Here is a 69,759-nt window from a genome sequence, read left to right as displayed (position 1 = left end):
ATATCATGCTGGATCCAGCAACCTGAGAAAGAAACTTGTGTTGCAAAACATACCGTGGGTTTGGCTTGCATAAAAGGGAGAGTATTTTATTGGCTAGTCCAGCTTTGTACATGTTCCCAAAGCTTCTGCATTTGACTGCTGTCAGATGGGATGAAGTGCTAAGTGGACCTTTAGTCTGACCTAATACAGCTGCTGCTATGCTTGCAATTCCTCTGATTATACCTTTCCAAAATTATGTCATAGGCTTTGCCTTATTCTTACGGTGCTCTGGAGACAGTATATTTCTGGAAGTTAATGAGTGCCTGGGAGTAAAATTGCCAGTTTTGATGTGAGTGGGGGAACATTTTATTGCACTCCAGCAGCTGCAAGGTATATGATGACAGGGTTTGTAAAGGCTGGTGGTGTTGGTCACAAAGCATTTTTCTTTCTGGAGTTTGATTGTGCAACCAACACTTCTTTATCTGGCTCGTAGTGTTACTTGTGTCTGAACACGGGGCACTTGGGGACTGAATGCCATCAGGGAGGGTTAGGAGAGTGCACTTTGAGGGGAGGAGGGAAGTACTCATGGCCCCATGATGGCTGGTGAGGAGATCTCCATGGGAATGTAAACCACTGACTTGGAGCTGTGGACTGTCAAAGCCTATTTATGAAGTAAACACCTGTCCTATGTCAAGCTAAAACTGAAAAATAAAATGTCTACTAACAGGCAACTCAGTAACTCTTCAACATACAGCAGAGACACTGGGAAGTCCCAGCAGCAGAGCAGCACAGCAGAGCTGCAGAAGCCACTTGCTGAAAAGAATTCCTGGAAACTGATGGAGGCCGACACAGCGAAGACCGGGAGGGTAAGGTCTCCAGTCCCCACTTCCTGGGCCCTCTTTCAGTTTTGGAAAAATCCCTTTTAGAAGAAAATAGCTTCTGAAGGCCACGTAACTGGCGTGAGAAAGGGCTGAGGGAATTCTTGAACTTGCTGCTTGTTGTGTAATACTTCATGGAAGTGTTGCTGTGCCCTCTGCTCCCAAACCTGAGCCCCGTGCTTGCCTGCAGAAAGAATGTCGACACCAAACCTTTTGTGTAAGATGATGGGCCTGACCACATCAAAGTTTAAAAGAAGAAACGAAAACCTTGCAACTGTTTCTTGGAGAGAGGTTGTGACAAATTAGGTGACCTAATGAAATCTACCCTTCAGTTTAGGGAGCTGGAATCGACTCAGATGAATTTAAGCCAAGTTTCCACTGTAGACACAAGTATCTAATCCCAGGATACCCAGGGCTTTTTAAGAAACCTGAGACTGAGCTTCCTGGGAAAATGGCAGTTACCCCTCCTAGCAATGTTACTTGAGTGCAAGCTGGTATTGCTTGTTGTTGGTTAAACATAGATCATAGAATACAAGCCGTGTGGAGCAAGGGTTGGTTTAAAGGCTTTATAATCTTGTGGTACAGAGAGCCAAAAACTGGAACTCCTCAGTAGAGTTTTTGGCTGTACTACTGATGCTCTGTGTTACTTCAGGCAGCTCTCTCCCTACTCCTCCCTTCCCTTGGATGACAATGAAAGATGATGTGTGCCTGCCCTGAGGGGATGTTGGATTTGGCTTGTCTCCATCGAGTGCTTTGCAGCATGTGTTCCCAAGCAGTGGCTCTCCAGAGTGCAGCTCTGTGTTTTCATGGCCTGATGCAGGGATACTGACTTTAAATAGGCATTAGAGAAGGGGAAGTTGCTGCATTTGAAACTTAATCTGCAAAATGAGTATTTCTTTTTTTCCCTTCTGTCTTCAGGTAAAGGCATCGGTGTACTGGGACTACATGAAAGCAATTGGACTCTTTATGTCTTTCTTGAGCATTTTCCTCTTCCTGTGTAATCATATAGCCTCCTTGGCTTCCAACTACTGGCTAAGTTTATGGACAGATGATCCTGTTATCAATGGGACACAGCAGTACACAGATGTCAGACTGGGAGTATATGGAGCACTGGGAATTTCTCAAGGTTTGTTTGGTCTTACCTACTTTAACATTTGCTGATTCAGAGCAAAGCGTTCAAATATGACACAGATTTTTGTAATGGAGAAGCAACTTCTTCTAGGACAGGAATGTGATGTTTTCACTGATTTTTTTTTATTTTATTTTTTTTTATTTATTTTTAAACTGCTTGACGTATTTGCTAGGTCTTCCTGTAGTGAACCCTAGTTCCCTGGCTGAGTAGTTGTACTAGAGACATGCTAATGGTAAATGATGACAAAATTAGGAAATGTTTTGCGTGAGAGGTGGCAGCAGTTAAAAGTAAGTCTTCTTTTCTAGGTATTGCTGTGTTTGGCTACTCAATGGTCGTGTCAATAGGGGGAATATTTGCATCACGACACCTACACCATAACCTGCTGCACAATGTCCTCAGGTCTCCAATGAGTTTCTTTGAACGTACACCAAGTGGAAATCTAGTGAACCGTTTTTCTAAGGAGATAGATACCATTGACTCCACCATTCCACCAATCATCAAAATGTTCATGGGCTCAATGTTTAATGTGATTGGGGCTTGTATCGTCATTCTGCTGGCCACACCTATAGCTGCTGTCATTATTCCACCTCTGGGACTTGCCTACTTGTTTGTGCAGGTAAGTGGTGTTACTTGGGGGAACTAAGACCAGCAGTCACTCGTCTTGTTATTTAAGAGAGTTCTTACTCTGCTCTAGGATGGATTGTAATATGCTGGGTTTGAGTCACTGTGGTGATGTGTGTGTTTTATACTGTTGAACTAAACTTGCTGAGAAGAGAAAGAGCAGAAAATGGCTATTGCATGAGGTGGTTTGACTGGCAGTTGTTTAAAGACAGCCCTGTGTATGTAATGGTGTTTTTGGGCCTAAAAGTGTTAGAGAAGGTGTGTATTTCCACATGTAAGTTGAATCTCTGTTAGTAACAGCCCAGATGACAGGGAACTGTCTTATGATTCCTCTTGTCTTTTCAGACGCAGTCTGATGTAACCATAATTCTCATACTCTGAATTGCAGAGATTTTATGTGGCCACGTCTCGGCAGCTCAAACGCCTCGAGTCTGTCAGTCGTTCTCCTGTGTATTCTCACTTCAATGAGACCCTGCTGGGAGTCAGTATCATTCGAGCCTTTGAGGAGCAGAAACGTTTCATAAAGCAGAATGACATGAAAGTGGATGAAAATCAGAAAGCTTACTATCCAAGCATTGTTGCAAACAGGTAACAGTGGGGCTGAAATATTGAAGGGTGGTTATCTGGGAAGGACATGGTTCTGCTGGCTGTGCTCCTGAGCAATCACAGCTCTTGGCATACTTGTCCAGGGTAGGGAAGCCTGTGGGGGTATATTGGTTTCGCAGGTGTTTTACTTAAACTTCTGTGATAAAGTGGAGATTACTAATTCTGAATCTCTCTTCTTTCTGAGAGTTTCTGCCTTACTTCTGGCTTATATTCTTTTAAAAGTTTTGATTAATTGATCCCAGTGTTAGTTTGGAAATCAGTTGTGGTTGAGACTGGAATTCATGCACCTGAAAGATTTATTAATTTTGGATGCAGCTAGGTTCAGATGCTGCTGAAGCAGAACCTCAGATATCTGGCAGTTCCTGTGTCACTAGCAGGACACACATGCCATGTTAATGGTCTTCTAAAAAACATGTGTGACAGAACATGAGTTGCACATCCTTAATTTTCTGTGGGTGAACTCCTGGAAAGATGCATTGTGTTTTTCTGCCTGGCAGGTGGCTGGCTGTCCGTCTGGAGTACGTGGGGAACTTTATTGTCCTCTTTGCAGCATTGTTTGCAGTGATTGCACGCAACAAACTCAGCGCGGGACTGGTTGGCCTCTCGGTATCCTACTCACTGCAGGTAGTTTTACCTTTCTTGGAAAAAAAACCCCACCTCTGATTTGTAAGACTGCATCAGAAAGCCAGAACCATCTCTTTGGATGGAAAATTAATATAAGGAACATAGAAAGAGAATAATAACTACAAATAGTATCTGAGAAGGTGCTGGAAAGTTCCTTCTGTGCCTTCTCTGTGTGAGGGGATGTGGCATCTTGACTCTTCTCCTTTCCAGCAGTGATTAACCAAGATCTTGTCTGTGTTTATGATTCCATGAACTTGCAGTGCTTTGGTTGTTCCATGTCTTTTATTTATTGCAGGTAACATATTTAGTGTAAACTGCCTCTAGACTTCTTTCCTTCTTGCAGATTACAGCGTATTTGAACTGGCTGGTTCGCATGTCATCTGAGGTGGAAACCAACATTGTTGCTGTTGAAAGAGTCAAAGAATATACTGAAATGGAGAAGGAGGTACAATGAGTTGTCTGCCACACCTGTAGAAGTCAATGCCCTGTTCTGAGGTCTCACCTGCTGTCTGGCTGAATGGGTTGGAGGTTGGGCCTGTGCTCTGAGCTGAGGGGGGACACAGAGCTCAGTGCTGTCAGTGCTGTCCCCTGCTTGGGACAGGCTGGGTCTCAGCAGGCAGTTCCTGTGGATGCTTCTGATGTGTATCCACTGATATTTACACAATGCTATTTAGGAAATGTGCTGTTCTGCCCTAGGAGTAAACAGTGGGGCTGAACAAACATTTTGGTTTCCTAAGTCTCTAACTATTATTTTTTTCATTTGTGTTTCTCTTTTTGCTCTCAGTATGGGGAGTAAAGAGGTTTTAATTTTTTTGTTTTGATTTGGATAACAGAACTACTCATTTAATCTGCAGTTGTTCCCCTTACAGTGCAGAGTTCCCTGGGGGCCTCTCTTTGCCATGCCTGTCACTTGAACCTGACTTGAGGCACTATTTTTGCAGCCAGATAATATGAGGGCCCTTCCTAGAATTTTTTCTTAGGTTCTGGTAGCAGACCAGTGTTTATACATTTAAAAGCCTTTTTATTTGGCACTGGCAGTGAATGCAGTGGGGTATGTTCTCTCCTTTCCCACCCATGTTGGAGGCTGAGGCAGCAGCTGTTTACCTGCTTACTAATCATTTAGTACTTATGTCTCAGTTAAACTGCTTCTAGCTGCACGTGTGGCTTCCCCAGTGGTTTCCTTGCCATGGTGGGGATGTACAGGCAGGCTGTGTCAATGCCTACTGCCTGCATGATTCTGCCATTTGTAGCAGGAAAGTTTATCCAGCAACTGGGACTTTTGCAGTAGCCAAGCCCTTGCCTACACAGACCATTTAATCTGTCTTGAGGCAACTCTTTCCCTGTCTTCTCATCGCCATCACAGTTCCTTTTGCAAATTACGCACTGAGGATTTTTCTTCACTGCATTCTTTGAGTCCTCAGCCCATTTGGTTGAAGCAGGAACTGATCAGGTGTTCCTGTGGTTCTTTCAGGCTGAGTGGAGTATCGAACAAACCGCCCCAGCGAGTACCTGGCCCGAGGAAGGAAAGATTGAGTTTCGAGGTTATGGTTTACGTTACCGCGAAGACTTGGATTTGGTTCTGAAAAACATAAATGTTACCATAAATGGGGGTGAAAAGGTAATGACTGAGTGTTACAGCTTATAAATCTGCATGCATGAGCCAAAGAAAGGGCTAAACCAATTCTGTAACATGTCTGGGGTCCTTAAGAACTAGAAAAGCTGCTGTAGAATCAGCCTTGCTGTAACTTCAGCTGTCATGGGCTCTCAGCCTTTGCAAGGTGTATCCGGTATCATGGATAAAGATACACTTATGTGGGGCTGCCAAGTATCATTTGGCCTGGTTTCACTGGGAGGTGAGGTTTATGCTGTGATCTGTGTGTTTCTCCTACTGGTTCCTCACTTGTTTGCTCACAAATTTCCCACCCCAGTCCCGTGTGGATTCCTGTGATGTCTGATAATAGTGTGATGTTGCCCAGCAGCAGAAAAGCTAGCTGCAAGGCAGATCTACTATCTAGCTTCCTTATTTGTGACAGCCAGCTAGGCATTTGTTTTCTCCTCAGTGCACACTTTCTACCTAGAAATATGGGCAGAATAGTACCTCAAGAGTAGTTAGAATGGGCAGATGGTGAGAGGTAGCAACCAAAGTAGCAATCTTTTATATTTTTAAAAAAGAAAAGAATTGCTCAAGACTTCAATCTGGCCGGGAAGAAAAACATACAGTGTGAAACTGAGTGCTTTTGGTATGATTTTGCTATAAATTCCAACAAGATAAATGTCAAGTCCACAGTTATAACTATGAAGCATGAACCAAACGAAGGATTATGGAAACCTTGACTTGCTTTACAGTTCTAGAAAAACTCAGCTTCTGTGATTGGATTGCAAACCTTGAGACATCTTTTTGTTGTTGTTTTTTTTCACATCCAGTGATTTTTCTTCCCCTTTGATCATTCTCTGTTATGCTGTTTTGGTGTGTGGATAGCCCAGCAAATATGACAACCTTCTGCAAATGGGTCAGTTTTGGGTAGAAAGGCTTGGAAAGGCTGTAACACTTTCCCAGAATAAGTTGTTCCTGTATTTCTTCCCAACAGATTGGAATAGTTGGAAGAACGGGAGCTGGAAAATCCTCACTCACTTTAGGTTTGTTTCGGATTAATGAAGCAGCTGAAGGAGAAATTATTATTGATGGAATTAATATTGCAAAGATAGGGCTCCATGACCTGCGGTTCAAGATCACCATCATCCCTCAGGTAGGTGCAAAATCCTGCCACTACCAGAACTCCTTGTGTGACAGGTCTGTTTGTGATGTACTGGGGAGAAAACAGTTATTCCTCCTCTGTTCTCTGCTATGAAATGGAGTCCTATGAAATGGAAACCAAGCTTTTTTCCTAGACTGATTTCAGTGTGCCTGTGCTGGGTAACAAGTAGGAACTTGGTTGTGGCTGATCTCTGGTGTGGAAGCAAAACCTTGGGCTTTGGACTCAGGGGCTTTGTCAGCACCCCACACAGATCACTGAAATGACAGCTCAGCATGAGTGGGGAGGATGGTCCCAGCTGAACAGCTGACCAGGGTCCCTCAGGGAAATGGGACCAGTGTATGGTGTGCAGTACCCAGAGAAACCTGCACATAACCATCCCAGTCTAGCCCAGCAACTGTGGGTTTGACAGTCCAAAACATTTGGAAATACGGCTTTATATACTGTACTTAGTCTCAAGTCTTTTTGTTCTTACTGTGTAGCTTTTATTGCCTGTCTGATTCAAAGACTATATAATGTGATAAGTTACCATTGCAGCATGCTGGCAAAAACAAGAGAGCTCACTGTAAAAGGTTTTCTACACCACTTCTTTTGGAAATCAAGGGGGACTTTGCTTTCTCCTTTTGATCACTCTGCATCAGTCTGACACTACTGGGTCAAAAGTATTTAAGTATTTCCAAAGTAGTATTTCTTCCTATCCAAGAAAAAAACCTCTCATTCATTTCATTGATACTGCAACTCAGGAATTTAGAAATATTTCCAGATGGTGTAATTCCCTAAGAAGTGGAAAGCTGACCTAGTAGTCCCTGCTGACAGAAGATTGAGTGGGAATGACCTCTTCTTTAACTTAGTAGTCCAGTAAAAAGAAAGTTGGCTGGGGTTTGTTTGGTGTTTGGTTGGGTTTTTTGGTTTTGTTTTGTTTGTTTGTTTGTGTTTTTTTCTGAATTCATGAGTTACTGACTAATGGAAAAGTCTAGACTGCCAGAATCTGTCTGCAGAGGGCAGAGATCAGGCCCCAAAGAGGTATAAGGAATAAGAGTGAGGGAGAATAACTTGTTCTTATTGGGAAAGAATGAGGCCCCACTCCTAAATGCAGTATAAGCTTACTTGCAGCTGCATCTGTACATGTTGTTTTCCTTTCATTATCTAAGAAATATTTTTGGAGCACTTGCCATGTTCTGTGTACACTGTCAATTGTCTCTGTCTGTGACCAGGATCCAATATTGTTCTCTGGCTCTCTGCGTATGAATCTTGATCCTTTTGACCAACACTCTGATGAAGACATTTGGAGGTCTTTGGAATTGGCTCACCTGAAAAATTTTGTGTCATCCCTTCCTGATAAACTGAATCATGAGTGTGCTGAGGGTGGTGAGAACCTCAGGTATGTCAAAGAACTGTGACTGTGAAAATTGCCCGAAGACCCAATGAGAACTGAGAGGGGGGTGTGTGTGCTCTCCCATCTGCAACTAGACTTTCCATTTCCAAAAACCTTTCAGCTCACCTGGTACAGGATTTAGTCAGACCCAGCAAGAGCTGTGCAGTGTGGGGCTCCCTCCAGTCCCGCAGGAGAATTTGAGGAGGGAGTTGGAGAATTCTTAGTGCATGACCAGGCATTTTAGTAGCAGCAGTTTTTCTAAGAAAGTTGTTTGCTTGCTTTTTGCACCCTAAGAGGGATATATGTGTTCAGTCTGTAGAAACCATTTAAAGTCCAGTCCCCAACAGTGCACTGATTTGCTGAATCAGCCTGGTGCAGTTATGGTGAAACCACTTGTAATGCATTCTCTTACTACGTTGCCAGGACTTGATTTGAGGGGTGTTGCAGTTTCAGATGCTGCTAGATATTCTGCAGGGAAGTAGTAAGACTGACCTTACCTTTAGAACAAGGAATTGCTGGGTTTCAAAATGAACACTGCCAGCTTGTTCTGACTTTTTTCCCCACCCTCCCATCCCATCTGTGTAGTGTGGGACAGCGCCAACTGGTGTGCCTGGCACGAGCTCTGCTCAGGAAGTCCAAAATCCTGGTTCTGGATGAAGCCACAGCTGCTGTTGATCTTGAAACAGATAAGCTTATACAGTCGACGATAAAGTCTCAATTTGAAGAATGTACTGTTTTAACTATAGCACATCGTCTGAACACGATCATGGACTACACGAGGTAAAGTTACACCGGTTTTATCTTGACGAAGGGGTGACCTGCATTGTGCTCTATTTAAATGGGAATCCTTGTGTTCATTTTCAGCCACCTCTCCACGAGGATGCTTCAATCCCTGTTTTGATGGGTGGGGTGTGTGTGTTTTGGCTCACGGTGCCTGTGCTTGGCCTGTGGGACTCTTCTCATCCCTCTGTGGCATTGCTGTTGTGCTGTTCCTGCCTAGAAAACCTGGGAAGGGGAGGGAGGCAAGGGCAGGAGTCTGTTCCTGGGTCTTGTCCTAATTTAGGCACAGACGGCATAAGGAGTCAAAGGGGCAGATCTTACCCTCTGAAGTTTATTTGACATTTCACTATCCATCACTTTTGGTTATAGTTCAAACAGCCTCCCTCATGGTCAGCTGCCTTGCTAAGGTGTGGCTGAAGGCTGAGCAGACAGAGGTCAGGAAGGACAGTGAGAACCTCAGTCTGTTCACACAGTCAGGACTGTCTTCCCTTGCACAGAATGGATACCAACAGTCAGTTTCTGTCTCTCTGTAGGATACCCTACACAATTTCTGTGTCTGTGTTCACTGGCTTTGTGGATGTTCTTCTGACCATTTTTTCTTCTTTCCCCCCCTGCCCTTGTTTGTTTTACAGAGTTTTAGTCCTGGAGAGAGGAGAAGTGGTGGAGTGTGGAAGCCCAGAGCAGCTCCTTCGGGAAAGAGGCATTTTCTACAGCATGGCCAAAGATTCAGGCTTGGTGTAGCACTTGAACTTGTTTAGTTCCTGTGGGGAAGAGGGAGGTGATACATTTGGCGAACTGTAACTTCCCCTGAGCTGGAGTGAACCATACAGCTCAGCTTGAGACATAGTGAAGTTGGCCAGAGCATGGCAATGGAAGTAACATAAAAATGCAATTTTTTTCTTTTTTTATTTCTCCTTAGTATTGATTTTAGCCAACTTTAGGAGAAGCACATCCACTGTGCAAAACACTGAAGAGACTTCTAATTTTTGCCTGAAACCTGTCATTATATGCTAAAATATAAGGTGGAGTGATTCATCAGAGAAGTTCAGAAAAGCTTTTACTTCTCATCTGCTCTTATGTTCTGAAGTTCCCTCCCTCTTTTTTTTTTTTGTTTAAAACATTTTTGCAAATGCTAATTATTTGCTTGTTTGCGGATTCCTCATTTGATGAGCCATCTATTGTGGGATGCACCTGGAACATTTTGTGGCATATAGTACTATAGTCCAAAGATTTTTTTTTTTCTTGTGAAATAATGTGTGCCAGACGTTCTCATTATGGCATTTACTGTACATGGTTAATGCTTTATGCATTGTCCTAAAGGTTTCATGTGTTTACAGCATATAGCAGCAAGTTCTCTATAATGTCGGTAGTGCTGAAGTCAAAAAGCACAGTCAACTTCATAGCAGTATTTAAGCATGTCTGGAATGACAATCACTCCAAAACCAAATTGGTGCAGCAGCTGGTGCGTTGCAGTGTGCAGTATCTTACACCCAGTTCACTCAGGAATTCTGACTTGGGTGCCCAATGCTGGTGACACCTGTGGGGACGAGGCTGAGAAGTGAGGATTTGTCTGGGCAGGGGTTGCAGGCTCGGTGTGACATTGATTGTAAAACCCTTGGCTTTGGCAGTTCTGTGCTTTAATTCTGCCACATCAAGGACCATTAGCCTTATATCAAAGAAACATGCCCTTCATGCTGCTGCTGTTGACTCTTAAATTTTGTGGGAAAATGTTCTGTTACAGTTGTTTAAAAAAATTACTGTTTTTAAAGTTGTGTGTCAGAGGGGTCTAACAATTCAATTAGCAATGGAGTCTGGTTTTCAAGATCCAGGTTGTATTTTCATTTTTCTGTGGTAAGAGAAAAGTTACTTTTCTAATGTTCTGATTAGTCTTATTTTAAAGGAAAATGCTGGAAGAAGGCAAACTAAGTCAGATGGACACAAATACTCAGCACTGAGAATGTGGACTTCTGTGATTGATATTGCTGACCTTAATACTAGACAATTGTTGTCCTTAGAGTAAAGCTATTTATTTTTTTGTAAATTATGACTCTCTGAAATTGAATAGACTGAAATTTTCTTTGGTATTTTTTTGTAATGACTATACAAATATTTGCAAAGAACTTGCAGTAAAAACATTGTTTGAAAGAAAACATGATTTGTCATTTCTTGGTTTGTATTTGACAAAGGGTTAGCTTTGTCAGTTCAGGTTTTTGCCTTGAAAATAGAAATTATTGGTCCTGCTTAGACTAATCAGACTGCTTGACCTGATGTCTGGGTGTTGTTAGGATGGTGGGTATTGAAAATAGAAATTATTGGTCCTGCTTAGACTAATCAGACTGCTTGACCTGATGTCTGGGTGTTGTTAGGATGGTGGGTAAGAAGCCACGAGCACAGATACCTGTGTGCTGTGGCAGACTGGATCATTTTATGGTTTGCTGAGCAGACCAGGTAATAGTGATGGATCAGCAGAGCAGGAGTCAGTGGTGCTTTGGACCTTTGTCACACCCTTGGTGTCCATGGCCTGTGAATGCCACATGTCCTTGGTGTTAATTTGCTGTGTGGAAATGGAATAAGCAGGGGTTGATTTGGGAGTTTGGGGAGGAGCAGTGGGTTTTAGTTTTCAAGTCACTAATCTCTTCTGCAGGGCTGTGATGGACAGAAGGGTGGAATGATTGGAGCAAGTGTCTTGTAAGGAACAGAGTTCAGAGAGATGGGTCTGTAGGGTGAGGTCTGTAGCTGGTGGTGTTGTACTCTCCTTGCAGAGGAGACCCAGAGGAGGAACCATGAATGCCACTGAGACACCTTTCCTGCTTGGGGACAGTCATCCAGGAACACTTTGTGGTCCTCCCCTTCCACCCCATCCTAGGAGAGCCCTGTGAAGGAAATGGTGGAGGACCACTGGCATTGGATGACCAGACAGCAGAGCTCCCTGTGCTCTCTCCTTGCCTGTGCAAACCAGTTATCACCAACTCCTTCCTCATGGCAGAGCTGCAGAGAATGTCCAGTGAGGAAATTCAGACAGGATTTCAAATGCCTTTGAACAGCCACATGGGATTAGTGTACCTTGTTCCTGAGAGCTCTGCTGGTTTGGGATGGAGTTCAAAGGAAGTAGTGTTGTTAGAGTTTACTTTGGTGGAAACTGATTTCGGATTGGAGGAAATAATGCTTTTTGTTGCACACTGATGAGAAGCCTTAACATATTCATGTGACTCCTTTAAAAACCATGGAACTGCACTGAGGGTCATGGTTGTTTGAAATACAGAGCTTGCAGAATTGTGTAACATGTTTGCAGTGGAGTTGTCTGTGTAGAAATGACTTTAACTGCATTTTTGATCTTAAACTGGGTACTCTGAGAAGTGTCACTGAATGTTCTCTGTCCTATTCATGGGTTGTTTGTGATCATTTGGGGAACTGTATGTCTAAAATACTGTATTTTGGAGTATAGCCTTCTAAACAGTGCAACAAGGGGTCAGCAGACTGCTACTCATGTGTGCTTCAGTTTTGTTCTTTTTCAGTGCTATGGTGGTTAATACGCATCACTATTCTTCCAGTTTTATATATTTATACACTTGCTGGCACAAACTGTTCTGCCCTAGCTCTCAAGCAGAGACTCTTTTCTACGTACCCTAAATACCTGTCAGTGCTTTGTGCTGTTGCTGCATTGATTCATGATCCTGATTCCAAATGTCTGTTCTCATAAAATGATGAGTATCTTATCTGGATGTAACTTGAACAAAAGTGTAATATGCATGATGAGGATCAGTCTGAACTAACCTTCACTGCACACAGGCAGCTGAACAAATGCAGCTTCTTCCCACAGAACCTGTGTAAGAGCAGCATCATAAACGTACTTGGGGTACCTTGAGGTAGGAGCAGTGTAACTGTGAGATCCTATTGCAGCTGGGACAGCACTCAGTGCTACTGGGGTCAGCTGCAGAAAATGGTACAACTCCCTGCAAGGTAAGGTGTCAGAATCTGGCATTAAAACCGCTAGATTTTCCTCATTTAATCTGTTTCCATTTTTGTACGTGTTGTGTGGACCAAATGTTCATTTAGTCCTTGGGACACTTGCACCACAGTGTAGCCTGATGGCTGATGACCTCCAGTGCAAGGAATCTGGGGCCATCCAACCTGGAATGGTGGTAGTGCAGCCCAGGGTGCTGAGTGTCCTTCCAGCTGCTGGAATAAATTCAGGGATGTGGCACTGAATTTTAGCATCTGAGCTTGGAGTCATGTAGCAGACACTTATGTTCCTTAAATGCCTTGATGTCACATATTTTCCTTCATGCAGCAAAGCTAATGCCAGCTCTGAAAGATCTGGGACACAGGGAGTGGGCACTGCAGTGGGAGCATGTACTTTAGCTTACTGAAGAGATCCATTTCCACACTTGATTATATTTTTATTTCAGCTCTCTAGAAAATGAAGTGCTGTAACAAAAGTCACAGTAAACAGCAGTATCTCACAGTGTATATTTGTCTGTCACATTATTGTGATGTGATTCCTGAGGAGAGACTTGGGGACAGCTCTGACTGCAGCCCCTCGACACTGTGGGAAGCCCAGGAAGGTTTTCCTGTCAGCTGCCATTTGGTTTGTTGAAGTAGCACCTGAAAGATGACCGTGCCAGAGGCTCTGCAGCACCAGGGCAGCACATGTAGGAGGTAAACCTGCACTCCAGAAGAAAACCAGGAATGAACCATCAGGTCAACAGGTGAATCGTTGCTACTTTTCTCTTGTAAATTCCTCGTGGCCAAATTCAATTTGGAAATGTTGGTGTCAACACTTGGTCATGCTCTGCTGTGACCTCCAGCATTTGGCAGGGCTGCTCCAAGCCTTCAACAGAAGGAGCAATGCTCTCTTCCCCACTCCCAGCCAAGTTCCTGTCCTGCATCCTTGAACCTGTGTGGAAACTGGCTCCGTTCCTGCAGGCAGTGTCACCCTCTGCACAGCATGATGGCTCAGGACGCCTCCACAGCTGACAGGGAGATGGAATGGATCTGATCCCCTGCTGCCACAACAGGCATCCCACTTCCTCTCCTCCCTCCCACCTCCCCCAGTGTTTGTGCACTTTGGATGACAAGCTCCAGCTGCTGCCTTGGAGCCCACATCTGTGTAAAAACAGCACCCAGGTAACCAGTCCTAAAGACATTGACAAAATGCCACATTTGTTCTGCCTCGAGCCTTGGATAAACTGCAAACAGTTAAGTTTGGTTGCTACCAGTTAAATTCTTCCTCGCTGTCCATAAAATCTTGTTGGCTTTTAAAAGTAATCTGTATAATCTTTAAGTATGGCAGATATTTGGGCTCCATTTATAGAATAAACTGGAAATGCTGTGGCCTTTTTTCTTTTGGCTTGTTTGCTTTTATACCAGAAAAACATTTAAGTCCTGACTGGCTCATTTTCAACAGTTAAGTGAGGTTTTGGTATGTGGAAACAATTAAAATGGAATTTCTAAGTTTCTTATGGAAATAACGTGTATCTCAATTCATCCCTTTTCATCTACTCACTGTGGTTATGGCTTAAACGAGCTTTGGATGAGTGTCAGGCATTTTAGACAGAAACCAAGATAACAACTCAATTATGAGATGAATTATTCCTGATATTGATGGCGTTGTGGGATACTCCATAAGTGAGTCATGCAAGGCCTGATTCTTCCATCAGTCTGTAGAATAGTCCCTTCTGAGCTATTAAGTGTTCTGGAGTATCAAATTCAGCTATCTGACCATTTTCCAAGACTAAAATCCTGTGAACATTAGAAGAGAAGTGTAAGTTTGGGGATACACCAGCAGCTGTGATAAACTTAGTTGTTTCTACTTAGTTTTAAAATAAATATCAGTACTTGCTGTTTATTCAACCAAGCTTTCCGACAGCTTTTCAGCTGGAAAACAGTGGTGGGATAGAAAGAGATTTCTGATGAGTGACTATACAAGTACTGAGTTTGGGAGGAGGGTTTTTTGGCAACTGAGACTGGAATAAGATCTGTGAATGGATATTTTAGTTTCACAACTTCTGGATGATGCAAAGAGCTGCAGTCATGGTTTCACTGTCAATGGGGGAAAAGGGCTATGACACAGCATGAAGTGTATCATGTGGCAGTCAGTAATCTCTGGTTAACTTATTGGTGCTTAGCTGGTTCAAGAGAGATCCTACAATCTCTAAAGCAAAGGTTGGAGAGGTAAGCAAGAAAGGGACAGAAATGAAATTGCTGTTCACTAACACTGTGTGGTGTGTTTAGTTACACAGGCTGCCTGTGTCTTCCCTCCTCCCCAGGAATGTGGCTGAAGATCTTACCTGTCACAGTCCAGGACGGTGTTTATCCGGTGAGCTATTGTTAACACTGTGCTGTCTTTGAACTGAGTCCTCAGGGTGGACTGAATCTGAAGATCAGTTTCTAAATCTACTGCTGCTGTGGCCTCATCTAGAATGAGGATTTTGGTTTTCCGCAGGAGAGCTCTGGCCAGACAAACCAGCTGTTTCTGACCAGTGCTGCAAGTAAGAAGAGGGGTGGTAAACTGAGAGCTGTAGTCATTTTTCCCTGGGGTCAGAATACATAATTAATTTGAAATTAGTAATGAAAAGGTGATTGTTCCCTTTCTCTGGAAGGGTGATTGAGGCTGATGGCACTGCAGGCAGGTAACAGCATGAAACAGCCTAAAGAAACAAAGGGAGGATATTACTGTGGCACCCAGGAGATGTGCACTTGGAACAGGATTCCAGGGTTTTAAGTACTGCACAAATGCAAACCACCACAGTGACCAAGTCTCAAAGATCTTCCACTTGGTGTCTTATGATTTGATTTCATGCTGCTAAACAGGACAATAATGCAAATTGCCTGAACACCATTAAAAAAAAATCAAAAAAGAAATTAGCCTCCTTATCCAGCTAGCTGTTCTCCTAGCCCAGGGCTAGCACTGCTCTGCCAGTGTCTTTCTGCAGATAAGGTACCTTAGGTTTTCCCCTTGGTCAGTGCATTTATATTCCAACTGCTCTGGCAAATCTGCAACAAAGTTCTTGAGCTGAGTCAGTTCCAAAGCTGTCCAGATGTCTGCATCAGTGTATTGGTTTAGTGGGTCGAGATTCATTCTTAGAGAGCCAGAAAACAAAACTGGATCCTGAGCACAGAGACAGTACAAACAACTCCTCAAATGAATGATAAAAACAAGCTCTCTGGTCTTCCCTGCTGGGGAATCTGTGACTAATATTATATTGAATGGGAAACAAGCATGGCACAGGTTATTTTCAACTCTGAAATTTCAGAATGCCCCTCCTCTCACAGAACCTTTGTAAACCCTTCCTAAATGTTCAAGACTTACTGCTCAAGGATTTCGGAAACAAATTTCATACCTGGGGAATGACAGTTATCTTGGTTCTTAGGTCATGGAGACCTAGTTGAGCAATATCCTGTCCATCAATTAGAATCACTCCTTCTGCAGCCTCCACCAGTCGCAGCAATCCCACAGCAAGAGTAGATTTCCCAGCTCCTGTTCTTCCAGTTATGCCAATCTGTAAAGTGCAGTGGAAAGCCTTTGGTTTTGATGTTGATTGTTTTCCCACAGTTGGACAAACCTGTCATGTAGTTTCTCTTGGCCTTTTGAAGAGAGACAGCTTTGCATGTATCAGATTTTTAGGGCTGTTCAAGGTTCACATAGTCCAGTAATACATTCTTAGAGGGAATAATGTATAATTTGTAATTGTTTTGTATGAAAAGGAATCATGAAAGCCTCTGATGGGAACCATAATTACAAGGCAGCAGTTAGAACAGGGCCTTCATGTGGCACTAGAATTAAAAGTGAAATTGCTTTGCTGTAACTCTGCTAACCTGGTATGAAATTAAATTTTACTCAGAAGAATGACTGGTGTATGCAGCAAGCCTGGAAACACTCCTTAGTGTAGTGTGCAGTGTGAAAGATGGGCTCAGGCTTACCTGCAGCTTTCAGCTTCCAAGTTCCTGTAGCTTGTTGTGGGGCAGGAGCAGTACCCACCCAGCTCTGATCACTGCCCAGCTCTGCTCACACTTGTTTACAAGTGGTTTTTCTTACCTTCTCTTGCCCATGGATGGTTAGACTGACATGTTTGAGTGCTAACTCCAGATCTGGCCTGTATCGCAAACTATAGTTTCTAAATTCAATCCTCCCTTCAGTGAGCCAAACTTGACCTTCAGGTTTGCCATTCAGAGTCCAGGGTGCCTAAACAGATGAAAACAAACAGCAACATATAAAGCTGATTTAAATTACCAATCAAGTGGCCATAATGGAATGGGAGGTTTATGAAGACCTCTGTGCCAAGTCCCCCCAGTCTGTTTACTGCTTCCAAAAGGCAAAAAGGCTTCTAACTTTCATACTGCAGATGTTGACTTTTTACTTTATGCAAAGATGCTGAGGCTCAACTGAAAATGGGGATGAACATTTATTTGCACTGTCAGAGTTCTGACTTTATGAGTGGTTCAATAAAAAAAGATTTATATGCCTCTGTAAACAGGACTGTGAAAGTGCCTCTCAGGGCAGCATATGGAGATGGAATTTTAATGATTACAGAACAAAAAATCATTGCACTGGAGACTTTGAGTGGCTAAAAGGCTATCTAGCAGCCATCAGTTATCAGAGATTGCATCTGAAGTCGCACAATAAATACTCCAAATATGGGCAGAAAATATGTCTCATTCCATGAGTGTTACCAAGTGAAGCTATTTTAATGGCAATCCAGTGCTTAACTGTCTTAAGGAAATAATGATGATCAGAGGTTATAAAACAACTCTAGTCAGTTGGATAAAACCCAAATGCTGCAGTTCTTTAAAGGAAAAATGACTGGCTTTCAGAAGAGGAAAACTAGAGTTTTCTTCATGTGGAACAGAAAAGTTACTCGTTTAGTTTGCAGAGATGTTCTACCCCTGCTAGTAAGGGCAGTAGTGGACCAGGTACCTCCTTGGGAGTGCCCAGGTATTCTCTGACTCTCTCCACAGAAACAATGTTGTTCTCTATGTCTGTCCAGGAGCGCACCATCCAGTTCAGAACACCAGTTATCTACCAAAACGAGAAAGAAGCATTAGGGCAGGTAAAATAAGTCTTGACCCGTGCTTGTGAGTTACCCAGTTTATTTATAAAGACCTACTCATCATCTAATTACATCAGAAATTAAATTACATCAGAAAACCTTAAAATGCTTAAAAAATAACCATGGGTCCTTGTAAAGCTGTGTTAAAGAGCGTAGCCAGCTCCTCTCATAGCCCCTTCAGCAAGTTTATAGAGAATGAAATGCTGCTGACTTGGATGCTAAAAGACAGTGTAGCTGTTTCTTAGGCTATTGTGTAACTACTCTACAAGGAGGTAAGACAAATGCTGAAGACCTTGCTTCAGCTGCTCAGGGCTTGCTGTGACTTAAATGAGATCAGGTGCAGGAGGAAGAAGATGCCTTGTGCATGTGTTTATGAGGTTTGTTCCCTAAGGGGTCATATGCTCCAGATAATGTGGGTTTCAACAATGACAGCAGGATTTGGTAGGAAAGGGCATTTAGAAAGGCACAGAAATAGTTCACAATTTCTTAGAAATCAAAATGCATTTACTTCTGATAAAAGGCAGGCATTTCAGCACTGGCTTACCTGAAGAGCATATGAAATGGAGAAGCCAGCAGTTCCTGGACTAAGATGTTTTCTGCCCATTGCTGCAAACAGTGCTGCAAACAACACGATGCCATTGCCTAGAAACTCCAGGTTTGTAGCAAGCCACCTACAAGAGGAGGAGAGTACAGGGCTGTTGCTGGTCCTTTTCCTTTCTCCCAGTGCGATGTGTGATTGCTTTATAGAACACTTGTGGAGCTGCTGGGAGTACAGGATACTCAACAAAGCTCTTGTCACACCCTGGTTCTCTTATCCAGCTACCTTGTAACTCCTTAAAGGCTACAGTCTGTCTGAACTGCTTGGCTTATGGTCTCTCCTAGGATGTTCCCCAAGGCCTGTTGGAAAGAGCAGCCAGTATATGGTTTCTTGGATGAGTTGGTCTAACATATCTCATTCTTTCTGGTACTCCTCATTCATGTCATGACTGGTGGCTCATAGCTCTGTGGTCTGATGGGTTTTGCCTGTACCATAGGCCTCGTGCACGCTGTAATGGGGTGATGGGCCTCACCAGGCACATGCTACAGCTTCCTGCAGTTTGGGCACCAGGTGGTACCTTTGGCAGCATTGGCACATGTGTGTCTGTGCCTGGCCACACAACAGAGCTGGGAGCATGTTGGTTGTGTGAGGGTGCAGTGCAGGAGATGACAGAGGCCACTCTACCCCTAAAACACTGCACCACTGCCTCATCTGTGAACCTCCACCCGAGCCCCAAGAGCACTGTCTCCACTCTGCTTTCCATGCAAGGAAACACTGCAGATTTGTTACCTGTCAGCAACAGCTCCAGGGAAGCATATTCGCTGATTCTCATCCACTAGAAAGTTGCTCTTCAAAATAAACCTCTCCTGGTCCTTGTAAGCACGGATCACACTGCTCCCTTGGAAAGTTTCTGAAATGTGGGAGTAGATGGGTGACCTGCTGGCAGCCTCCATACGCCTCAGCTGGCAGGAGGTGATGACGTAGAAGTGCTGGCACAAGGGAAAATGGAAAGGGAAGTCATTAGAGGGTTTATGTCTCCACGGAGGTACTCCACAGAAAATTTGGGAAGGCCTCAGCAAGTGCAATAGTACTTTCTATCCTAGTGTTATAAAACCTAATGTGCAGGTAGGAGATGCCCTTAAAAGGTGAGGTAGCATTTCTACCTGTGTTATGTCCTGTCTTCATTAAGAATAACCTCATGGGTGGGGGAAAGGAGCCAGGGTGCTCTGAACTCAAAATAACCTCTAAACTCATACTCAGTTTCTCCTGTAGATGAGCCCTTTGCTTGATGGAGAACAGAGGAGTTGCACCCTTACTTGCCCTTCCCTCATGTTCAGTCTTAGCTGGCAAAGCATTTGGGGTTTCAGAGCCCAATGGGAGAGCTGCATGGCATACATGGATATATTAAAAAGCACTGTAGCAATTCTGGAGGAAAGGAAAAATGTTTTCTGGTCTTGATATGATTGAATTTATACTAATGGAGACAAGGAATGTAGCTCTAAGTAGGATTTGACATCAGAAAAGCACAAGCCTCTTTGTGAGGGCTCTGGAAAGCTTTGAAAGGTGGAGGTGATGTGGGAAGAGCCACTGACATTACTCTTGTTCGGATGCAATTTAAAATGATGAAACTAGTTTCTGCATGTCTCTGCTCCTAAGAAATGGAGGGAGGATTTCTGCAGGGACATGGCCATACTGCTCCAGCCTCTCCTGTCTGCACCTCTGTGAGCTCCTACCTGGAATGCAGCATAAAGAACAGTCAAGGGCACTATGGCCATCGCTGCCCATGGTGTAGCCACTATAATCACAAGGTAGATCTCCAGTAAGTTGAACAAGAATCCCAGGAAGGACTTCAGCTTGTCAGGGATGACAGAATCAATAGCATCCATTTCTCTGGAGAAGCGGTTCAGCAGGTTTCCAATGGGTGTTTGCTCAAAGAAGACCATTGGGGATCTAGTGACATTGCTCAGCAGCTGCAGAAAAAGCTGGTGGGAGGCTAACACGCCACCCAGCAGGACTGCTGCTGTGGAGGTAAACCTGCTGAGGGCTGTAAGAGAAAAGAAATTATTGTTACAAGGTCTGAACAATCCACCTTAGAGTTCTCCTTTGTGAGATCATGATCTCCACTTAGTACTGTGAACATTGCACCAGTGAAAGGAGCTGATTTTCTCTTTAGTAGGAATTACCTGCAGCTCTGAGGCTTGGCTTAAGCTGCCCTTTCTGTAGGGTAGTTGCAGGGCAGCCAAAGACCTTCTAAGCAAGCTTGATGGATTCAGCAACTTAAGCATGCAACACAAATTATTTATTCCTCACAAAGTGAGCTTGACTGGAATTACTTTAAATTTCTCAGTGATATTTTTTCTTTTTATTTTTAAAGAGAATGACCAAAGGAATTGTGGCCATTTTTAAGGAGAAAGATACAAAGAAATGTAGAACTCCAGAAGTTCCTCTTTTTCTCTCTCTTTACATGCAAAAGACCTAAGCCAAGATTTAGTTCAGCATGGAGAAGAGCAACTAGTTGCACTTTGATATGATTAATTTATGTTGCAGGAATGAGAAGAGATAAGAGGAAGAAAGATATGCAGATGATGTTGGATACAAGGGGGCAGGATAGAAAAATGAGGATGTTGTAGTTACTTCATTGCTGCATGTTTTTTAGGGGCTCAGGTCATTTAGTTCTAGCAGGAAATACAGAGGAAGACACTATTCTTCATGGTCTGCTGAAAGGCACAGAACACCTCTAGCATACCATGAAGTAGAATTTCAGGCAGTAACACTGAAAATATTGTTCAGATCCCTTAGAAATCCTCTCTGTGCGTCAGAACCTGTAGTTTTAGGTCCCGTGCCAAACCTTTAGGGTTGGTGCCAAAAGCCCAGAAGGCTGAAAACCCGTGGGTATGCACTTGTTTATATTCTGAGAAAACATCCTGGATATGGGGAAGGGAGATGGGAATACAGAGAAGAATTAGGTGAGCAACTTAAACAGACCTTGAACTACTCCTAATGCACCAAAGACTCCAACTCTCAGCTCCGTGTGCTGTTGTGTCCCGTTGTGAACAGGGTCATCTGCCCACATGCTGAGCCAGTAACCCCGAGAGAACGACACAGCTTGCTGGCAGGTGAAGGACAGGAGGATGAACACACACAGGGCTGAGCCTGTCGCCTTCAGGTAGGCTGCATAAACCCCAGCATTGACCTAGAGTGAGGTACAATTGGGGAAAGACAGGAGGAGAGGTTGGGAGGATCAAGCTTGTTAGCAAGAAAAAGCAGCTCTGAAATAAGGAATGATTTATTATGGCATATCTACTCGGTTATATGTCACAGCCATAGCAACCATGTTAATCCTTTTTTTGTTTTCCTCATAGATGAATAGTGAAGCCATACTTAAATAAATCCATGGTGTTAATGATTATTTTCAAGTGATGGATGTTATTGCAATAGGCTTGTGCTACTTCTGGAATGCAGAGAGTGGGCTTTCCTTATGTTGGGCAGTGTGTTCTGTGAGTGAGGGAGAACTGTCATGTATCACACTGACTGCTTGTACGAGTAACTGCTGATCAGGAGAGGTGAGGACATCCCAGTCTGGCTAATGCTGTGCTTCCCTAGAGGAAAAGCTGCCTCTTTTGGAGTGTCTGTCTTCTTAGTCTCATCTGCTCTCAGTACCACTAGCCTCAGCTATTTTTTTCCTCTCCACATTTTACTACTGCCACAATGTGCCCTGAACACACCCCTCATCCATGTCTGATTCTTCCTAACTGGAATACCATGTCTGCTTCTTTCCTTTCACAGTACCCTCCTTGCCTCAGCCTTTGAGGTGTTTGTTAGCTTAGGCAGGGAGCTGACCAGCCTGCCATGAGTGTGATAACCCCAGGGGATGTGTCCTTGCCATTACAGGAAGGTGCTGTGCTTACCCTGCCATGCTGAGTTTTCTCTCCCTTAGTTAATCTTCCTTTGGTGGCTGCAGCACTGGTACAGTCTTGACTTACAGGAATGGTCTCCCTTCTCACAGCAGATGATTTGACTGAATTGCCACTTCATTAAGAAAACAAAATTCCTTTCAATTTTTAGCCAAGCTGGATCTCTTTACCCACCCCTATATTCATGCCTGTTTTGAGGGCTGCAGTTTTTGGAGTCCTCCAGAGTGACCCCAATCATTGTCCATGTTTGTCACAGGGCCTGGGCTCTGTCAAGCCATTAACAAGCAAAGGCTTAAAGCATTCACTTGCTGTGGCTGGGTTGGAGTGAGCCTGACCTTACAGACCCACTGGGAACTGAACAGCAAACAACTGTATCAACGTGCCTTGTATGTGAGCTCTGTTCTGGTCCTTGTGAAATATGGAGAAAGTGTTAGTTGACCTCCACACTGAAGACCAGGTTCTTACCAGTTCTTGAGTTTTGCTTGTGTGCTCTTGTTATTAATTTACAGATCAACTCCAAACCTTTATTATACTCAGTAAGAGCCTCCAAGTACGCTTGTATGGACTTTTGGAATAAGTTCTTCAGTATCTGAGACTGCTTTAAGCTTACCTAGAGAGTTTCTCCTGAGATGGACCATTTCTAGATGTGATGGTGCCTTTGGTGTCTCCTATAGCTGTGAAAGAAATACATTTTTTTCTAAATGGTTTAGAATCCCATTTTGTCCTGCATAGTCCTTGAAAGCTTGGTAATATGGAGGAAAGATTTTGAAGGGTAGAAATATCAAGGTTAGACTTGAAAAATAGCACATATAGTGGGTAATTCTGTTTACTGCATGAGTGTTGTCTACTCAGATGGATTCAAGGACCAGTTCTGAGGTGATGAATCAGCTAATTTGACAGGCATATTTCCGTAATAAAACAAATGTGATATTAAGGAAACAATTGACTGATAGACCTAGGAAGAATGATTCCAACTCATTTGGGTTACCTGGAAAACCAGCACATGCCTTCTCTTCTGCAGTAACATGTGAATGAAGAAATTCTGCAAAGGCCCCATTTCTCTGTAGAAGTTCTTGGTAGGAACCAGTTTCTGAGATCATTCCATCCACCAGAAAAACAATGTTGTCCACTTGAGGCAAAATGTTGATTGTGTGAGTCACCAGCACACGAGTCTGCTTGAATCAAGAGGGAACAGTTACATATTTTCTGCTGTTTCCCTGCTAACTTGAGCTGTTGCACTCAGCTGGCTTCTGAAGACACACACGTACTCAGTGCAAGCTATGATTTTTACTAACTTGGAGATATTTTTGTTATTTATTCCTATCACTTCTGTCTCTCTGAGGAAGTCTATCTTGCAGGACTTGGGAGTGGAGGGGTGAATCAACTCGCTTTGTGTCGTGCACAGCGTTAAGAGTGAGGATGGGAACTGAAGCCTGAAGTCCCAGGCTGGCACCCTGTGTGCTGGAGGACCTTTTACTTGACTCACTGACCAATTCCATGTTATTGATTCCCCTCTGGTTGAAGGTCTTAAGTAGGAAGATGTTAATTGCAGAGTATGCCACATTTATTGCCACTGATATCAGTATTTCAGAATCAAATTCATGGCTGAAAAATTGATCAGCCCGAAGGGAATGAAAGTGCAGCTCCTTTCCATTTACATTTCTGAGTGTATTTGCTGTAGGAGAGGACATAAGAAAAGTAATTTCCCCTTACATAAGTTGGCATGTTCTGTATTTCTAATATAAAATCAAGCCCCTTGAGTACTCCTTAAGTTTGATACATTCTTCTTAGCCAGTCATTCTGTTTCAATCCAATAATTGTATTCTGATACTTGCAACCAATCCTCGTGGAGGCAAAGGTATTTATAGTCAGGCATGTCTGTTATAACTGGACTTTCTAATGCAAGAGATTACCTGTGTTCCCTCTATAATGTGAAACTGAATCAAGTATTTCTAGGCAATTTATACCATGAATTAAGTAGAGCTGCTCTAGCATCCCTTCTCATGTATCTGCATCTATTATCCAGATTAATCGACAGCAGAGAAATACCAAGGAAGAACAAAACACCACCACTGCAAAAGGAATGGAAGAGAAGTGTTTAAGGTGGATTTTAAGACTGAAGTTTAAGTGATAAGAACTGTAAAGGTGCCACTGAACTATTCAAAAGTGATGGGATTAGATGTTATGATGATACAATTTGCTAGAAGAGATCAGACAGCTCTTCCTAACTATGCTAGAAGCAGTTCTCGAAAAGAGAGAAGGATAATGTTGACAGAAGACCAAAGAACAGTAAAGTTGCTGTAGAAGTAAGGCTGGAACTAGGCATGTGGTTTGCATGAGGATAAAGACAGTCTTACTCTTCCTCGGTGAGGTTCCCTGCAGGACTTGCAGGTGCTGTGTGGCCTGCAGAGGTTACCCATTCCACTGCTGCCACTACCAAAAAAGAGTCTGGGAGCCTTTGATAAAGTGAGTAACCCACCTTACTGGAAACATTTCAGGGGCTCTGCTAATGAGATTCATTGTGCAATTGTTTAGAGTTCAGGATTTATAACACACCTTGTCCTTCAGTAAACCATTGGGTCCAAGAACGTGTTCAAAAATGTGCTGTCTGACGTGGGCATCAACAGCTGAGAGGGGGTCATCGAGCAGGTAAATTGAAGCCTTCTGGTACACGGCACGAGCAAGGTTCACTCTTTGCTTCTGCCCTCCAGACAGATTTATTCCCTGTAAAAATGTATTGACTCTGTTTATTCCACAGCTACAGCATATTTGTCAGCTGTTGACTCCATTTTGCGCTGAGGTTTTATGACTCCCTTATTTTTAAACCAGTGCATCTCCCTCCCTCCAAATAGGGCTCTTGCAGAGGCAGAGTCTCCTGAGCAACTCCTCTCTCCTGTAAAAGAGCACCTCAGAATGGCCTGGATTTGTTGAGTTTTGTCTTTAACAACTCTCATATCTCTGGTGAGGTTAACTGTCAGGAGGTGGGCTTAAATTAAATTAGGTCATGGCCCAACTTTCCAGAAATCACTGAGCACCTGCCCTTCTGCAAGTTTAATTTCTTTGTAGGTGTTTTAAGCAGGACACCTGAAGTTGTAGCTACTCAAAGAAAAGTTGACCAAAATATAAACCTAAGTATAAGTACCTTTTCTCCTATTTCACTCTTCTGCCCTGCAGGGAAGCTCTCCAAATCAGGGTGCAGTGCACAGGCATCTATCACTCTATTGAACCATGGTTCATCCATGTCTTTCCCGAAAAGAATATTATCTTCCACTGTAGCATTTAGTACCCAAGCTTGCTGGGGGACATAAGCTGCAGTGTCCTATAGAAGTGGAACAATGTTAGTAATCTTTTCCATAAGCTCAACTTGACACTATGGGAACTCATCTTTGCAGAAAAGCTCTCTGAGTTATAGAAGTCTGGAATGATCATCACCATTGATAGGTCTCAGAGGGCTTTGCAAAATATGAGTCTGCACTGTTGTTATCTGACAGAGGAGGACACAGAGGTGCAAGTACATGATGAGATTTACCAGGATGACATTTCAGCTCACTGTCAGAGTGGGAAATAGAACTGGATCTTTGAAGCAGTGTTTCAGCTCCTATTTCCAAAGTCTTCAGCACCTTCAGATAATTAAATGTGGACTGATACATACAGCCTTTGTTAAAATTCAGCAGTAAATACATTGTTATCAAGTACCTGATGCCTTGGTTAATACCTTACAGTTCCTGAAAACAGCCTAATTAGAAGCAAATGCTCAGGGGAAAATTTACCTTCATGGTCACGGAGCCGTCCAGTTTCTCCAGCTCACCGAGCAATGCTGACAGCAAGGAGGACTTCCCAGCACCCACCTGGCCAACTACAGCAAGCAAAGAGCCTTGGGGCACGGTAAGATCTATCCTATGGAGAAAAGATTAGTTTCTTATCATGTTTTAGGTACACTTTCTGAAGATGAAATTATCAAAATTCTTTTTATTGTCTTGTAGCAATAAAAATGTACCCAAGTAAACCACCCTAATTTCATCCCTTCAAAGACACCTCCAACCAGAAAGTCTGATCCACATCCCCCTCTGAGTTTCAAACCCAGATCCAAGACCCAGCTCCCCACTCTGGAGATAAGCTAGCCCAAAGCATTGGATATAAAAAATTCCTGAACATCAGTGCTGTTCAACATAGTTTCTTCTCAAAAATGTCAATGCCTGTTGAAATAAGCATCTAGTGATGCCATATATAATACCTGCATACCATCTGTTCTACTTTTTTGATTTAAATTACTGTAATTTCGTATTTGAACAAGAAAATTGTGTAAAGAAAACAGCCTCCATAGATTAAGGCAACATCCAGATACAGGCACCTTCCCATTTATCTGCTCCCAAACAGAAGACCAAGATTATGTTTTGTCTGACTTTGTAATTTTCAGAATTCAACATTAAATATGAAGTGAACTCAGAAGCCTCTGGACATTCCACACTGGCCCTACAGAGCTGAGAGATGACTAAGAGTAAGTCTGTACCTTCTAAGACAAGGAGAAATTTCTTTGCTCCAGCAAAAAGTCCCATTTCTTATGGTGATACTTGCCTGTGCTAAAATATGAAGAGAAATACAATACCTGTAAATGCAAAAGGTGCTACAGAAACATCCCTATTTATATGATTTTATGTTTCAGTGTGTATATTACATAAAATGAACCATAAGTATGAAAAAAGACATACATTACCAGATTAGTTTTTATTGGTAGAAATAAATAGGCCTGAGAGATACAGTGACAGTAAGGGGCAAATATTTTTCTGTTGACTATGGTAAGCACCCTGAGTAGAAGCTGAACAATAGAAGTTACTCCTCTTTTAAGGTAACAGTGCTAACATAAAAGCTCACCACAGCCTGAAGTGCTTCTGCATGAGCTCTCAGGATTCAGTTGTCCCAGATTCAGAAAAGCTGCCAAGCGGTTTAAAGAAACTTTGGCCTGAAATGAAGCAGCACACAAAAGAAAATAGGATTTAGAGAAGAAAGGGAACAAAAACCCAAAGACTCAACGTGAAGAACACTTAGATCATCTGCTATGTTGCAGGTGCTGTAGACTTAGCTGGCCAAATGCAGCTCTTCCTTATGTTAACTGCTTTTATTTCCACTTAGTTTAGCAAAAAACCCCATATCCTTCATGGTGCTTTTGGTTCAGTGGAATGGGTGCTTTTTTCTCCACTTCATCCTGCAATTTCCCAGTGATTGCTTTCTGTACATGAAAAGCTGTGACAGCCTTAAAATGTAAGAGGGAAATGAATTTCCTTATATCTTACTGGGCAATGATTTGCTTTTCTCTCTGGCCTGGACTAGCAGGGTTTCCACTGATCCCCTATGGAGATTTTGCTCCATCTGTTCTGATTTGTGCAATTAAAAACAGGACTGGAAGCACCTCTGGGGTCTATTGGTGCTTGTGATGAGCTCCAAAAGACTTATGAATAATTCTTTTTGACTGTTTTGTCAGTGAAAGGAGTCTTTCTGAAAAACAATACGACAAAGTTTACTTGCAAGTGCTTGCATTTCACTGTTTCAGAATAGCAATTAAATGGCTGATGTGCAAAGCCCTAAGGAATCTCTCTGTTTACTGTTAATGGTGATATGTAAAAAACCCCTTATAGCCAAAGGAAAAGGAACACAGTCTGCAATTAACCTGGACAGCAGCGTTGATGGAGAAGGGCAGGAAGGAGTGTGCAGTGTTGAGGATGTTGATCAGTGTTAAAGACACAAAGGCCTTCTGAGCATCCAGGATGTGTGTGTTATCCACCAGGGTGTAGACAGCAAACATGACAAATGCAATCTGAAAGGGAGCAAAGGGAAAGCAAACCATTTGCTTCAGACAGGAAAGAGAACGGTTCAGGGGTGACAGGCCCCTTCCTAAAGACTCTGGAACCCGTTTAGTTAAATCCAGGCTACCACCTCTGTGCACAGTACCCATTCTGCAGGGATCATGGCCAAAGGTCTTGCATATTGGTGACAGTATCAAGTTGATCATTTGACATTTGTTTTACATTAAGGAAGTTTTCATGCTGCAGCCTCAGCAAGGTGAAAGCAGAGCAGGTTCCCACTGAAAACACACATAGCTGAGCTGCAACAGCAAGTGCAAATGTGGCTTGTGCCATGAACTCTGTCTGGCTTGGAGGTCTCCCAGTGGATCCTGCAAAGCAGGCTCGGGCTGCCTGGAGCACAGTGCCAGACCAGATCACCTGTCCATGGAACTGTTAGGACAGTGTAAATGTCTGCATGGCTCATTCCACTGGGGCTGAGCAACTCCTGTGAGACTGCCAACTCCTCCAGGCAGAAATAATCTTTAGTTTATCCCACAGGAGAAGCTTTTCCCAAAGGAAAATCTGTCCAGGGAGGACCTGTACAAAGAGAAATGGAAGTAAGAGCACATGGTTTATGCAGGAAGGTGATCCACTCACCAGGAAAGTTGATGAATGGAAAGAAACTAGGGATGCTGAGAAGAGAATCTGAGATCTTTTTAGGGCCTGAAGTTCTTGCTTCCGGATCCCAAGCACTTTCTCCATGAAGGTGTTCTCCCAGCCATACAGTTTGATTACTTTAATGTCACTGAGAATGGCATTGGTGAGTTTGGCCCGCTCATCTTTATGTTTCATCTGGGTCTCCTGTAATAAATGTTCGTGTTATATCGTTTAATAGGTTGATAGTTTAATGGTGCAATTATTCTGAAAATATACCTTATTCCTGCATCTAAGTCCTGAATAAATTTCCCTGTAGTTGAGCTGTGTGTACTATTTTGCTTAGGAATCTTCCAGGCTGGGAAATATTCTGCTTTTTATCTTCAGAGCTTTATTTTTACTGGCAGTACATAAAAAACACAGAAAAGGTGGGCAAACATGGTAAAAGATTGAACATGCAAGAGCTTAGTCTAAATTCTAAGAAGCTTTGCAGGCTTCAAATCCTCCTATGTTCCTTCAGACAATCATGGTAAGCATGACTAATAAATATTAAGCCATCACATATGTCAGTAAACAATTTCTCTCTTTATGAAGCAAAATGTACCTGAAACTGACTCCTCTTCTTGGTGATCACGAAATTCAGAGGCAGAAGAAAAAGGAATACAGCAATTGCAGTCAAGGCAGATGGCCCTAGAAGCTGCCAGGTGAGAAAATGAAAGAGAAAGAATTTCTGGTGATGACTAGAAATTACTGTTTTCTGTTCCCTTGCTTACCTTCCCTCTTACTTGAACTTATGCATAACATCCCTCATGGTCAAGGCTTTGCTCTAATCTTGCCTTTGCCTTTCCTGGGAATTGTGCTTCCCTAAGCGCTGTGGATTGTTAACCATCCAGGCAGGGGAACTCCTGTCATCAGGCTCCGCTGAATTTATTTGCTTCCTTGTTAGGAACTAGATTAGTGCTGAAAGTGATCCAGCAGCACGCTGGCAATTCCAGCCATTCCTGTTTCCTCCCGTGTCCTTGGATGCGTTAACGAGGACATCTTGTGGCTGGCTTAAGTAAGTGATCCGAAACAATACCAAGTTTTGGTTAAAAAAACACCTTCCAGAAAGAAAAGTGAATGCACCATGCTACAGAGCAATATGGCAACTTCAGGTTATTGCAACCAGGAAAGCTCTGAGTAGAATTTTGAAACCCCCTTTTTTCTTGGATATGTAGAATAGAAAGGGATTGATAAATACTGTCATATTTTACCTGCCACAAGAAGACAAAGCAGATGATAATCCTAATAGGAGCAAGCCAGGTCCCATTAAAATAGATAATCAGATCCATTAGCTTTTGGACATCAACAGATACCAGATTAACAATTTCACCTATGGTTGCTGCTTTCCTTGAGGCATTTGACATAAGTAGGATCTAGATAGGGTAGAGAGGAAAGAAACATCATCAAACAACAGCTTTGGTCAAGAAGTCAAACAACTTTCTTGTCCTCATAAAGAAAGAAAACAAATAAAGGGAGGAAGATGTCAAATCCTAGGTGTTGAAACCATGCTGCTGCATGTGACATCACTTTAGGATGAAGCATTTACTGTTTTCCCTAACCATCATCTACAGCATAAGAAACTTTATGTTGAATTTTGCTCTTTCCTTTTCTTGGCTTTTTCTTCAGAGGTAAGATCTGAAAAGTAAATTATAAAGTACCTCCCATATACTGTTCAGAGATGAATAGCACAGAGTGACATCCTGATATTGCTAGAAACATTGTACCAACAATGGTGTAACTACTAATGTAGGGCTAGGAAAAAAAAAAAGGAAACTAAAAAGGAAGCTACAGACTCACCTTCCTGTACACAAGCCCTGTTACTGCAGTTTTCAGTCTCAGCCCCAGAACAAGACACATGTACATGTAGCATTGCTCAAACAGAGTCTGGAGACAAGCCAAAAGGAACATAGTGAAGGCATAGAAATAGCCAAGCCAGCTGGGGGCTTCTGGATCTTCAATGAACTTCAGGAAAAGGCTGCAAGACAGGGGCAAAATGTTGCTGAATCCACGAAGGACTGATGAAATATCAGACACATAAAAACAAACTGGCAGAAATAGCAGTGATTTTTCTGTATTCTGTCTGAGAGGTTTATCAGTAAAATAGCAGAAGAACTGGAAAAAAACCTGCTGAGTAACCTAGATCATATAATATCCTGATTTTTGACATGTAGCCACTCTTGGTTTTGTAACAACCTCTGATCTCAGCATCTTCTCAGGGGAGAGCTCACTTTCAGTCTTATGGATGGCTCCTGAATTTTATGAATTTGTCAGAAATATGCAAAGTGGTAGCTGTAATCTAAGGAAGTCATTGACATTTCCAGAACTTCTCTTAGTTGTAATGATTAAGAAGGGATTTTGCACTTGAAAATATACCATAATGAAGGTTTATATTGTACCAATACAATCCACAAAGCATTATGCCAACTGACCAACAAAGCTTCTTAAGATGTGTAGGATGCACAGCTGTGCTCTTTGTAATTAGTCAGGGAACACAGAGCCTTCAGACTACAGCAAGGGGCTGACAGCCTTGTGCAAATGACGTGATACATAGAACCAACAAATAACTCCTGTTCTAGTAAAGTTGTCACATGGTTTAGTGCATCCTGTCCTTTCCACTGTTGGAATACAGCGGTGGAGACAGTGGTTTGGTGACTTCTCCTCCTGAGTTGACAGTGGGCTAAGCTCAAATGACAATTCAGCTCTTTTCATCAGCTACAAGAGATTTCAAAAGGCAAGTGTGTGCATGCCCACCTCTGTGAGTGCTCACATACACACCTCTGAGCTCGTGAACACAGCAATCTTGTACATATTATAAATATGCACATACCTCAGTAACTTTGGGATGGAGAACATGAAGACATCACAGATAACTAAGCAGATAGTGCTGAGGAGGAAATAGGTTCCAAACATACTCCAAAACATTTTCAGTAAGGGCCTGCTCTCACTGTGCTGTGATTGCAGGAGAGCCTCTGTCTCTTCAGCTTCTGCTATGCCAGCTTCAGTCTTCTGACCCTTTTTAAATGTAGCAGACTCCCCTTCTCTGAAGAAAGTAACAATGAGAAAGCTAGCTACAATTGTAGAAAGCTTGAGAATCTTGTGCTTCCAAAAAATCATTAAATATCTTACACCAGGTCTCATACCATGTTCAGTATAAATGCTCATCAAAAAGTGACCCCTCTCACAAAGAAATTAGTTCTGTGCTTCCAGGGATGTTCTCCAGCAGTTTTTAACACTTAAAATCAGATTTTGCACAAAGGAACTCACACACCAGCACCTGGGAGTGTATTTGCTAGATCACCTAGACCTGCCCAGCTGAGCCCATGATGTGCTCTCTAGATCAAGTACTCACTGCTGGATTCTGCTGTGACACTTCTTCCACTCTCTTTCTGCCCAGGCGACAATTTCTTCAGAGGAGTCCTCTCTCCTCACTGGCCACAAGTCATCCACCCCCAAGGACTGCTGAGAGCCTTTCCAGAGAAGCCTGGAGAACACATAGACTGCAATCAGGTGAATGCAGAAGGTTTTGTGGTGCATGTAACACTTTCAAAACAGAGGGACATTAAGTTAGTACACCACAGTGAGCACGTGGGGACTAACTTGCATTACAACACTACTCAAGACTGTCCTGTCCCAGAATAAACATGAATGTTCAGGAACAGCAGTTTTGCTTTAAATTCCTATGCTGTCCTCTGTCAACATAATGAAGATTTGCAAATAAGCCCTAATTTCTAGTCCATAATGAGAGTCTTGGGCAGTGGGACTGAAGTTTAGTGTAACTTAGTCTGGGTTCAGTGAAACCAGATGAGACCGTATCATAGCAGACATTAGGCCCAAGGAATGTAATTGTTTTACTTCTGGATGCTCAGCAGCAGACTGGGCCTATATCCTCTTCACTGTTTTTCCCTTGCCCAGCATTTGTTACAGGAAGGTCTGGCAGGCAGATAGGGTTGTGGTTGGTGTGCAGTGATCTTTTGGGACTGCTGAGATCTATTTCATGATTGGGAGGGCACTGGAAGGGTAGTTAGGAGGTAGAAGAGAATTATCTAGAATCACAAATTTATGTTTTGAATTATTTTGAGAAAAGTAAGTGAATTTTTTATAATTTGACCTTGTGACAATACCTCAAACCCCTGGAGAAAGAATTTAAATCCTCACTCCATAAGCTGACTCAGGGGCTGAGATATTTCCTGCTGGCTGCCTCTATTCCGTCTCTTATGCTGCTGGGGTTTTTCTGATATTCTAGCAAAACCACATCTTCTGTGTTTTCTTACCCAGAGAACCACCAGTATGTGATTTTGGAAAGAAAAGAGCTTCTGGCTTCTGGACAGTGATTCTGATGGGAGAGAAAACGTGTGATATTTATATACAGAAAAGTGCACGTGTCAGATGAATATAATTCCCTTCTGTGCTCCCCCAGGAAAAGCAATCAAAGACATACCCCCACCCCTCAATTCACTGACCCAGACAGAGCAAGTGTATTGTGGAGGATCAATGGGATTGGGAGATTTTGGAGAATTTGACTTCGAATAACTTCTCAGATAGAAGAAAAAAAGAACATAATTCTTCATACCCAGAGACGTTTATTTTCTTAAGCACAGAAATTTGTCATACCCATACCACCAAGTGCTGCTGCACAGGAGAGCAGCAACAGGGGAAGCAATAGGAGCCCTGTCTGCTGGTTTCAATGACAAGAAACATGAGTATGGATAAAAGGTTTGTAGTTTTGAAAAACATACATAGAGAGATAGAGTACTGTTATCTCAAATTCTGCCAGTTACCTTTTAAAACCATCAGCCTTTATACAGAATGATGCATCTGACATCACCCAGATACTTGTGTTCCTGTGTATGCCCATAAATTTAAAATCCTGTTTCAGCAATGAAGCAGTGCATTAGGAAAAGCTATGTTATACTTACAGGATTGTTGACATCTTTAGAGAAGAAGGGGGGGTGATCAGCTAAGCAGAATAACACAACTTCTCCTAGCACCAGATTGGCATAAAGGAAAGCTGTAACATGGTGGAAATGGTCTTCCAGGAAGGCCTAAGAAACAGAATACTGGTGAGAATAAGGAAATGAACCATCATGTTAAATCAGCAGAGAAAGATGGCTTCTCATGTTCTACCAGCCATAAGCTCGGGGTTTTGGTTTGAAGCATGGGGTGCATTTATTTAAGCTGTAGTTGTGTAGAGCTAAATAGATAACTCCTGAAACTGGAAGCTCAGAAAATGCTAAATAAGACACATTTATTATTCGTAGTGACAGTTTTATTGTGAGGATTCATAGTACTCCAGTCAAGTCAGATGTCCACATTCCATCGTTTTTCAGGGAACTTTGAATGCTCTGAGGGATAGAAGCTCCTCGCTCACCCAGTGGGGTGAGTTGATGATATAAAAAAGCACTTGATAAGTTTTACTATAAATGTTGTGTCTAAGGGGCTCCATGAAGAGCTCTTTAATTCATTTTGTGAATGAGAAAGAGAAAAAAACAATGGAGAAGTCTAAATATTTTTGGAACAGTGTATTGGTAGCAAGAAGTTGCCAAGTGTTACATCAACAAGCAGCCTTGTGCCTTCAACACAGCAGGAACAAGCAAGGTCCCAGCTGTATTTTGCTTCATGGCTGCATATTTTTCCCCTATTACTTAAAACACACAGGTAACAAACTTTTGTTTATTCCTAGTTGTGACTGCAAAGAAGTCTGTTCATCTGAGGAAAATGGCCACTAACAATAAGTCTCAGATGTGCCAGCAAGCACTCTGCTGCAAATAAACATCCAAATGAACAAATATATAGTATCAGCAATCATTTTTGTCAGCACATATTTTTAAGAGAGGAATTTTGTTCTCCCCCTTGCAACAATGAGACAAAACCAGCTCTGCTGTTTAGAGACTTCACACCCTTGCACATTGAAAATATGTGATTTCACTTACTCTTTCCAGGGCATGTTGAATTTTGAAAGTAAACATCACAACTGCAGCCACGAATGAGAGCAGCCAATAAATCAACAGGACCCCTGAAGACTGGATGCCCATCATTCTTTCTGCCTGGGTAAGGAACATGGCAAGGATCTGTGAGGAGGTACAAATTTGTCCACATAAATACCTGGTAATGGAATGCCAAACATTGTTATCAAAATAATGAGTACCACAGAAAAAAGATCAGTTTCTTGTCCAAACACTTCAAGATGTTCAGAGCTGTAGTAGCTGTAGTATTGTTCCTAAAAGGCTAAAACTGAACAGCATTATGTGCAATTTTGCACTCAAGAATGTCTCTGGAGAAAGGGCAAATAATAAAACTACAAGTGGGCCAACAGGCAAGGTCTGCTCTGCCCACAGGGCCCTGTATTGTAGGTGTAGCTCCAGTGGTCTGCCCCGACTCCAAAGCCATGGCTTGTGGGCCTTCTATTCCCCATCAGCCAAATTTGTGCTCAGAGATACTGAGAAACGTGGGAAATACAAGATCTGTCCCCAGAGGGCTTAGCTTGGCCACGTGCAGACAGACAAGGGAGGAATTACCGTTGTGATTCCCAGCACAGCAGGGCTGATGAAGAACTCTGGAGCCCGTGGGATTCCTTGGCTTATCTCCCACAGCATGAAGAAAACATTAGTAAAACACAGTATCACCAGAATGCATCCAAGGACCATTTTGGTTTTGAAGATGCGGGACATCCTGATATAGCCCCTGTTCCTGTGTCGAAGGTACAGGTAGTAGAAAGGAAAACAGATCCAAAGATAGGCACAAGGGATCCAGGTGATGACTGAGCTCTCAAAGCACCAGGTAAATCCTGAGGTGTTTGAATGCCATGTCTGATTCCAGTCCTGTCACAGAAATAACACAGAAGTGAAACAGTAAAGCAAATGTACACAGAATTTCACAGCTAATGCAGGTTCCTAATGCTACAGCTGAGATCTACTACGTTAGTGGAATTTGATTTAGGGTTTCAAATGTAAAAAACATTTGGCAACAGAGATGAACTCAGCTATAGCAGTTTGGAGGGAATTGAAGTAGAAAGGCAGGACGAAAAAAAGATTGCAAAAGTGAAAGATGCCGAAGAAAGGACATGTATCACAACTAGACAGAAAAGAAAAGAAAGGTAAGTTAATGAAAATGGAATGAGAAAAGGTAATTTGGGAATTAAACAGATGATCAGCATTTGGGAACCATCATAACAAACAACAGCAAATGACCAATGAAATGGAGATTAGGAGGGAAAAAGTGTCCTAGTGCATGAACTGCATTTCCTCAGCTGTTTGTACTAACCTTTTGTGACTTTTTGACTGAACAAATATTGGATCTCATCTGGCAACTGTACATAAACAGGCAAGGTTATTTTTTCCTTCAGCTTGCAGAGCAAGGCTGAGGAATCACCGTGATGAAAAGAGGAAACAGATAATGGCTTACAAATTATTATGGGAGTTTATCAGTCTTGGGGATGGAAATCTGTGAGAGCCCGGACTGATAAAGTTAGAGCCCTTTTAAAGGTATTTCTGTGGTGGGTCCTTCAGCGGAAGCTTCCCAAAGACAAGACTCATTCCAACATCCTTCCAACAGCGCAGTACATGCAACTCATCAAATTCACTGTAACTGAGAACAACTCGGGCTCTTCTGTTTGGGTGAAAACTTGTTCCTGGGAAGCAAAGCCCGCACCCACGGGAACACACTTCACCGCTCGCACTTCACCCCCCCGCAGCGGGGTCCGGGAATCCCCCGGGGAGCCGCACTCCGGGCCGGGCTCCGGGGGGGTCCTCGGCGGAGGGCCGCGGTCACTCGGTCACTCACCCGGGGCCCGGCGGGCCTCCCGGGCCCGCACAGCGCATCGCCCGCACCCATCGGCCCGGCCGGCCCCTCGCCCGCAGCCCGCGCGGGACGGGACGGGACGGGACGGGACGGGACGGGACGCGGACGGACGGGACGGGACGGGACGGGCGCTTCCTCCTCGCCGGGCAGCGCCCGGAGCCCCGTTCCCGGTGTGTGAGCGGTGCCGGGAGCCCCGGAGCGCCCGGTCCGTCCCGGCTGCGGGCAAAGTCCGGCCGGGGGCAGGTCCGGGGCTGTGCAGCCCGGCAGCGACCGCACCAGCGAGGCGGAGCTGCCGGGGGTGGGAGCTCTGTAAGCACACAGGGTCTGGTTTGGAGAAGAGACGTTGTTTATTCTGCGCAGGGTGGAGGTTCCCGCAAATCAAGCGCGCCAAGCGGTAAAAAAAAAATTACATCTTTTATACCGTAAAATTTACATTACACGAACCCGCCTAATAAATATTCTCCGCCTACGCAATACATATTTATTCGTGTGACGTAATCTCGCGCAATGCTTGAAACGCGAAGTTCTTTATTAAGCAGCTTCTGTTTCAGCAGTGTTCTGACTTTAGCTGTGTTCACAAAGCGCGAGAAAATTCAGCTCGAAGACACCAATTCCTTTCGCAGAAGTTACCTGACGACATCAGTTACGTTTACAAAACGTGCGAAGATTCAGCCTGGGGCACAGATAATCCATCCTGACGCCATCCCCGGCAGTGGGATGGGGCTGGGGGATGTCCAGCGGGGCATCCCTGGGGAGCAGCCCCGGGAGCGGCCGCAGCCCTCCGGGCCGGCAGGGGGCGCCCCCGCGGGAACGGCCCTTCCGGCCGCGCGGCGGCGGCGCTGACTCAGGGCGGGGGCCGGGAGGGCCGGGGCTGGCGGTGCCCGTGAGGCGCCGGCGAGCTTCGGGCCATGCGGGGCCGCGGCCGCGGCCGCGCTGCTCTGCGCGCTGTGCTGCGCCCTGGCGCGGGCTCCGAGGACATCGTCGTGGGCTGCGGCGGCTTCGTCAAGTCCGACGTGGAGATCAACTACTCGCTGATCGAGGTGGGCGCCGCCGGCCCCGGCTGCCCCGGGCCCCCCGAGCGCTCCCGCCCGGGCCGCGGCACGGTGCCGGTGCTGCGGGCTGGGGCGGTGGACTGCGGGTCTCCTTCCCCGGGCCCGGCTCACCGTGAACCTCGTCCTGCTGCCCCGGGCACGGCGGGTGCTGCTCTGTGAGAGCACCTGGTTAGACAGTGCGTGGTTCCAGTCTTCCTAGCCTTGTTTAAAAGCACCCTTGTTGTGTTTGCTTCTTTTAGATTAAGTTATATACAAAACACGGTACTCTGAAATACCAGACAGACTGTGCTCCGAACAACGGGTATTTCATGATTCCCCTGTATGACAAGGTAAGACGCTGCACCACCTGCGCTGTCCCCTCTGTGCTGCCCCCGCCTCCCCACCTACCGCCAGGGTAAACCTCACAACAGCACCCTTCCCGTGAAACCTTCGAATCAGGACATGATTTAGTGTGGTTTGGACCAAACTTTCAGCTGTTTCTTTCTGTAAGGCAGCTACTTTATTTCTCAGTGCTAGTTATGCTGAGAAAAGCCTGGTAGCTGTAGCTGTGGTGTTGCATTTGGGCTGTTTATTGGAATGACTGCAGCACTGGGAGCCGTATTTACTGCCAACAGCTGTGTGCTGCAGCTGTACAAATAGTACAGGTTACTACAGAGTACAGCTAAAGCTTTCTGTTTTCTGCCTATAGAAAGAGATGTGTATGAGAAGGTGTTTTGATACGACTGAATTGAAAATAACTTGAATTACTAACTGCAGATATTAAAAATATCTTAAGGAAATAATGGTACAGGAAGCTCAGAATGAATCAGAAGTCTAAAGTGTATTAGACTGGAAAGATGTTTACATTCAAATTAATTACAAACTGCCCTCAGATGGTCGAAGTGGTTTGCACTTTTAAAGAGCTGGTTAATATAGGGATCAGAAGTAGAATCATAGAATGGTTTGGTTTGGAAGGGATCTTTAAGGATCATCTAGCTCAACCTCCAAATAATTCCTTCCCTTCCCAGTCTAAGAATGTAAGATGCTTTCTGATCTCAGTGGTTTCATTCTTAGGCCTTTGAACCTTTCCATTCTGAACTTCAGAATATATGTGGCAGAACACGTTTGGTGGCCACTATAAAGAGGATCCCTGTGCAGATTAATACCCTTCTGGAGCAGAGCTTTTAATAGGATTGAAGTTTTGTTGTCTCATGTTTGGGCAGAATGGTTGAGTTGGATCTCCTAGTGGAAATACTAAAGGCTAATTTAGAACCCATCTGTTAGGGCAGGTAGAGGTAGATTTGAGCACTTTCTAGCACTGAGCTGCTTGAATGTGAGCCAGGTTTGTTCTTGAAGTGGTATAAACACAGTGATACTTAATTTTTGCTCTTAGCTGGCTGGATGTGAGCCCAGCATCCTGGCCTGTCTGGGTAGATTTTGCTGCTTCTTTGAACAGAGTATCTGAAGTAAGAGGGAAGGAGAATGGTACACTTGAGTTTTGTGTTCCTCTCTGCAGCGTGATGGTTGTGTTATGACTTTTTTTTTCATAATTTAGCTAAATTGAATTTAGATCAATGAAGACAGTTATTGCTTTTTATTTTTTAGGGGGATTTCATTCTTAAAATTGAGCCTCCCCTAGGGTGGAGTTTCGGTAAGTGCTTATTTGTCTTCTTACAATAGGACAGTGTATCTGCAATGGGGGACTTATCTCTGACTTGCAGTTGGCAGAGAAAATCAAGCGCTTTTCAAAACAGATGAGCCATACTGTGTGCTTTCAATAACTGAAATGCACTTACTGTACTGGGGAAAATAGAGCTATATGGTAGACACTGACAAAATAACCCTTGAACTGATTTGAAGGAATGTGTGTTTTTGACAGAAATGGCTGCAGCGGGAGGGGGGAAAGAGGATTTTCAGTCTCAGGATTTGGAGATGTTTAAACTTTGCTGGGGCAAGACTCCCAGAGCAACACTTGCATGCTTGGACTAATACATTTCTGTGACAGTTTTGTAAAGCTAAAGCAGAATTTCTTCATGATTGCTTTCTCACTAACTACCGTGCTGTTTCATCGTTTTTCTGTTCCAGAACCAACCAGTGTAGACATTCATGTGGATGGCATTAATGACATTTGCACAAAGGGAGGTGATATTAACTTCGTGTTCACAGGGTTTTCTGTGAATGGAAAGGTTAGACTCCATTATCTTTATTTATTCCATCTTGCACTAATTCAGCTTTCATAAAAAACATTCTGCTTCAGCTCTACGAGGTATTTTTTTCCATTTATACTCTTGTTTCTTTTTATTTTGACAGGTTCTCAGCAAAGGTCAGACATTAGGTCCTGCTGGAGTTCAGGTTGCACTGAGAAATGCTGGCAGTGACATAAACATACAAGCAACTATTACACAACCTGGAGGAAAGTGAGTGTGGGTGGTACATAATTAATCTGTTCATTTACACAAGATTCTTTCAATTCTGCCACAGCAACTGGGATTGTAATAGTTCTGAAATACTTTTTCTAATGTGTGTCTGAATTGTTTTTCTGTAAACAAACATTTGTGACTGTTTCTGAAGAGACATAACCCCTTTCTTGCCTTGCAGGTTTGCTTTCTTTAAAGTGCTTCCTGGCGAATATGAAATCTTTGCATCGCATCCCACCTGGATGTTGAAAGAGGTTAGAGCCAACAAAAGTTCTGATTTGCCTGTTTAGGGAGGGTGGATCTGCTTGTCCTGATCAATTAGTGTGAGGAAGGGTTTTTGTGAGTGGACAAGGTCAATGGAGTTTTCATACATTTAATTCAGGTAGTCAAGAAACTGCCCTGTGCAGACCCAGGTTGGAGGTAGTGAAGCCAGCCAGGGTAGGACTGGGAAATGAGTTCTTGCTTTCTGTCTACTAATCCTGTATGTTTTGCAAGAGATTGAATATTTTAGCAGATGCTCTAATCCTTTCCTCTCAGACTGCTTACTTCCTGAGGAGCTCTGAGATCCTGACCATTTCCTGAATCAGTAAAGTGGGAAAAATACCATTTTGCGAAGTGTCTTTTCTTTAGTGTCTTTGTATTTTGAGTAGCCTGTGGACACTCTTTGAGTACTGCTGCCCTGGGCTCTGTTTCTGTTGTTGAATACACAGGGTCTGATTGTTATTTAGGTGCTGTGAGATCTAATGCCTGTATGTTTCTGTTTTTCAGGCAAAGACAGTGGTCCGGGTGACGAGTTCCAATGCTTATGCTGCCAGCCCCCTGATTGTCGCAGGCTACAACGTGTCTGGGGCTGTGAGGAGCGATGGAGAACCCATGAAAGGGGTCATGTTTCTGCTTTTCTCTTCTTCGGTCACTAAGGAGGTAATGGTCTATCAGTACCTTTTAATATGGACACAGATAAGAAGCAGCTAAATAGCTTCTAGATTTGTATTGCCCTGATACTCATCTCTGTCCTTCACTGAGCTTGGCTTATAGAAAACATAAACTGTACAGCCCCTCAAGCTGTATTTCTGTGTTTGGGTTTTTTTGCATGTTTTTTATCTTTTTCCCCAACAAGACCCTTTTAGTACAATATTTGTATACATGCCAAGTTTCTTCTGACCTCCATGGAACTACTCAGATGTGTAACACAATAACCATCTTTTAAATGTTGGCAAAATTGAGGCTTGAGGTCTACATGTTTTTTTGGACACAAGAAATTAGAAGATTCTTTTGATGTCGACTCTTTTGACCTCTTTATTATTGTTTTCACACAGCTGGATTCCTGAACAATCAGGCTGTTCAGGGGCATAGAACACTAAGACCTGAACTGAAGCAGGCAACAAGTGCAAAATATAGTATGTCCCACAGCATGTTATCGATATGTATATTCCCTGTTGGTCAGCAAGGTTCAGGGTTACAGTTTTAAGATATTATTTTTCCAGTATTACACCTTTTTGCACATTAAATATTGGTTAGTAAACGTGTTCCCTCATGAGAATGATACTTCTCCATGGTAGAAGACCAGCATCCTGCACAAGGTGTTGCCAGACAAATCCTGAAATTCACTGTACAGTAGCTGTAATTTGTCTTCAGCATGAGGTCTTAATTGCTCTTTGTCCTCTTGATGGGAAGACAAAGTTCAACGGCTTCTATTGCCATGTTATGAGTGTGTTATTAAATGAGTGTGAAACATTTGTCATGTACTGTGATTTGTTCTGTGGAGCTCTGTTTTGTAATGTTAACCTTGTCCACAGAACTGAAGTCAGTCTTGCAGTGAACTCTGGGAATGTTGAATTTCCCAGTTTTCTGTTCTTGTTACCACGAAGTTCAGTATTGGCTGGTTTTGCCTCTTCTACCTGTACATGAATTTTAAGTCATGTTATCAAACTTTACCTCTAAATTGATTTTATACTTGCCATCATTCATAGTTTAGTATTTTGAACCCTCTTACATACCCCCCAAATTGTCTTCTCTGTTTTGACTCGAGAAAAAAGATTGCATTGCATTTATTACCACAGGATGTTGTGGGCTGCAATATTTCTCCCGTGGATGGATTCCAGTCAAGAGATGAGTCTTTATCCTATTTGTGCAATGTTGTATCTAAAGAAGATGGATCTTTCAGCTTTCTTTCTCTGCCAAGTGGGAAGTACACTGTGGTAAGTAACTAGAAATTAATTGCTTGTCTATTCAGTGGGTTGTTAACTTTCATTTTCTAAACTAGAATGTGCTACTGCCACCTCCTCTCCTTTAAGCTCTCTGTTTTCTTATTTTCCTATTCCCTTTCTTATGTCTGGGTGGTGTGGGAACATGGTTCTCTGTGCACTGTCTAGAGTGATGGTCCTGCATTCTCAGTCTTTAGCTCTAGAAATGGGATCCAAGCTTCTCTCATTCCTTTAGTCCTTGTAGCAATCATAGTCTCCTGTCTGTAAGCTCTTGCACATCCAACCCTCTGAGTAGAGGGTTACTTTTCCATCTCTTCTGATAATCTCATGGTTTCCATCAGTCTTGAAATATTACTGATATTTGAGTCTCCATCCCTCTGAGTTATTTTTTCTAGGAGTTTGCAGCTCACTGGACCCTTCATAGAGGTGTCCGATGGTAATGAGGGCATAGAAAATGGTAAAGGAAAATCATTCTGTCCTCACAGCTTCTTAGGGGTCAAAGCAATGTGTCTTCTTTCAGATACCATTCTACAGGGGAGAGAGAATCACCTTTGATGTTGCCCCGTCTAGACTGGACTTCCTTGTAGAACATGACAGTTTACAGATTGAGGTAAGGCCTGCAGAGGAAATAGTCTTTTTGTGCCACTCATTCCTTTAAAAGAATCACTGATTTTAGCAGAAAGCAGGTGTATTGTAGAAAAACTTCTTTGTTAGAAGTTGAAGATGCTTGTTTATACATACCTCCCTTGCACAGCAGGTACAAGACAATATCCAGTATTGTGCTGTGTTTCTATACTTTGGTCCTTTTTACTAGGAAGAAAGAAAATAGGGGAAAGCTGTCTGCTATGCTCCCTTTCATGTCCACGTTGCAACGAGGCAGTAATCTTTGAGGTTGCTTAAATTTTCTCATTCAGATTGTCACATCTCTGGAGAAGGGCCTGTGGGTTTTTATGGTTTGCAGAGTGCCTCGTGTAATGGCAAAATGATCTGTTATTGGGCCCTTCTGAACTCTACTGAGGCAGATAGATTGAGAATGTGTGTTTTGTACTTAGGGGAACAGGATGTGTGGAGATCAATACATACTTTCCTTCTGATTATTCTGGTACATTCTTTTCCTAGAGCTAGAAATAAATTTCCTTTATGTGTGTATGGGGAGATAACAGTTGGTGTTGATTGCTGTGTGTTTGCATTTCCTGAGTAAAGACTAATGTTAACTGTTTCCCATTTCAGCCTGTTTTCCATGTGATGGGTTTCTCTGTCACAGGCAGGGTGTTGAATGGTCCTGAAGGAGAAGGAGTTGCTGATGCCACTGTGACTCTGAACAATCAGATTAAAGGTATGCAGTGCTTCAGATCTTTGTTGCTACAGGGAAGCTTTTATTAAGCTCAAGTACAGAACTTGTGTATGATATGGAATTAAGCCTTCAGGATAATACACTACTTTTGTTGCAATGTATTTTAAATATTAAAGTGGTTTTCATGCAGTTGATTTGCATTTTCTGGTTTAGGTGAGAGTGTTAGGTGTTCATTTGTTGTGCTGTTGAAAATATCTTAATTTCTTTCAACCACGTGCCAAATTGTACTATGAAATACAGAAACGAAGGTTGATCTAGTAAAAAAGCATAATGTCATTTCCTTGTTGTGCAATATAAATTTAAAATAGTCTAAAGCAGTGCATGCCCTCTGGATCTGTTGATGCATAAGGATAGACAGTCAACACATGCTCTGCTTTTTAACTCTTCCTGTTATTTGTTGCAGTGAAAACAAAAGCTGATGGCTCTTTCCGCCTTGAGAACATAACAACAGGTACTTACACAATTCATGCCAAGAAAGAACACCTGTTTTTTGATACTATTACTGTGAAGATCGCCCCAAATACACCTCAGCTGGCAAACATCATTGCAACAGGGTAAGTACTGGTGGTGTGCTGAAAATGTGTCGACAAGGCCTTGAAATATGGCTGGTCCTTTCCCATGCCATGCCCAGGCTTGTGTACTGTTGTCAGGAATGAAATACTGCTCAAGAAATTCAAGGTAGATAGAACAGCATGAGTGCAGGGTAATGCTTTGTCCACAGTGTTTTGCTCAGTAATAGTTAAGGTGCTTGAAGTGATTGGGTTGGTGGCGAGGAGGAGTGAAGCAAGTTGCCAAAATGTAACATAACATCATGGTGACTTCCTAAAAGAAAAGATGTGTTAATTGTACAGGAGTGCACTTGCTCCACTGTGTTTGCTTGTAGCATCTCTGATAGGAGCACTGTTTCAGGAGAAATCTGTTCCAATTCAAGTGTTATTACCTTAACATAGTGAGGTTCACTTTTTAAGGAAGTTTTAAAACAAGTATTTTTGTCAAATATTGGTTCTGATGACTGGTATTTATTTGACAGATTCAGTGTGTGTGGCCGAATCTCAGTAACTCGTTTCCCTGACACAGTCAAGCAGATTAGTAAATACAAGGTAACCATGATACCTGAAGAGAAAGACAAAGCAGCACTAGTTACAACAGAAACTGACCCTCATGGAGCATTTTGTTTTAAGGCAAAATCGGGTACATACAATGTTCAGGTAAGAATGAGCTTTCATTTCTTCATTGTGGGACTATCGCGGTGTTTTAAAAGATTTTAAACATTTAATTTTTAAAATTTGAAAAGCTGAATTTAGATTTTTCTAGTCCTTTTCTCCTGTTTGCACTGTTTAAACAGTGACAGTTATTTGCTTTTTCTGTTTCCTTAACAAGCTGAAATTCCCATGGTCTTTGTCCTTTATACTTTTTAAAAGGAGATCAGGCCATTTGGGTTGTAAGTTCTTTTTTCTCTCTCCTCTTAGTTGTGATGTCCCTTAGATCACTTCTTATTATCTCCTGAGTCAACTCTGTAATATGTCCCTTTCTCAGGTGCCTGAATGATTCCTGGGATGACAGGTCACAGCAGAACCTGTAGCAGAATTCCCATGGATTTTGCATTGTGGCAGAAAGCTCAGGCTGAAAGATGAGCAAGTGGATGGTTATAAGGCCTCTAACTGTCCTCACAGAGAGAGACATAGCCTCATGTAGAAGCTGCAGCACACCCTGGAGTGGAAGTCACTCAGACTTTTGAAACAGCTCTTTGGAGGATTTGTAGCTCAGTTTTATTGCAGTTCTTTGGAGGATTTTTAATACAGGATTTTGAAAAGCATGTTTGAGAGGCTGGCTTTGCTTTGCCTGGGGTTTACAGTAAATTTCCATTTTCCAATTTCTGATAAATGGATTGAGGACAGCAGAGTGGGTGTATTTGGACTAGTATCTGAAAGCTGGTGATGTTTTGTTGTCATATACTCTACAGGTGATTATTCCAGAGGCTGAGACCAGAGCAGGATTGGCTTTGAAACCCAAAATGTTCCCTGTTACTGTTACAGACAGACCAATAATGGATGTGACCTTCTCTCAGTTTTTGGCATCTGTCTCAGGGAAGATCTCTTGTTTAGGTAAGCCCATTTTGAAAGTGAAGTGTCAATGGGAATGGAGAACTTTAGCACAGCACATGTGAATGGGTATAGGTCAGATCTTGCTGTGGTTAGCCCCATCAGCAGGTAAGTCATTTTAACTTCCAACTCATAGATAAAGCAGCTCTTTTTTTTGGTCAATGTTATGGCCTAGTAAGGCATCTTAATAAAATTTGGAGTAAAGTCATGTACCCGTTTTTAGTACTTGCTAGGGATAAGCAAATATTCCTTTCTCAGGAAGGAATTCGGACCTGTTTTCCTTCCACAGAAGATGGGTAGATTTTGGAAGGAAATGCTCCTGACTGGCACTAGGGGTACTGTACATCAGTCAGAGAAGTACTGGAGGTGAAAAAGATCTTTAAAAAAAAAGCAGTACATGTAAAAACTCCAGAATAGATGCTCAAGCTGCTCACAGAAGCTTTCAATCTTTGTTCTCTTTCATAGGCTTTTTGTCTTTATTTTAGTCTGAGGTTCCTCTCTCCTGCTATTTTCCTTGATTACCCACTGATTTCAGCAGATGATGATTGGAGCCTGACTTTTGTCATTTTTGCCTTCCTTTTTCCTCTCTAAATCCTCTCTGCACTTCATGTTCTGTCTCTCAGGTGTTTAGTGGGCCCTGTAGTCTTTGCAGAGCAAGGTGATTTAATGTTGGCCTCAGGTTTTTACTTGCTGTTAGATAAAGGAATATGATTAACAGTCTGAAAAGTTGTGCAGAATGCATAATAACCCTGATAAACATGTGCCTAAGAAATAGGAGTAGAATTTTAGTTGGAAACATCCTCATGTTCTGCTCTTCCCTGCACAGACTTGTGTGGTGACCTGATGGTGACATTACAGTCCGTGAGCCGGCAAGGGGAGAAACGCACCCTGCAGCTCTCAGGGAACAGGGACTCAGTGTCCTTCACCTTTGAGAATGTGCTCCCAGGCAAATACAAAGGTAGGATCATGGGGAACTGCTTAGAGTGGTACCTTAATAGCTAAATTTCTGACTTAATCTGAACACTTCTGTTATTATCAATACTCTTTGCAGTATGCCCAGCATTGAACTAGCTGTGAAGCTTGAGAGAATTTGGAAAAATGCTATATAACAGTGTGTCATTAGTCTTGTATGTTTAAAACCCTGTGTCAGCTTAAAGGTGACTGCTCCCCAGAGTTTTTTTGGTCTGCATTGCTGGTGTGAGGAAGATGGGCTTTATCATGAACTGGCTTGTCCCAAGCCTCAGAACAGGGGCACACCCTAGTTCTGCTGCTTCCAGAGGACTGCTCCTAGTAGCAGTATGTCTTTTGGCCAGCTTACTTTGGCCTATGAAAACTTTTCCAGGGAAAGGTCTAGAAATATATAAAGATTGCTCTCTATATAGGAAATGGAATATCTTTCCACTGGGTTAAATTGGGTTAGGTTGTGATGTCCTCTAGGTTGCTTTGACTGTCACAATGGTATTGCACATTGAGGAGCCTTCCAGGGTGACCAGGCTTCATTATTCCTTTTTATAGTATAGCTTTTCTGATAGGAAATGTGCAGCATTCCTGGTGACACTGCAGTGCTGTGAGCCAGGTCTGTTATTGCAATGTCATTGTATATCTGACTTTAAAGATTGTTGTCAGGGAAGTTAGAGTGGTACAAGCTTTTTATACCACAAGACTTGCCCTTACTTACACAGTTTTACATTACTAAAATGCTTTGTGTGGCATGTATTCTAGTAAGCATTGTACATGAAGACTGGTGCTGGAAGAATAAGTCTTTGGAACTGGAAGTCATGGAGGAAGATGTGTCAGGAGTAGAATTCAGGCAGACTGGATATATGCTGAGGTGTTCTCTTTCTCATGCAATCACACTGGTATGTAGGAAACAAACATCCTTGTATTTTTTTAATGACTGTGCAGGTAGTTTGGATTATGCTTGGAATCAAGGCTTTCTCGTGCCTCTAGAGGATCATACAGCACAGCAGCATTGACATTTAGAGTGCTTTAAAATTTATCTCTTAGATTTGGTAAAATGGTCTTGTGATATTAGCTGCTATAAAAGAGATGCATTATTGTATTTTTAGGCAAATACTGTTTTCATTTTTTGTTTGGTAATTACTAATAATAAATTGTGCTATGACTTCACAGGAATTTTATCAGGATGGAAATGGACCAGAGAATGTTGGTGTTTATAACCTGTCCAAAGGAGTGAATAGATTCTGTCTTTCAAAGCCAGGTAACAGCTCTAAAATGTTAGTTTAAAAAATGAAAAAGAACTAGTCAACTAATACTACTGGGAATTTAAAAAATAAAATTCTGTTGTAGTTTCTGAGGTTTCTGAAAGGCATTGTCTTATTTATATTTGTATATAAAAAGCCTATTCTAAGTTTTTAGAATTCTCCATTTCTCCTGCTATTTAATCCTTCACCTAAATCGAGATCCCAGAAGTAAAATATTACTGTTTTTTTCTTGGTGATGGACCTTAATCTATGATGAATGAAGATCATCTCAAAATTATCTCATTTGTATGGGTTCTATTTGCCAGTCACATCAGAAAGTGTCTATGTGAAAGGCAATACTCACATAATCAAATTTTATAGTTGTTTCTGTACCTCTGGTCTCATTTGATCTTGAGAATTCAGCCAACATAGTAAGCTTGAATTTTTTCAGCAGATCATTCTTTGGCTTAATGTTTACAGGTGTTTATGAAGTGACCCCACGTTCCTGCCACCAGTTTGAACACGAGTATTACACTTATGACACGTAAGAGTGTAATCTGTTTATGATCTTATGCCTCTCAGCATGCTTTTTCATAAAGCTGCCTTCTGCTGCAGCTGCTTGCTTTCAGCAGTTCAGGATGTGTTGCTAGGACTGTCCAATAGAGGGAAGCTTTAGCAAGTTGTATCAAATATGTTCTCTTGCCCTTTCTGTTTTAAAAAAACCCCAAAATCAACTTGCCCTTTCTATCTTAAAAAAACCCCAAGATCAACTAATGATAGGCTTTAAAGATGCTTTTCTCTCTTTAAATGAATATTTTTGTCAGCCTTCTGTCTAGTGTTGGGTTTTCTTTGTAACAAAGAAGAGTTATTTCAGTGAAAACTGTTGATCACTTCTGAGAGCTGAAATGCAAAAGATAGGACAGTAAGTTTAATAAGAGGCTTAGACCACCACTGCACATCACTAGTGCCAAATCTCTGGTGATTTGATTCTACTCACCCCATTTTTTGCAAGCTGAGGAAATATTCACTCTAATCACAAGTAAAGAGTGCTAAAGAGTGCTGATCTTCCTAACTCAGCCAAGTTTTATTAGTTATTTATAGAATGTGGTCTGGTGATGTGCTTAATGGCGCTTTGCTTACAAGGAACAAAGAGGATTTCTGCTCTCAGGCCACTTCTCATTCATGAATGTGGCAGAAAACAAATTCAGCATTAAAATCTGATTATCTCCTGTTGTGTTAGTGAATTAAAAGTACTTAAAAGAGAGATATACTAAGCATGAGAGCTGGCACAAGGTGATTGAATGGATAGAAGCAGAAACCTTCTCTTGGCAGCAAAGCACCATTAGACTTGAGGCATCTTGGTGATCTGTGTCTAATATGACAAACTTCTGAGTGTCCTTCTGTGTAAAGGGATTGCACATATGAAATCAATCAAAGCAGCTTTGGCTTGAGAGGAAGCAGGAGGCACAAAGGAAGGAATTGCTTTGGCCAGTGTCGTGCAGGGTTTGGGGTTTAGAGCTGGAAGACGCTCCCTTTCCTATATGTGATCATCTCAGCACTGCACTTTGCTGTGTGATTTCTATATTGTCTTTTATGAAGCATTTCAGTCCTGGGGGTGGGACCACAAACTCTGCTAAGTAAGATTTGGTTATTTAGGAGGGGGACCTTGAATTCATCTCTTTGTTCCTTTGATTTACAGGTCCTCTCCCAGCATACTGACACTCACTGCAGTTCGACACCATGTCCTTGGCACGATTGTAACTGATAAACTGATGGATGTGACTATTACCATTAAGTAAGAGCAAAGAAATCTTGGGCCTATAAAAAGTGGAAGAAAAAGACATGGCTCTCATAAAGCTTTACTCCAGTTTTAATACTGCAGTGTCTGCTTTCTAAGGGGATGTTGTCCAAGTCTAGACTGCAAGAGGTTTTTATGCTAAGATGTGCTTTGAGTTTGAGATAGTTAAGTAATTTCCAGCCCTCAATTTGAACATTGTCTCTTCATTCTAATATAGCCCCTCACTACTTGTATGTCATGGTAAAAAGGAATGATTTTCTGAGTTTTTATACACTTTAATGAACTGACATTTCAGAATTTAGAAGGTATTGTTTTAGCTTAGGTCTGAGCTTTTTAGCTCTGGTATCTATTTTTTTCCTTTTTTGTTTCCTCAGAATGAGAATCTGCTGCTTTAGAGCATTGTTGCTGGTGTGAAGAGGGTTATAAAAGGAAAACCATGCAGAGTGATTACACACTAATGCACCAATTTGTGCTTAGCTGAACAGACAGCTCACTAGGGAGCACTGATTTGCTAACAACTTTAATTGTATGAGGTGCCAAATCTGCCTGGAAGTGTCTGATAATGATGAGTGTTTTATTAATGCTCTGCTGATGGCTACTTGTTCTAGACTATGGGTTCTCAAACTTTTTTGAGTGTAGAAAACCTCTTTTCAGAGAACATTACCTGCAGAGTATTGCCTTGAGTTCTCTGTGTTTAATGAACCTATCACTGCAACTGCAGGGCAACCTCAGCAGCTGGAAAGGAAACATTGAGACAGCAGAATGGTTATAGTGTGCTGGTGCAGGATTTGTGAGGGCTGTAAGTAGGTAGGTTACCTGTAGCCCCTATGAATGACCGTTTCTTGTAGAAAGATTGATATAAAGGTTAAAGGTTTTACTTACGCTTGGAATAAACAGCACAATAAAAAAAAATGGGTTTAAAAAATATCCTGGGACTCTCCTGCTGTGGTATAAAGGCAGTAATTGACAGATACAACAAGCTCTTATTCCTCCGTATGGAAGGAGATGATTTTGTTTTCTCCTCCCTGTTTTCAGGTCATCCATTGACAGTGAACCTGCCTTAGTTTTAGGGCCCCTGAAATCCCTACAGGAATTACGGCGGGAGCAGCAGCTGGCAGAGATTGAGAGCCGTCGACAGGAGAGAGAAAAGAAGGGGCAAGAGGAGGAAGGAACAAAGCCCCCAGTGCAAGAAATGGTGGAGGAGCTCCAAGGACCCTTCTTATATGAATTTTCATACTGGGCAAGGTAATACCAAGCCCCAATGAACAAGCTGTATTTTTTGTGCTATTGTCTGGTGCTTTTACTAAACAGAATAGTGATATAATTCCATATAGGAAAGAGCTACTCTATAGCTACCTGTGCCTCTTCTTGCTGACTGTCAGCTAAATGGAAATTAGTACTGCATAGCAAGGATTTTGCTTAGCCTGTTGTTGATACTTTTTTCTTGGAGTATTTAGATGGATTCTTGGGTCAATGTGCCATACTCTCTCTGTTACACATGAGAGCTACTAATTTGGTTTTCTTCCAATTATATCTTATTTGTGTTTTACAGGTCTGGAGAGAAAATTACTGTGACACCGTCTTCAAAAGAGCTGCTTTTTTACCCACCTTATGTGGAAGCATTTGTTAGTGGAGGTAAATATAAATAATTTGTACTTTGAAAGGAGTAGATATTTAAGGCAGAAATGTATCCTTATAGATAAACATATGGATAACTCTTCAAAGGTAATGTTAGAAAAGTTTCAGTTGCAGCTATTTCTTTGGGCCAATTTCATTCTGGAATTCGGAAGCATGGCTATTTGACAGAGGGTGCAAGTATAGTTTTTATCAGCAGGATATGCTTCCAAGTGCTGAAAAACCACCTGGCACAAGAGGAAGGGTTAGGTTTTTGGATATTACACCAGATTTGGAGAACTGTTCATATTACTGTCATCTAGAAAAATAGTTGTGCAAAACAGTGTTTGTATTTTGAGTTTGTTACTGAATTCAGGTTTCTGTTGCATTTTTTTAGCCAGTAAAAGTATTTACCAAAAAAAGTGAACTTCAGAATTGTCAGGGTTATCATCAGTTGATTGATGCTACTTGTTAAGTCAGTGTCCACTTTGCCCACAGATTTTAAGTGGACACACTTTGTTTGAGATCACTAGGAAATGTTTGGTGCCTCTTTCTATGTGACTCTTTGCACATTCTAAATACATTGGAGGGGGGGGAAATGAAATTTTAATTAATGTCATTAAACATGACACATACTGACCTAAATTTTAAGTCAAAGAATGTGGTCAAAGTTCAGTGTAATGTTTTCTAGAAGGAAATATTGCCATCGTCTCCATGTGGCTGCGGTATATGTAACTTAATGAATCCTCCAACCACTTAGGAAATCCAGAAGGTTTATTTTGGAGGTGTGCTTATAGCTTTGAAACTATTTTGTTACTGATTTTGGCAATGTTTAGATGTTTTAAGACACGTTGAGAGGCCGTAAAATTGTGTGGGTTACTCTCTTATCCTAAGGTAAAAGGACATCAGCTGATCACTTTGGAAGTAGTTAAACTCCTGCTGTAAGCCAGTGTGTGGTTTTGACTTTCTTGTTTGTCTTAAATCCCCTTTGCAACGACCAAGAGAGTTGTCCTGGAAAGCTGATAGAGATTCATGGAAAAGCAGGCTTATTTCTGGAAGGGCGAATTCATCCTGAGTTGGAAGGTGTTGAGATTGTCATTAGTGAAAAGGGGGCAACTTCCCCACTCATCACAGTTTTCACCGATGACAAAGGTGCCTACAGGTAAATAACAGATTTCTTTTGATCTTTTGGATTCTTTAGTGAAAACACAGTGATAACTTGACAACATGTATGTGATATGCAAGTGTTTTTTTAAAACAAGTTCTGCTTTCCCTTTATATGAAGTGTTGGGCCACTCCACAGTGACTTGGAATATACAGTTACTGCTCAGAAGGAAGGTTTTGTTTTGACTGCAGTAGAAGGAACAGTTGGAGACTTCAAAGCTTTTGCTCTTGCTGGGGTGACCTTTGAGGTAATGTGCTAAACACTTTGGGTTCTGAATGAATAGTGTGTGCAGTTAGAGCTGGACAGGCAAGGAAGTTAACCCATGTCTTCCAACCAAAGACAAAGGGGCGTGGGATTTGGGGATAATTTATTTTTATTGGGATAATAATTTTTGTCATGGGGAAACAAGTCTCAGTGGATGAGCTCAGTTGTAGACTATGACTTGCCATGTGGAAGATAATTTTCAAGGCTTATAGAGTGAAAGTTAGAGCCTGCAGTCCAAAAGAGTGGCTTTATTTGCTTTTGTAGAATTGGACCACCTTCTTTTAATGACTTTTATCCCTCAAGGTGATATTTTCATGTACAGTCTGGTCCAACTACTGCCTGGTTCCAGTCTTTGGGATACTTTGTTCTGGCCCCCTGGAATGTTCTCTGAAGTGAATGACTGCTGTGGTGGCACATGGTGTGTGCCATGGCTGTGAGTGCCCAGGTGTTGAGAGCAGAAGGTTCTGCAGCCCTGTGCTCTGGCCAGAGGGGATGCACTGCAGATGTTAGTTCTGCCTACAGCTGAGTGCTCAGAGCCAGCCCATCTGTGCATGCTGTAAGGAGCTTCTGAATTGAACCCTTCTTCATAAAGCAGCCCTCTCTTACACTTACCATTACTGATTTTGCAAAACCAGATCAAATCAGAGGATGACCAGGCTCTCGCTGGAGTTCTCTTGTCTCTCAGTGGAGGGGTATTTCGGTCCAACCTCCTTACCCAGGATAATGGCATGCTGACTTTTTCCAATCTGGTAAGTTGGAATTGATTCTTCTGGATGTGGCTGCACATGTGATGCTGTGCTACTTTGCCCTCCCAAACACAGATGCTATCAACTCTCCTGAGTGGCAGGTCTCCTTTGAGCCCACAATGGAGATGTAGATCCCTGAGAGTGGACAGCACTGGAAATCTTAGCAAGTGAAAGATGGGAAATCTAACATGGCAAGAGATTTCTCCCCGAAAGGTAGCAGATGATGTTGATTGATCTCAGTTACTAATTTGCAGTCTGTAAACATGAAGCAAACCATGTTGATGATCATTTGAGAGTCTTTAGAGCAAGGAAATCTAATTAGATTATTGATCTGTATATGTGTGTAGACATGCCTGAACAGTTTCCTTGCAGACATCCTTCTTTAGTGGTCACTTTCCTGTCCTTGAGGCCTTGTGATAAGGTTTTAGGGCTGTAGTTTCCTTTCTCTCTTCAGACTTTGTCACCTGGTGGAGTTCCATTGGTTTTTTGTCCAATGTGCTCCCTGCTTTTCAGTGCTCACATTTTACGACAAGTTTAACCTGTGATTGGAACAGAGAACTTCAGCTCCTCAGGGAGCTCTTGCAAAGCCTATTTGTTTGGAGTTGGTGAAATTTTACATCACTGTGAGTAAACAGCTTGTTTTGTGCCTCTTTGCAGAGCCCAGGGCAGTATTACTTTAAACCCATGATGAAAGAATTTCGCTTTGAACCGTCATCACAAATGATTGAAGTGCAGGAAGGACAAAATCTTAAAATTCGGATAACTGGGTACAGAACAGCTTACAGGTCAGTAGAGCTGGAATGCCATGCAAAATGCTACGGGCTGTATCAGGAGGGATTATGCCAAATGTGTGGGTTTTTTGTAGCACACCTCTGTTCTGCAGGTTTGGAGGAGACTTTCAAAGGCACAGTTTTACTTTATTATGCTGTGGATAAGTACTTTTATTAGCCTTTTTTCATGGATGTGGGTATATAGCTAAGCCCAGCTGGCAGGGCTACAGAGAGAAATATTGCTGTGAAAGTACTGTGTCTGTGGCTTGTGTTGTATCCAGTGGGAGGGGAGAGGACTATTCTGGGTATGGTAGACCAATTCAAATATCTGACTTCCAGATCCTCCTTTTCCTTGCCCTCAGGGGTAAGAAAGAGTTGCTGTTCATGGAAGTTAGGGAACTTGGATTCCTAAAATTGTGCTCTGAACTGCAGTGAATTCTAATGATTTAAACTGTTTTACATACACAGTATGAATTCCCCTTTTCCTCTCTGTGCTATGCTAAATACTTTAAGCACTTTTCCCATCAGTTGTAACTGTAAAATGTCTTTCAAATGTGCATTAAAACATCGTCTGCACATCTGTAGCAACTGGTTCTCTTTATACCTCTAGCTGTTATGGCACAGTTTCTTCTTTAAATGGAGAGCCTGAGCAGGGAGTCTCAGTGGAAGCTGTGGGACAGAAGGATTGTAGCATCTATGGAGAAGACACGATAACAGATGAAGAGGGCAAATTCAGGCTACGTGGCCTTCGGGTAAGGATTAGAACACTCTCTGTCCTTTACTTGATAAAATGTGTTCTGTTAATTAGTTACTGATTTCTGTTTTGCCATCACATTGCTCCCTTGAGTCTTTGTGTGTGAGGAAACAGTGTCATGCAGAGAACATTCAGTCTAGTAAAAGGGGGAAAAACTTGTGTAAGTCTGTGGAACATAATGGCAGCAAACTGTGGTGGCCTCCCACAAACACTGAGCAGTCCATGGGACATGACCTGAGCCCCTGGTCAGTACTGAGTGTGTCTGACAGGTATTCAGGTGATAGAGCAGGGAATTTTATTAGGCAGAAGAATTTGGGGAAGCATTTAGTTTCCCTTGTGAAAATGCTGCCAGCCTATTTTTAGCAGGGTGTTGGGTGTGTGTATGATGTTAATTGCACAGCATGTATGTGAAGGAAGCTGTTCTGCAGGAAATATGGAAGCTGAATTTACAGGACCATTATGTATGGAATAAGCAATTTGCTGAAGCAGGAAGCAGGTTTTAATCCTGTTTATGTGTTTTCTTTCTAACTAAAACACTTCACAGAAGCTGATTTCTTTTAATACTGTGATGTAACAAACCAGTGCAAGTCCTGTGATAGCCCTTTCTTATTTGCTGACAGTAAACACCCCTAACAGTGCTTTTGAGTTAAATTTTCTATTTGGGATTAAGAAAACTTTAACTGCACAGAGTTAAATCTGTTGGGGTTGTGTATCTTAAATGGAATGTTAGAAAATTCTGTTACTGCTGTCTAAAATTAAAGTATGTATTATTCAGTGTTGGGATTTATCATCTGAATGTTTCTTTTAGCCTGGTTGTGTGTATCATGTCCAACTCAAAGCTGAAGGCAACGATCACATTGAAAGAGCTTTACCACAGCATCGGGCCATTGAGGTAATTTTTTTTTTGGTAGTATCACTTAAATATGAAATGCATCTGTCTAGGCATTATGCCTGTTCTGTCAGCAGCAATGTAGTGAATGCATTCTGTTTAGACAAGTGCCTTTCAGCAAGTTAGCTCCCTAAGTATGGGCCCCATATTGTGTTTCAGCACCATAGCTCAAAATAAAAAGTGAGATAAAGCCCAAACAGTAAACAAGTGAAAAGGATTCTTTCACAATCATAAAAACTATACATCCAGAAACAAGAAAATAAATGTATAGAATACCTTTCAACATTTCTTTATGACGTGGAACAAAGCAGTAGTTGGCTTGAGGATGTCATAAATTGCCATGTTATCCTATCTTTGTATTTAGTTACAGATTGATACATTTTTGCATTTTATTTGGTCCAAATCCTGCAGTCTTGATGTGGGTGAAATTGTCATTCAGACTAGCAAGTCTTTATAAAATTAATAATACCTTTGAATTGAAAACTGATGGAATCTTGTTAAATATTCCTCCATCCTTACAGATCCAGATTAGCTGCCTTGCATTTATCTCTTGACATCCAACAAAGGTTAATTAGCCTTGTTAGTTGTCCAGAGCTTTTCAGTCATTTTTTGAGCTCAGACACCTGCCTGATCAGAGTGCCCTCCTTTGCAGCAAAGCAGAAGGGCAAAAATCTTTCAAGTCCTTAGTGTCTTCTTGCTAAGAGTCCTTGCTGGTTCAGAAGGGGAAGAGAATGGATACCCACATTCCAGAAGATGAAGGTTCTGTGTTTCAAGTGACAGCTCTTCACAGTAGCTTGTGCTAATCCTACCCTGGCAAGCCTACCATTTCTCCTGGAGGGGGAAGTTTTTGAGACACCTGCAGGAAAAATGTTCAGCCTCAGTGGCACGAGACTGTGGCCCCTGACCTAACCATAACCTGTCTGTTACTATAGTTATTGTTTGAGTAAATATCTTTCCTTACTTCGATTTGATCAGAGTTAAGGTTTAGAAACACAAATGTTTTGTGTTTTAAATACTTGAAGAATATAAAGTTATGTATTTTTGAAGTAGGTTATATTATGATATGAGCATATTCTTCATTAATCAAGTGAATAAACATCCTAGCACAGTAGTATGCATCTCTCAGCACAGATGCAAAATACTGAGACCAGTATTCTGAGATCAGGCAATTCTGTGTGTACCTCAGCCTCTTCCAGAATAGTGTGTGCCTTTGATACTTCCATTTTTTAGTTTAGTTTGATGCCATGAGCCTTGTGCTGATAATGTCTGCAATTGGAAGCTGTGCACTCTGGAGGACAAGAACTTGCAATTGGAAAGCCTTCGAGTTTCCGTGTGGTTCCTATAGAACAAAATTCACTTTTGATTTAAAATGATAAACAATATTTGTGTTGTGTTGACAGGTGTGTTACTGTCCTCTGTTGGTGAAAACATGACTGTTTTTTACATTGCAGGTTGGGAACAGTGACATTGATGATGTAAATATTATAGCATTCCGGCAAATTAATCAATTTGATTTAAGTGGAAATGTAATTACATCTTCTGAATATCTCTCCACATTATGTGTAAGTTCAAGCCTTTCATCTTTGCCAAGTGTACTTGTTACTGCTTTCACATTGGGTGTTTTTGCAGGATCACTGGAAATTGTTCAGTGGCCAGAGAACACATTTAATTCAAGTTAGAACTAATATTTTAATGATGGTGAATTTGAATTCCAGATAGAATAGCAGTGTTCCTGACTGCTTTGCTTTAATATTTCCATTTTTAATGGGAATATGTTTGAGAAATACTTGGTTGGCTGTAAATTTTGGGATCTGCTTCCCTGATGAGGGATGGTCTGTCTGCAGAGGTATCAAAACACCAAGGGTGAAACGAGTCCTTTGTATCAGAGAACTGTACTAATTCCTGAAACACCTGGAATTTTTGATCTGCATGTCTGATAGCAAGAAGGTGCCAAATGAATGCAGTAATACCATAGGACATGTGAATTTAAAAGTATAGTTATAGAAGACAGTATGAGGCCAATAGTAAAGCTGAAATTTCCAAAATTCAAAAGACTCTACTGGGATCCAAAAAAATTGCTAAACACCTGTGATCCTTTTGGCTCAGGGTGTAAATGCTGGAAGTGTCTGCAAGAGGTGTTAGTGGGGTAGGAGTTATAGTATCATTTCTCGTGTTTAAAAGCTCCTTGAAATGTTACCTACAAATATAAATGCAGTGCCTGGATTTCTTTCAGACTAGTCTGTTATGCATCTCACCTGCCAAGATCTCATTGCTAAGTTGTTGGGTTTTTTGGGAGACATCCAAAGGATCCAACACTTAGAGCAGGTGTGAAGGGAAAATGTATCACCTTACTGAAGAGCCCCTGAGCATGTTTCCCATATTTCTGGGGAAATTTAGACCCTTGCAGTTCAGTCTTAAGGCAGTAGGAATCGATGTCAGAATTTGATTATATGTAAGTTATCCAAGCCTGTGCCTGTTCAATATTAGGTGGGATCTTGTGTTGCACATAAATGCACGTGTGCTGTTGGTGGGTCCATATCATCACCCTGCCTTTCAAAGCAGAAATTTTTATGTGCCGAGATCTGAGGCAGACACAAGTGAGCGGTTTTGTGATCCACAGCACAGACTACTTTTCATATCACACTAGATATGTGAAAATGTCAGACATCAGTTGTTCCTAAATATTTCAAGTTCTATAAAAAGACTGTTTCTGTGACTTTTTACATCCCAGATTAGAACATTTCCAGGTGTCCTACTTGACAACTTTCTGTTTACATGAACACGTGATGAATTTTGAAGTGCTTTTATCCCTGAAGATGTGGGATGTCTAAGTTATCTATTGTGGTGCAGGCTCAGAAGTACCTGGTTTGTGCTTTCTTCTTTCACTTACAGGTGAAGCTCTACAAAAGTGAAAACCTTGACAACCCAATTCATACAGTCAACTTAGGCCTGTCCTTGTTTTTCCATTTCCCACCACTGCTCCGAGATGGAGAGGTAAGAACACTGCTGGAAAATTAGCTTAGCTCATTTCAGGTTTTTTCCCTAAGGGCCATGAAGTGTTATTTCTGCTGTGCCTGCAGGGCTGTATTCTTGCTGGGCTAACCCATGTCTTGGAAGATTTGAATCCTGTTTAACTGACTTTTGCCTTTAAATGTGATTTTTGTCTCAGACTGCTCCCAATCCTGGAGCCTGAGTATATTTTTTTTTATCCACAGAATTACGTGGTGCTCCTGGATTCTACATTGTCTAAATCACAGTATGACTACACCCTGCCTCAAGTTTCTTTCACTGCCATTGGATATCACAAACACATTACACTGGTTTTCAGTCCCACTGTAAGTACAAAATGCTTCAGTGTTCACCTTGGGAGCAATATCTGGTGGTACAACCTGCATATATTTTGTGCTCTTGGCCAAACTTTCTATAAGTGTAAATATAAAGAGGTTTATGAGGGGCATTAAAAAGTGACAATGAATTTGGATTTGGCCACATTTAAGGCCTCAGGCAGGGATGTTACCTGGTAACCTGGCATGTTGTGGGGGGCAGGTAAGGAGGTCAGGAAGGGTTGTAGCTGTGACACTCACTGAAAGGTTGCAGTAACTGGAGAGTGAAGGAGAAAGATAAGGATTGTTGTCCAAATCCCTTTAAAGACTTTTGTGTATATGAAAGAAGTGTCACAAGGCCAAAAAGAGAGCTTTAGTTATTGGAGCTGAGGTAGAGGGTAAAACAGAGGGGTTTCAAACCAGCATCAGAGGAAATTTGTTGCTTGAGAGAGAGAAGGTGTGTTCTGAACAGGACAGTCAATTTAGTGAGGTGTTCATTCTGTAACACTTGAATGGTCTGTTTCTCTTCTTCTTTGCTGCATGTTCAGATGCCAGTGGAACATGAGGGAAACATGAAACAGGAGTTAGAAATGAAGGATGCAGATGTGCCTGAAAGGTTTTGTGCTAGTATGGTTGCTGTAGTGGCATCCTTGGGATCATAGAGGTTTGGGCAGCAGGTGACAGGTAAATCAAAGCACACCAGGCTGACTGTGGAGACTGACCATCAGTGAATTAGCTTTACAAAACAGCAAACCCCAGGAAGAAGGTAATACATGAGTGAATCTCATCCAGAGGACTTGCTTTGAAGGGGAAGGTAAAGTAAATCTTAGAGCAGCACTTGGAAGCAAGTCAGATGGGATGGGCTGGACATGCCATGTGATCCTATTGCTGATGTTGCTTTGAGCTGAGGGATTTCCCAGTTGACTGTTTAAAACAAAAATAAAATCTGTGGTCTGCTCTGTTTTCAGAGAAAGCTGCCTGAACAAGACATTGCCCAAGGATCTTATATTGCATTACCACTGACACTGCTCCTGTTGTTGGCTGGTTACAACCATGATAAGGTAGGGCATGGGCTTTTTTACTCTTATCCAAATACTCTTGTCCTATGAGTGAATATGTTGTACTCTGTTAAGTGGGGGTTTGTTGGGTTTTTATCCAAAAAGAGAAGCAGTGACAGTCACCTTTTGTGACTTGTTTTAAGAAAAGTCACAACATAGCTATGTTTTGGACAAATACTTTCCTTTAAAAAAACTTAGCGTGAAGCTGAGTTCCGGTGCTGTGGCTGAATTTTGGCTTCTCGTTTGGTGGATCTGAGAAAAAATACAGCGTTATTCAAATTCAGATAACCAGACTCCGTGATAATAGGAATGAAAATAATAATTATTTTATTGGCTTCAGGAATGATCAGACTGGAAAAAATCTTGCAAGTCCTTGAGTCTGGTCTCTTTAGCTTTACACCCTCCCTAGTCCAAAGCTCTGAAGAGGAATACAAATACCTGCTATATAACCCTCTCTTTGTTAACAAGCTGTGCTCTTCTAGTTTTTTCTGATGTGTCTGTGCAGTTTGATTTCCTCTCAAACATGGGTAAGAGAGCACTCAACATTGGGTTTGCCAGGTTTTTCTACAGTGCCACTGGAACTGTCTCCACTGAAAATAGCAGTAATTTCTAGACTCAGGACTCAAACTACTGTTCTTGGCTAGATGACTTCAGGAAGAAAGGTGACTGACAATCACTTCAGGTTTGAATTATCAGGAATTCCCAGAAGTTTGGTTTTAATTCCTCCCCAAGTTTTGCTGCCTTATTCTGATATCCTAGTAGATGTGCCATTTATGCAATAGATTCTGTTTGTGAGGGACTGCACAAACGTTCTAAAGAACATTATTGTTCAGACCTTACATACCACTGTAATCACAACTTGCTGCCCTTTTTTTTCCCCCTAGCTTATTCCCTTATTGCTCCAGCTGACAACTCGACTGCAGGGAGTCCGTGCTCTTGGCCAGGCAGGTTCTGACACTGGTGGCTCAGAGGATGCCAAGAGACAGACGAAAAAACAGAAGACAAGACGGACGTGAGGTGAAAGGAATGATTGTGTGAGGTGGTGCTCTGTCAAACTGGAGCCTGAGGGAGCAAAGCCACTAAAATACATTTTTTTTGTTGAATTTGCAGACTTGACATTTTCGTTTTTGCTACACGTTTGTCACACTAACTCCATTTTGGTTGTAAATTTTCTATGGAGTCTATAGATTTCCTTGTTGTAAAGTGATGAAATGAATGCCTCTGCTGTAACTGTGAGTGCATCTCCCATACTTGAAGACAATTAATGCTTTATTTTTTCAGTGGAACAGGTCATACTGTCCTCATTAATGATTTATAAAAGCAATGGTAATAGACTACTTGATTTCAGTCTCTAGATTTTGGGATTATTTTTCCTTACCTTTTGAAATACCCACTTTACAGAAGCAGCAGGTAGGGATTCTACTGAATCAGTGGTGCTCGAAACAAAGTTTCAGGGGACGTAGCTGGACTGGTGAATTATGTCATTGTCACTTCCAGTTCAGCAGCTTGACTGAAGAGTGTCATCTGCACAGCTGTGATTTCAGTTCTTGTCCAGTGATTGTTATCTTTGATTAAGTTTTTGCCCAATGAAGACAAATTCTCCATGTCAGGTAAGGTTAGTTGTTAATGATCAGGTAAGTTCTGATGATCCTGTTGCAGAAGCAGTGTTCAAATTTCAGTTTCAGTGTGATCTCTTTTTAGACCTCTGGTATTCCTGAGGTGGCTCCAGCTGGCTACACTGTTCCTTCCAAAGTTGTACTGTGGTGTTGGTGATACCCATTTGCCCATGATGGTCACATCTCCTGCCCAGGCCATGCACAGCCTTTTTGCCAATTCATGACTGATTTATTTTTATCTTTTTTTACCTTTTTTTGCCTTTTGGTTTTTTTTTTTTACTATAAGAAATGTGAGCTTTTTGAAATCTCCAATGTGTACAGTCCCAACAATGTAGTCTGTAATAAATAACTGCTTCTTACAGGCTATCTTTTGATTGTTGCTTGAAGTGGGTAGTTGGACATACACAGTTTAAATATTAATGGGGCTTTTTATTGACAAATACTATAAAGGTTAACAGAGCATTTGAAAGATGTACATAAATGCCTACAAATATTGCAAAGACATTGGTACTGCCAGTAAGTGGCAATGTTTCTCTTTTACAGTACTTGAAATAAAGTCCCTTTACATTTAAATATTTAAGCTTACAAACCCTACCATTCTTAGAAATTTGGATGCTAAAGGTTTTATGCTTGTTTTGTTGGCACTTTGCAATAGTTTGGGCCTAAATAATTAAAATTTCATTCGGTGATCCTTCCAGTTTCTCAGAGGGAAATTTCGTCAAGATCATAATAAGAATGAAGAGTGTTGAAAAAGTGTGTATGTATAGAGTTTGAGATGCAGCTCTAATAAATTATCATGCTCTCTATTTAATGACCTGGAATTTTATATTGCTGTGATGAAATATATGGGGAAAAAAACAAGGTGTTGTAAGACTTATAATAAATTGTACATTTTCAATACATCTTTAGCTGGTGAATTTTAAAAAAGCTACTGCTGCTCTGGGGGGAATGTATGAGGAAGAGATGCACATGTCCATGTGCCTTGAAAGAGTACCAGGTATTCTGATCTCTGAACTGTGAGACCTGCTGATGATTGACCTTAAGCATTGAAAATGCTGTTAATAAAAAGAAAACAAACAAACAAAAAAGATAAAAGTATTAATTCTTGCTAATTTAATGCTTGCTTCTAAAGCTAGGATTTGCCCAGCATCTCTTCTCAAAATTGTAATTTTTTTGCCTTCTGCAGCACGCCCGTGGCCTACTTGCTTCCAGTCCCATGTTTTGAGGTTTATTCTGCTTTTGAAGTGTTTATTCCTAACAGAAACTATAGCTTGAAGTTTCCCACTTGGCAGAGAAGTCGTGGTGCTCTTTGAGAACACAGGGAAAACTAAAGCGTGAGATGATTTTCTAAAGCAGAACTAAATGCCAAGAAATCAGTATCCCCAAATATGTATAGAAACCAGGAATCAGATAACACAGGCACAAGCAGAACAGTCAGTGTGGGCTGTGAAATCCCCACAGCCACGTGCAGGAAGTGAGTTGGACTGGTCTTTTTGATATTTCCTGTTGAAAATGTCCGTTAAAGCTGCTTGTTGCATCTTTAATTTATGTTAATACAGAGAATAAATGCAGGATGGGACTAACATTTCTAATATATTGACTCTTACTGGAAAACTTTCAAGGCTCAGTGTTTACTGTTCATTTTTTGCAGGCACAATAGTGAAAAAATGATTAATTCTTTGGTTGGTGAGCTAAATATGGGCAAATGGCTGAATTCTGTGGGAAATTAGAGTAAGGCTCTCTGGACAAAGATGGCATTGCATGCTACTTATTTTTTCTACCCAAAGCAACAATGAATTTTAGGTATATTTGGTTGATTCATCAGTGATGCACAAAGTTCTGTGGTTTAAGAATGAAATGGACCATTAACATTGAATTTTGCAATTTCTTTATGGACAGTTCAGCTTAATTTCTGAAGCATCATCTTTATTAGATGGTGTCACATTCCAAGAACAAGTGGTTTTGATGCATAAGCAACAATGTTAAATAAAGATGGAGCAATTTAAAAAAACAAATGTGCTTCAAAGCAAGAAAACAAATACTTAAAGAAATGGGTATTCTCAGTGAAGGTGGAGAAGCAAAAGTTTCTTCGTAGTTAATTCATCTTAGTTGTGTTTATTGTTAAAATCTACATTTCGGTATTTGCTGAGTTGCACTATTTAATGCAAGATACATAGTTGTATGAATCAAATTTGTTTGTTTTAAGAGAATTAGGGGGAAAAAAGATAATGTGAGAGTGGGTCTATAGATCTCTTTGGGGCTGAATGGGGTGCAGTGCCCAACATACCAACAGGCTCAGTGCTTCCCTTCCTATGGAGTGTGGGATTTCAGGGGGAAATCTCTAAAATCAGTCTTCTTTATGTGCTGATATACTGACTGAAGTTCCCCACCTCCTACCAGGAGAGGGGAACTTTTTACTCAGCAGAACAGCTATGAACCTTGCCAACTTCTCTAACTCACCAAGGGAAGAAAGAAATGAAGCTGAAGTCAGTCAGGTCTGACAGCAAATGTGCCATCCCCTGATTCAGCACTTCAGTATATGGTGTTATCCTCACAGACTTTGCTTTCTATCAGCAAATATGGCCATACTGTGAAAATAAATAGGCAACAAAGCAACACTGTGGGCCTTCAGCATGGCCCATCTGAGGCAGCAGTTTGATTCCTGCTGCTGTTCTTTATGTGAATTTTGTTCCTCAGATATTCTACAGTTCCTCTGTAGAATTAGAAATTTTAATGAGTACCCTTCTGAGCCCCGTGCTAAGGAAACATGAATTCATAGCCTAAGCAGTGAGGATTTTGAAGGTAAGGTGGCTTTAAAAAATCCTGCTGGACTTCTGACTAAACTGACTTGTCCAGAAAAGCTGAGGCTGAATGTGGAATTGAACCCTGAGATGATTGGTGTCTAATTTTCCTGCTATTCAGTGTTCCCTCCTTTGTACACCATCTGTATTTCTATTTTTGTCCAGTCTGAAAGTAATTTAAATTGGGCTTCTTGCAAAGGTAGATGCAGTGAAATGAGTGATGTGGAAAAGCCTGAAAGGCAGCAAATTTTCTGAGCTGAGCACAACATCATTGTGGCTCAAATCACACCCAGTGGTGGGGTTCATGTTATGTGTGGTAAGTCATGTTTTCCTTGCAGATGGATTGGTGGCTTTAGAAAATCCCTGAAAGTCTCTGAAAATCCAGTAAATCTATTTCTGGTGCATTATTGACTGGTGCCAGAACTCTTTTTTTTTTTTCTTTTAAAGGAACACCAATGAGTTTAATCTCTGTCATTCAGTCATTTATTTAAACCTGGAACAGGCCCATGTGTCCTTATACAAATGAAGAGCAGCTCTACCCTGATTAGCATTCCCTGAGCCTTCATGGATTATTATTAGCAACTTTTCTCCATTGAATGTTTACAGAGCTTTTGTGAGCTTTTTACATCAGCTACCTTGTCCTTTCAGCTTTCTATTATACCTTTTGTAATTGCTTTCTGTCTATATTTGATATGTTGTTGCTTTACTCCAGTAACTTCCATTATCACTTTTAACTGTTTGCTATTGCTGGGAATAATGTGATTGCATTATTTACTCTGTTTGATTTAAATATCACTTTTTGCTTGTTCTCCCCCCTTGTCTCCCACCATCTTTCTGGGAATATTTGAGTTTAGCAACAAGATGCTGTCTGAAGTCTTATTTGTTACCTTCATAGCCCAAGACCATGATTACTTGAAGCCAAATGATATATTTCATAAAGCACTAAACACCCACCAGACCATTATTGAATTTATCATAGCTACGAGCTCAATACACAGTGAAAGATAAACTTGTTTTTTACTGCCTATGAAAGTCAGCAGGTTGATTCCTCCTTTAATTCTCATTTTTGTCAGTACTAGAATCATTAAATCCCCATCACGAAGACTAGATTCTTCACAGCTCTCTCGTCACACTGAGTCTAGCTACTTTTTTTAGGCATAGGGTTGTGGTAAAACAGCAACAAATTCCCTCTCCAAGCCTTCCTACTCTCAGGCACGAAAGAAACTAATAGGGGCTTAAGTAAAAGACATGAAAAGGAAATATTTTGTTTCACTGGTCTCAGGTATTTGCTGCATTAAGGTGTTTTCTACAGCAGTCATTAGGAAGCACATTCATGTGCTCCATTCCACACCCAATCTTCTTGTGCATTTAAAATCAGAAATGGTGTTTCTTTTCTTTTCTGCACTCCAGCTGTACTGCTATCCTTGGGGAGGCTTGGTGCAATTGTGGAGTACAAGTGACTGTCCTTTCTGGCATAAGAGAAGGTCCAGGAAAGACCTGCTTTAACTGCTCATTGTCAGCTCTGAAACAAGCTCGGTCAGGAATCTGATTCGTGTGTACATTACAAAACTCTAAATAAAACCAGAAGAGATTTATCTTGTACTTCATCAAACATGAACATTCAATAAATTTAATTGCTTAATCCTGAATACAGCTACTTGTCCATACTGGTAGCTGCATTAGAGACCTAACTTACCCTTATTTGCTTCCTTTTCCTTTTTTTCTTCTCTTTATAAGACAGTAAGGAGCTTCTAGGACTTGGTTGACCCAGTGGTGATCACCAGCTTAGCTGCCTGCTCTGCTGTCCCACACTGACATTTTCCTAATCTTCCTTAAAATATGAGTAGGCTGCTGCTATCTTTGTAAATCAGCTCTCTGGAGCAATGAAGGCCAAAGTTCAGAGATATTTCACTGCTTAAGAGATAGAATTTCTAAAAGGATTTAGGCAAGCAAGGGTTTTAATTAAAATTACAGAATTACATACTCTAAAACATTTAATAAACACCTATTTGCATTTTCAGGTGCCTAAATAAATGTCTTGACACTTTGATCCTGTGATCCCAGAACTGTGGTCTCACAGTGCTCTTCAAGCTGACTTCCTCTGATGCTTTTTCCCTTTGCCCAAATCAGGGAAGTTTTGCCACGTAGGAGAGCAGCTGTTTCAGCATTCCTGACTGACAGCTCGCCAAGCAAGGTGGAAGTCTCTCCCTTGGAGAGACTGGGATGCCCAGGCAGGATGCTCCAGCAGCACTCACAGACACTTCAGCAGTGAGTCAGGACTCCTGCCTCCTAATCCTGCAACAGTGGGAGTGGGGGAAATTAGGCTTTGAAAATCAAGCACTAGGTGTTACAATAAGAATATAAAATATTAGATGAAAATCTCTGCTTCTGGTCCTTGAAAACTGGTTCCAGCTCTGCCTACTGTGTGTTAAATATATGGAAATATATTTATTAACTGTTTCACAAATAAGCTGTTGCTTTTTCTGCATTCATTGCTACAAGGGCACTGGGTACTAACACCTATTACCAGGCTGCAAGAACCATCTCTCCAGAAAACTGAGACTGTGCTCCAGCAAAATGTTTGTTGTATAGGTCCAGCTCAAATGTGGACTTGGGTATAAATATAGTTTCAGTCTTCAGGTATGTTTCTGTTGCACTTTAGATGTGCATACCTACAGCATACTCCTACAGCAAAAAAGACAAAATACTGGAAAAGCTCAGCTTTTCAATAGAGAAAAGATGGCCTACACAATTAGAAGGCTTCCCCTTGTTATAGTCTTCAGCCATTTAAATATCAGCTGAATAAATACAGAATGGAAGTTGCATAAAGATAAAAGGTGAGGGCACAAACATACTTGGTTATTTAGCTTTTATTCCTCATTGTGCCATGCAAGGTTTCTTTTCTCCATTAAAATGATTAGTGAAATAAAGCCCTGCCTTGGGCTTATTGCTAGGTCAATGAGCCTCTGTTCTTTCTAGTGGTGAATGCTGTCTGTGATTATTGCATTCATTACTTTTTATACAGGAAATAATACCTGTGCCTGGATCTATATGAACACATAGATTTCTGTTCCACATCAGACTTTATCTGTACTGTGTGCTATTGCTGGGAGGGAAGCAGAGAGCTAGTGCAGTGTCAAATCAAGTTAAGGAATGCAATTTCATAGTAATAACCAAGGGTAGTTAATGCTTATTACATTATGCAAGATAAACTGTAGCAGGCAAGTTACACTGATTACATGTTGGGCGATTTGTAACTCTGAAAATGAAACATTTGGAATGTCCTGACTACAGATATGGATGTGCTCTTAGACAACTGAGCTCTCTTCCATGTGTTCAAGATACAGCATGAGGTAAGGCTGGACAATGATTTGCACTCACTGGCTATGACCTTATGGTTCAGATTGTTGTAGATCCTCCCCAGAGTGAGGATGATGATGGTGTAATCTGGACGACGAAGCCTCAGTGTGAACGCTGCAGTGCTCAGCATTAGGGAAAATCAAGGGCAATTCCAAGAACTCCTCTCTCTGACCTGTACAAAGACAGTAGGGTCCAGAATGGGAACAGCCCTCCACTAAGCCAGTTTTGATTATGAAGCTGACCATAAGGTGCTGATGTGAAGGGGTTCTCTCCAAGTTAAGCTGGGCAATTACTGTAGGAACATCACCATTGTTATGCAGTCTTTCTTCCTCTGAAATGTCCCACCGAGAGGCCATGACATCCAGGGATTCCATCTTTCCCAGCTGTGGTTCCTCAAGACTGAGAGCCTGTGTGGGACACAGCAGCACTGATGGAAGTGAGAGGCACCTCTCCTGCCACCTTTTCCCGTATGAGGTCCTTAGATCACAACTGCTGACCCTGTGCCCTCAGTGCAGAATTGTCCCACAAGGTCATTCAGTGCTGACTTTTCTGTAGCATGTGTTAGACAATTCACAAACTATGTTTTACTCTTGTGTGGAGAGAGAAGAGCCCAATTCTGCATCTTCCTGTCTCATCAGGTTCGTTTTATTCAGCCATTAGAGACATCTCTGAGCTGTTACCTGTGAGCTGTGCCTTCCTTGTGAATTTGCTTACAATCCTGAAGAACCTTTCTGATCTCCCTTGGTTTGTGTGCTTTTTAAAAAAATTATTTAAGCCACTGTCTCTCAAATATCCAAACTCTGGCTCTAGTTCTGGTGAATATAACCCAGACCTTCATTTAGAATAATTCTTTACCTAACAAAACTAAGAAAATTCTAATTCCTTATGTCTTATTAATCTTATTCACTGTAATTTTTTCTTTAATCATTAGACTAAATGTCAGAATCTATGACTAACATCCAGTAAGTGGTTTCACACATACTTCACAACTCAAGAATCCCTCATATTCACTTGCTCCACAAGCAAGCATATAAAAAAAGCATATATAGCCGCTGAAATCCTTAGTTTTGCATCTTCTCCTAAAGCCAGGAGCATGAACTTCATTGATTTAAGATAGATCAGAGAGATTTGGTCTTGGAGAAAATATAATGATACAGCTCTCTCAAGTGTTTGACAACTTACTTAGTTTCCTTTCTCCTTACATGACCCCTTTTTAGGTGTATTGTATCAGTTTTGTTCTCCATATCACAAGAGAAGAAGAGCAACAGATGTGCTTCTTCGTTTTCTTCAGGGTCTTGCAAATCTTGCCTGGGGATATTTGCTACTTTCTAGTTCCTTCTAATTTCCTTCTGCTTGAAAGAATAAGACATAATAGGGTGAAGCCATCTGCATATTTGTACTTCTTAGATGAGGATTATTTCATTTGCAAGGAGCTTAATAGAATTCTGAAGAATCAGCTTTGTTTATCATTTTAGAAAATGAGAATGTTTAAAAATTAATTACTAGAATATAGCACATTTGTGAGAGCTTGCCTGGATTGAGGAAAAAATTCCACATTCTCAAGAGAGCTGTTGGTCCTTTTGTCATTTGTAAAACTGACTGTAAAATGATGGCTTTAGTGATTAAAGACTGAAAGAAAGAGGTCTCAGAATAACCAATGGATTCTCCAGCATATGTTAATATATTCTGTTTGGAAAGGTTACTTCCATTTATATTCCAGATGAAACTACTTTGTGACTTTATGTCATGTAATCACATTTTTTCCT

The 69,759-nt window shown here is 41.8% G+C and overlaps 3 protein-coding genes and 1 long non-coding RNA gene across 7 annotated transcripts in view; 3 read left to right on the top strand and 1 right to left on the bottom strand.

Annotated features, from left to right (window-relative positions):
• Window positions 1-10,893, top strand: part of LOC103757381 (multidrug resistance-associated protein 1) — a 32,832-nt gene extending 21,939 nt beyond the window's left edge. Inside the window, exons 19-29 of one of the 3 annotated variants that reach the window (XM_018067410.2) lie at window positions 734-845; window positions 1,776-1,983; window positions 2,295-2,605; window positions 2,999-3,198; window positions 3,714-3,840; window positions 4,184-4,285; window positions 5,312-5,458; window positions 6,429-6,587; window positions 7,808-7,974; window positions 8,554-8,748; window positions 9,381-10,893. In XM_018067410.2, coding sequence (XP_017922899.2) covers window positions 734-845; window positions 1,776-1,983; window positions 2,295-2,605; window positions 2,999-3,198; window positions 3,714-3,840; window positions 4,184-4,285; window positions 5,312-5,458; window positions 6,429-6,587; window positions 7,808-7,974; window positions 8,554-8,748; window positions 9,381-9,489 — 1,837 coding nt within the window. In that variant the 3' untranslated portion in view covers window positions 9,490-10,893. Of the gene's footprint in view, window positions 1-706; window positions 846-1,775; window positions 1,984-2,294; window positions 2,606-2,998; window positions 3,199-3,713; window positions 3,841-4,183; window positions 4,295-5,311; window positions 5,459-6,428; window positions 6,588-7,807; window positions 7,975-8,553; window positions 8,749-9,380 lie in introns of those variants that run through there. The other 2 variants (XM_029957952.1, XM_018067411.2) reach the window with 2 other exon arrangements.
• Window positions 10,894-13,123: 2,230 nt separating this feature from the next.
• On the bottom strand, window positions 13,124-35,498 carry LOC103757382 (multidrug resistance-associated protein 6). 2 transcript variants are annotated; one of them, XM_025894528.2, is made up of 30 exons: window positions 35,242-35,498; window positions 34,657-34,794; window positions 33,643-33,768; window positions 32,998-33,059; window positions 32,076-32,207; window positions 31,554-31,766; window positions 30,524-30,701; window positions 29,938-30,099; window positions 29,289-29,381; window positions 28,688-28,891; window positions 27,916-28,062; window positions 27,123-27,210; window positions 26,761-26,830; window positions 26,021-26,147; window positions 25,393-25,569; window positions 24,807-24,974; window positions 23,239-23,422; window positions 22,861-22,924; window positions 22,245-22,365; window positions 21,322-21,529; window positions 20,070-20,380; window positions 19,126-19,325; window positions 18,343-18,469; window positions 17,666-17,767; window positions 16,787-16,933; window positions 16,092-16,250; window positions 15,693-15,859; window positions 15,039-15,233; window positions 14,255-14,490; window positions 13,124-13,413 (listed from the first exon to the last, which is right to left on the bottom strand). In XM_025894528.2, exons 1-29 carry the CDS (start codon window positions 35,392-35,394, stop codon window positions 14,382-14,384), a joined length of 4,332 nt encoding a protein of 1,443 aa, XP_025750313.1. In that variant the 5' UTR covers window positions 35,395-35,498; the 3' UTR covers window positions 13,124-13,413; window positions 14,255-14,381. The 2 variants fall into 2 exon arrangements, with proteins under 2 accessions (XP_025750313.1, XP_025750314.1); XM_025894529.2 differs by lacking the exons at window positions 13,124-13,413; window positions 14,255-14,490; window positions 15,039-15,233 and having other exon boundaries at window positions 15,694-15,887.
• Window positions 25,978-35,652, top strand: LOC112840950. Its single transcript, XR_003212614.2, has 6 exons — window positions 25,978-26,135; window positions 26,668-26,748; window positions 29,279-29,388; window positions 32,121-32,233; window positions 33,002-33,439; window positions 34,666-35,652. It is a non-coding gene; the product is annotated as an uncharacterized LOC112840950 (long non-coding RNA).
• Window positions 35,653-37,418: 1,766 nt separating this feature from the next.
• LOC103757383 (nodal modulator 1) lies at window positions 37,419-62,920 on the top strand. Its single transcript, XM_018067409.2, has 31 exons — window positions 37,419-37,563; window positions 37,815-37,904; window positions 39,160-39,205; window positions 39,640-39,740; window positions 39,865-39,971; window positions 40,153-40,225; window positions 40,740-40,892; window positions 42,032-42,169; window positions 42,696-42,785; window positions 43,406-43,511; window positions 43,933-44,083; window positions 44,560-44,737; window positions 45,493-45,634; window positions 46,458-46,589; window positions 47,354-47,490; window positions 47,765-47,852; window positions 48,316-48,379; window positions 49,535-49,630; window positions 50,669-50,878; window positions 51,186-51,268; window positions 52,250-52,409; window positions 52,533-52,659; window positions 53,312-53,425; window positions 54,080-54,207; window positions 54,803-54,944; window positions 55,755-55,838; window positions 57,287-57,397; window positions 58,728-58,829; window positions 59,051-59,170; window positions 60,127-60,219; window positions 61,101-62,920. The coding sequence occupies exons 1-31, from the start codon at window positions 37,432-37,434 to the stop codon at window positions 61,230-61,232; spliced, it is 3,630 nt and encodes a 1,209-aa protein (XP_017922898.2). The 5' UTR covers window positions 37,419-37,431; the 3' UTR covers window positions 61,233-62,920.
• Window positions 62,921-69,759: the final 6,839 nt, after the last annotated feature.

This window comes from Manacus vitellinus, unplaced genomic scaffold (assembly GCF_001715985.3).
Source record: "Manacus vitellinus isolate BGI_N305 unplaced genomic scaffold, ASM171598v3 scaffold_12_pilon, whole genome shotgun sequence".
Lineage (NCBI taxonomy): Eukaryota > Metazoa > Chordata > Aves > Passeriformes > Pipridae > Manacus > Manacus vitellinus.
Note: the sequence above shows the minus strand (reverse complement) of the source record. Positions and strands in the feature narration are given on the sequence as shown.

Excerpts from the sequence above, each read along its gene's own strand:
- LOC103757382 (XM_025894528.2), bottom strand. The coding sequence starts at position 35,394 with ATGTCCCGCATCTTCAAAACCAAAATGGTCCTTGGATGCATTCTGGTG. Across the intron at positions 33,769-34,656 it reads TTCAACATGCCCTGGAAAGA|GCCTTCCTGGAAGACCATTT; the intron begins GTAAGTGAAATC and ends TCTGTTTCTTAG. Across the intron at positions 29,382-29,937 it reads GCTTTGTCTTCTTGTGGCAG|CTTCTAGGGCCATCTGCCTT; the intron begins GTAAAATATGAC and ends CTCACCTGGCAG.
- LOC103757383 (XM_018067409.2), top strand. The coding sequence starts at position 37,432 with ATGCGGGGCCGCGGCCGCGGCCGCGCTGCTCTGCGCGCTGTGCTGCGC. Across the intron at positions 49,631-50,668 it reads GATGTGACTATTACCATTAA|GTCATCCATTGACAGTGAAC; the intron begins GTAAGAGCAAAG and ends CCCTGTTTTCAG. Across the intron at positions 59,171-60,126 it reads CACTGGTTTTCAGTCCCACT|AGAAAGCTGCCTGAACAAGA; the intron begins GTAAGTACAAAA and ends CTCTGTTTTCAG.